The following is a 72,089-nucleotide window of genomic DNA, read 5'->3' as shown; positions in this document are numbered from 1 at the left end:
GTTTTTTCTTCTTTTTTTAAAGTCTTAATATTGACAGTAAAGTTTTGCATTGGATAATTTTAGTTTATTTTTTAATTTTAAGTGTATTTTTTACATCAGAGTTCTTGTTAGAAGTATTTCTATAAATTGTCTATGGGTTTTATATTCAGCCATGTTTGTTTATGTTTTCATATGCTATTGATTGTATTCATGTTTACATATCTAAAAAACAAAAACATAAAACTGACACCTTTAAGAAAATAACACATTTTTCTGCTGTATAAGATGCTTCCTAGAAATCGTCTCTGTACCTCTGAACCGGCTGCTTTTGTTTGGCAGTACACTTGAATGTAGGGCTCCACGATTTGTGCCCAAAATGATAATCACGATTATTAATCACCATTTTTGTTATTGTTTATTTTAAAAACATATATACCTCGCTACTCACATATTCCCAGGGCTGGACTGGGACAAAAGATCTGCCCTGGCACTGGCCCATGCCTGGCCCACACTGGCCCCTTCGAATCAGCCAAATATGACCCGGCAGCGGCCCCCTAAATACATCCAGTATTCTACAATATTCATCCTAAATATCTGTATAAATGTCTGTAAGAAGTGAATGTCGAAGAAAAATATCTAGTGTTTAGTATTCATCCTTCATCCATTTCAAAATGTATTTTATTTAATGGTACTTAATGATTAACCTTTTATTAGAAGACCTAACCCAGTTAAAGATACATTACCGTAAAATCCGGTGTATAAGACGCACTTTTAAGACCTATTTTTTCATCTACAAAGGTGTGCTGCGTCTTATACACCGGTGCGACCAATATACTAGTATTAAATAGCTGAGCGAGGTATTGAATTGTGATAAAGGATTTTTATCCAGGAGATGGCACTCTAATCTAGCTGAAGCTTCGTCACGGTGATGTGCCGCCATGACAGTCAGTGCTGCCGCTACCCTCACAGTTACGCTACTGTGCCTAGCTAGCGCTGTACAAAGTGTTGAAAACAAATACCGGAAAAACTAGAAAGAGTTAGTTTCTGCACAGCAGCACAGAAACTGCACGTTGTGGATCTCGCTGAATGTAGTGGAAATCGTCACGCAGGGAGACATTTCATTGTAAATGAGAAAATGGTTCTGTACTGGCGGCAAGACAAGGCTAAACTGTCTAAGAACATGTTCGTGGCCAAGGGTGGAGGATGCTGTTGTGGAATGGATCGCCGACCAAAGGAACAATCTGATCCCTGTATCAAAAAACATGATTCGCATTAAAGCGATTGAAGTGGCCAAGTGATTCATTTTAGTTGCTCAATTAGCTGGTGCAACCGATTCATGAAAAGAAAGTCACTTTCACTTCGTAGAAGAACTCGTATTTTGCAAAAGATGCCTAAGGACTACGAAGAGAAAATGATGGAGATGAGTGTTTTGTGAATGCTCAAACTGCTATAGCCTATGGTAATCATTTAAGTTGCGCCTTTTAAAGTCCCAATTTTTTTTTAAGGGCATGATCGACTGGATAAAAGCCGTCTGGGGGAGAAGACCGAGTGCACTTTTAAAGAAAAGGGAAATTATGGTGATGGATTCGTTTAGGGGTCATTTACATGAATCTGTGCACAAACAGCTGAAGGTTTTAAACACAGACGTGGCCATCATTCCCGGCAGGATGACCGGAATTTTGCAGCGTCTGGACGTAGGAGTAAATAAGCCTTTTAAAGATCGGATCAGGCAAAAATGGGTGGACTGGCTTACATCGGATGGTCACTCGTTCACACCTCAGGGGAATTTGAAGAGACCTTCACTGGCCACTGTGTGCGGGTGGATCAAAGACAGTTGGGAGGTTATTACACGGGCATTCTTGAAGTGCTCAATTTCTAACCAGCTTGATGGCACAGAGGATGATGCTTTTGCAAATCATCGTTTTTCTGTAATAAGTCAATATATTTGTGACAAAAAACATTGGCTTTGCCATTATCCGTAGGACTGTTCAATGTAGGCCTATAGACAATGTTAAATGTTGTGTTGAAGCTTTTTTGTAGTTCAATTAGTCTAATTAAGTTAAATTAAATTGCAGTAACTGTAATGTGGTGTTTTTAATTAGCTGAAGCTCTGTGTTGCACTTTTCTTTGGTAAAGAATTTGAAAATATTGTAATGTTACGGAAGTATTGTGGATATGTTTTTACCCTGCCGTTAAATGTCTGATGGACGAATTCATTTAATGACTACCGGTATCTCTTAATAAACTGTAGCCTATTGTATGGCTTTGATGGTTGCTTCATATAATTTATTGATGAAAATCATTTGTAAAATAGTTTGGATCAAGGTAGAGAGTTGGTCTGAGTTTACATTTGAAGTGATGACAGGCTTTTTTTTTTTTTTTCAAATGTTGCACCCGATATGTCGGAAAAGACTTGACGTTATGTAGTGGTAGGCTATGTGTGCGTTGTCTGTGAATTAATTTAAAATGAAAATAAATTCAAGTAGTACTGAAATGACTTGCACACGCTTTTTTTTTAAATTATGAATAATGATATAGAAACCCTTTTTCCTCTGCGAGAGCTCCAAAGACAGACTGCGTCTTATATACCGGTGCTACTTATGTTCCGGATATTACGGTATGGAGATTCCACCACCAGATGGCTCTCAATCAATTCTGCAATAACAAAAGATGACGTCGTAGCGGGGAATCATGGGAGTTCTCTCTGCGACTGTAGGTAATCTTTATGTTTCAAAACTCGTCCTGCAAACACTTACATAAGAATGTAAGTTACATAATTACCACAACATGGAAGAAACCCCAACCTCCTTTGTGTCTGATTCACCAGGCATCATTCAAAATGTCACATAAACAATACAGTCTTTATCTGGGAGGTCAATTCATCAGATGGTGATGTTACTGGGAAAAAATTACAACTTGTGAAAAGCCAAAGGGCACCAGCAGGCATGAGGTCACTGTGGATGACGAGCTCATTAAAATGCTTCAACAGTCCTGTTTGTATCAGAGGAGAGATCTAGAGTTTCTTTGTGCTGATATTAAAGATATAAATCTCTTTATACTGCCCCCAAGCAGAAGCTAACCACTGAGCTATCAAAACAATGCAAGCTCACAGATCTGCACTTTTTGTCAAACTAAATCTCCCGATCCATGACAGAAAACACACCGAATGGACCCATGACTTCTATGTTTTTGGTGAGATTCCTCGAACTCTACAATAAGTGAAATAGATTTTATTCTGCAAACACAGCTCGGGACCAGTCGTTAAACATTTTACAACGGCAATTCCGAAAAAGCAACACAATTATTTTGTAATGAGACACAGTCAGCGTTTAAATTCCCCTCTGGGTGATGTTTGGACACAGAACAGCACAATCCATGTAGCCAACCATAAAATACATGACATTACATCACTTCAGACATCAGATAAAAGTACAGCCTTAACACTTAGCAATAATCAGACCTCTGTATTTGAAGGCCATTCAGCTTCTGTATTACATTCGATTGTCCTGATCTTTCATTTTGACAGAGAGAGGAGTTGATACAGGAGAAAAACAAGATTAAAAAAGCTGACAGTGTCTACTGCAGTTGGCTGACTTTAGGTTTATTTGTGCTTTCTATCCACTGTAGGTTGTCTATCAGAAAAGACGTCCCTCTTTAGTAGAGATTTTCAGCCCAGAACCTAAAGGAAACTTTTTATTTTAAACCTGGGCCCTGTTTCTCCATATGTTGGGGTCTAGATGTCTGACAGGATCAGTTTGGGGAACTGTTTCAGCCTGCAGCCTGCAGCCTGCAGCAGGGAATAAAAATCTTTGAGCGACAAACACAGCAGCGTTCTTTGGCTTGGTGAATTTTCTTGCAGCCAGTCCTTTTGAAGCAATCTTGCTAAGAAATTCAAAAATGTTTTGTATACATTAGACATTAAGACCTCATTATATGTCAAATTTGGATTCAGGTCCAAAAGTACTGAAATTCCCCTTTAAGTTAGGGACTAATTACTTTACCGTAGGCATCACTTCTACAGTCTCTGAAAGATGAAGGCAAAGTGTAAATTCTTCCGTTGCATTCAGCCTAATGGACTCAAATCAAAACCGGCTCCTGCTCACAAACCAGCAGCACCATACTGGTGAGTCATTGATGTATTGTGTATCGCAGCTTTGAAGCTTTGTGCACTGTGTAGTACGTGCATGCGTGTTGTTGGCTTTGAAAGGTGGGTACATCTATGTCTCCCACTTCTAAAGGTCGACCACGTGTACTACAAAATGAAACTGGAGTTCAACCACTAACAATAACCACTATGGCTTATAACCTCTGTGCTTAGCTTAAACAAGTATACACATCTGCATGAGTGTGTGTTTTGTATGTGTGTGTGATTGTGTGGTCCATGCATGACAACTGTGTAATAAAGCCAGAAACAAGGGAATTCTTTGTTCTACTTTTTAATTGAAACAGAAAAGGAGAACCCCAAATTCCTAACTTTATGACCTGACGAAGAAAACGTCTTTTTAAAGTCTTTCTAAGAACAGGAACATCCACACACACAGGACGGCAGTGACACTGACCTGGCCTGACACACAAATACACAGCAAGACAAAAGGAACTCCCACATTCCTCAGAGACACTGAACGCCTCCTGTCTCACACACACATACACGTATAAAGGCTTCTCAGTCCCATCAGAGTGATTTAGCAGCAAACGGCTCAGAGTTGTTAACTGTCACTTTAACGAGACCAGAGGCAGATCAGATCAGGCAGGAGAGAGATTCAGAGTTTTATAGAAAGACCATCGCTCACGTTCCTCGGCTAGCTAGATTTAAGGTGAGATTGAGCTTCTGTTCTTCTCCTTAAGTAATACTAAGGGCTTTTGTTTTTTTAAACAACGGGGGGATAAGCTTTCAGGAAAGACCCTAATTATGTACAAGTGTGGATTACCCAAAGGGCAAGTGGGGCAAATAACCCCGGGGCCTCAAACCATTACCGGCCCTGAAAATCCAGAGTTTTCCATTTCACACGGCTCAGTCTTACAAGGAATTACATTCACAAGGACATGATGTCGAGTTAAGAATCTATACAGCTGCAATTCATGTAAGGTTGCAAATGCAAAAGTGTGAATTTAACGTGGATTTTAGAGGACATTCCTATAACATTGCACTGTATTTGTATAAAATGTGCAGCCTTATATCTATCAATCATCAAACTTCATTTTTAAAGAACCTTAAGAACAAGTCGATGCAATAAGATGTGCAAACATTTGAGAAATTAAACTACTGCTCACTAGAGGAGAGAGAAAAAAGTGTTAGGGTTTAGGGTCTGTGCAGACTACTGTGTTCTACCTTCTGAGATATAAATAAAATGTCTCTACATTATTTCAACAAAGACTGAGAGGAGGATTTATCACAGGGCTTTTGTATTAGAATACATTTGTGTGTTGAGGGTTACTTATAAACTGCAATGTAATTACCCAGTGCAGCCCAAAGTGTTGCAGAATTATTCTCTTTGTTTTGAATCATGAGGCACTTTGTAACGTATGTTTCAAGTGCTGTTAGCAAGTTTAGAACTGAACTATTCATATTCAAATTCAATGCAATACATGTTCATAGTTAACTCGAATCAATCTTATTTACATCAGAACAAGAACGCTCTCTACGGTAAGTTAGCAATAATGGTGAAGCAAGATAACTTAAAACATTCACGTTTTCCACAGCTTTCAAATCAAGTTGATACAAAACTTCCACCTATTTTAATTATCCTAACTTTTGATTTGGGGTTCTGTCTGTCTTTCCTCTCTAGTTTCATTGCAATTTATTTGTGTTGGTTTGCTTTTATGGTCTTTTAGATGCAATATTAATGTTTTTGGAGGATATGATTATTTAAGGACGTATACATTTATGCACACTGCATATTACTATGAATTACCTTTTTTTTTTTTAAAGTTGCTATATAAATAAATGTGCTACTTTTAAAACAAGCCAGATTTTATGATAAAATACTAATATTTTAATGTTGCTTTACTTAAACCCAACTACTGTGTATCAGTGTGTAGGAACAATGATTATGACAAATGGTTAGCACTTAATTTACAATTAAGGCCGCTGAAAATATAGATTGAATCACGTAATTTTTGTGACAACTGGCAGAAGGAAAAAGAAGCTCAACAGATATTTTTGAGTCCTGAATGGACAGATCCTAAAGAGATCTTGATCTTGTGAAAGATGTAATTCATTGATATTTAGTTAGCTGATATAAAGGAGTAGCACCTAAGGACATGTTTATGGCTGTATTTTAAATAAAATGAAACTAACTAAAAGTAACTGGCTTCATTACAAACAGGAAAACATCATCTGTTCTGCATTTCAAAGCCCAACCTGCTCTTTGTGTCCCCTCGGTGCCCCTCAGAGAGCCACGTGCCCTGTCAGCTGGCCGCCTGCCATGAGGAGGGGAGAGAGGGGCATCTGGCCGAGCGCCAGGCTCTCTGAATATTTGATTAGTGGGTAGGGGGGTAATTAAGGGAGGGGTGACGGGGGATTAAATGGAGGGAGGGCGAGGGGGGAGTCATGGGACAGAAAAGAAGAAGCCATAACCTTGAATCGGAGAAAACTGACTTAGGATATTTTCCTGTATCAACATGTTAACTCTCCCAACATGGCAAATATGACAGATTGATCACAGATCGTTTGGTGGTCATGAGTACCAAAATAAGACTATCAATGTTTATGTGCCCCCTCTACTGTTAGTTTTCAAAATGCATGGACCCTCAGCTAAGTAGGGAAGGAGAAGAAGAAGAAGAAGAGGTGGCTGATCAGAATTTTAATTATTAATAGTTTGATCATCATGGTCCTCAGAGTAACTACAGTAAATACTGCAGCCCAGTAATATACAGCATACAGTACCACACTGACACACCCAATCACACTGAGACCTAAGTGAGGCAGTATCACTACAGGCTGCAGGGTCTAATGAGGCTATGGGCACTCTGCTAATGACCTGCACAGGACGGTGGCTAAATAAAGCTCTGATGAGGGATCGATCGAGCTAACAGACAGATCTATAACATGACGGTGTTACATCTGATCCAGCCTGTGATTCTGCAGAACAAGCAGCAGTGACTGATGACACAAGGTCAGATAGGCCATCTATCGATCCATCTCAGAATATAAAGGAGACGGGGACGATAATGATACCCAGCTGTAAATCATATTTAAAGGTTTTGATTGAATGTGGTCAAATGAGGACACTGCAGGGACACCGATTTATTCTGATATTGTACGCCCAAAAGATGGCTCATAAATGTTTTCTTTAAAGAATAATTAGAAGATATATAATAATACACATGTTAATACTGTTGTTTTGTTCTTGTAGCGTGTTATTTTGGTTGACGTCTAAACAAAAGCCATGCAAATTGGTGTTTAGGAATGAAGGAACACATGTTTTTGCAAGTTATCATAACACAACACATATCATGTTTGTAGCAAATAATTCAATTTGAGAAAGAGAGAGGTCATTTCTTTCTTTTCACCTAAAATAACCCTTTTACCCTGAACAACATCCACCAAAGTGTGTTGTGCATGTGTGTGTGCCTTTTGTTGTGTATATGTGTGTCTCCACCTTCACTTCCGCTGAGCCACTTCCTCCTCGGCACTCGGAAACAGTGTTGCTATAGTAATTGTATCTAAGTGAATAACCATAGCAACCACAGAGATGCTTTTGATGGCACAGTGGTAGCTGCTGGTTTTTTAGTGATGGAGATCAAACAGGCCGGATGTTTGTTAGAGGAGGATGTGGATATGGAGGAGGAGAGGAAAGCAGAGACTGGAGAGGGGGACTAAGGATTTTTTTTTAAGAGGAAAGAGGAGGGGAGAAGGAACTGAAATAAACAGGGAAAAGTTCATTAAAAGAGCCATTCCCCAAAGGCACTGCCACCCTTTCCCGATCCCTCTCCTGTAATAATGACCTGTCAAAGGTACTGTGCAAGCGGAGCAGCACCTGTTTCTAAAGGAGGAAGTGATAAATATCTGTTTCCATGATTGCTTCAGTTTAGTGCAGAGCCTAATTAGAGCCAATGACTTGTAAAGGACATCATTAACTTTAAAGTCAGTGTGTGAGAGAGCTCGAGCTGACCAGTACAGATCAGACACTAACTGTAACAATCCACAAGAAGAAGAATTTACTGCTGCTTCACAAGCTAACAGAATAGAATAAATATTTTGCTCTTATAAAAACGTCCAAGCAGTCAGTAACACAGACAAACAGAGCAGCTACTGTACATGTACACAACAGTTCAGATCATGGTTTACATCTCATCATGCATGTTGTGAGATTAAGGATGTTTATTGTTAGGGTCATTGTAAATTGCCAGAGGGACTTTATAGTGCCTCCCTGAGCTTAGAGGCTCAAACTTTCAGAAGAGAGGATGGGAATAATCTGCTAGGATACTCCTCGCTTTCTTCCTTGTCCTATCAGTAAATAATTGAGACAAAGGTTTTTGTGGTTTTTCCCACTTTTATGCCTGTCGTTGACACGCTCTTAGAGAGTTTATTCTTAGATCTACAGTTCAAGTGACTGCTACAAGCAGGAGGATCGACAGTTAAGACACACTCAACAACAAATTTTAAAAAAAATTATGTGCTGACTGACACCAAGGCCACTGAGTTTTTCGAAGGAGATAAAGCCGCTCCGAGCATTTCTTGGAAATATTCTTTGTATTTTCAGAGAAGCTAAGCCGGCTGTCCAGAACTGTGCCAAGGTATTCAAAGTTTTCCACAGTTTCAACAAGTTGGCCGCCGAGTGAAACTGGCTCGGTTTTGAGATCTTGTTTAGTGCAGATAGTAAGTTATTTTGTCTTGGCTGCATTCATTTCCATCCGGCTCGTGTGACACCATGTCTCCAGGGCCTTTGTGTGGAACAAATATGCAGCTTCACCAGAAGCATCGTTTTTCTTCGCTCAGCAGCTGATGGAGTAATACGGGGCTGTGTTGAAGGGACAGACAGGGCTAAGGAAAGGGACTCAGCTTTTACCCAGGTAAAAGTCAGACTACTCCTCAAAGATGTTGTTTGTCCATCTCGCCCTCATCCATCTTTAAAATAATAAGACTTAAAGAAAACTAGAGTGCACACATCCAGGCAGAAGACATTCAGGTGCACAGCATGAAATGAACAAACTGCAGAAAGGCCTGAGGTTAAATCCATGTCAAGATTTTGTAGGTTAAATAAAATACAAAATTGCCCAATTACGAGAGCTGAACAGTGTGCAGTCCGTTTTACTTTCTTCTGCAGAAAATAATATTACTTCCCAGTTCCTTTCTAGACCTTTTTTAATCATCTAGATGGCTATTTTTCTCAATTTCTGAAATTCAAACATGAAAAGTTGCTTTTCTTCGATGCAGAAATGTGAATGACAGCTGCCTGTTATGTGACTGATGCTTTAAGACTTTAAGAGAAAGAATAAACGAGGAGACGATTCTCTTAATCCTCAACCCTTCAAGTCCTTAAATCCAAATCCACAATCTGCCTTCCAACCAGAGTGCTCGTAAATATGATCTCTACCAAGGAAGCCAAAAACATGTGAACCTTGGGCTGCACTTAAACTACCCGAGTACTCATCTTGAACAAACAGACTCGGAGCAGTTTGTCTGAATGCTGAGGATATAAAAAGAAACAGCCTCAGGTTTTTGTATTTATCATCTCAATCTGATTTCACAGGTGGAGAAACACAGTCAAGCTGTCAGACCAGAGGGGCGGGGAAACCCTCATCTGTCCCGTCTCCAAGGAAACCCCTCGCCTAGGTGTCTGTCTGTTGTCAAGGCAACAGGGCAAAGGGGAAACGCTGGACTGGAAAATACCGATGGAGACGTGGGGGCTAGAGGAAGGCTGATGTGGAGACGACAAAGACAGGCGGGGCCGCAGACTACGATGATTCCAGAGTCATTAAAGATGCACACACATGGTCAGAATACAAACACCATGAGTAGCTGTGTGGAACTGCATTCATGCTGTTAATTTAGGGTCCAAAATGTTGCTTTAAAATTAATCCAATCTTATGTTACCGCCATGAGACGGAGAAAAAATTCACTGGAGACCAATTCCTTATAGATATCTATTATTTCCTGTTCTGTGCTTGTTAATCGTGTTTCTCGTTAGCCCCTGGCCCCGCCCACCTCCATCCCCAGACGTGTGTAAAACATCTTCAGGAGCAGAAATTAAAAGAGAACGAGCAAATGCTGGCCTAGTTTTAAACAGCGAGGGGGGGGGGGGGGGGTACTTCAAGGCAAGGAGTATCGACCAAATATGTATATCATATTACATAAGTAAGGTACAATATATAAGTCTATGGAGGGGTGAACATCTCTGAATGTCTTTATATTTATCAACGTTATAGGTGTAATCATTATTCCATTCAAGCCCCTGAAAGCTTTTTTCCTAAAAATAGTCTTCTACTACGAGATATTGCATCCCACATGAATACACTTTCTTAGGCCAAAGTTGGAAGATTTATGTTCAGTTTCTACGGATATATTTCTTAGTTTAAAATCTCCTCTCTGCCCTCGTTAACAGGTTTAAATAGGAGGGGTACAGTGTGAAAAAAACATAAAATAAAATCACTTTTGTTGTATTTAATCTGTAAATCAGATTTAATCAAACTACACTGGCTCAAGGCAACACAAATAAAAAAAACTATAGTCATAAATTACCAGGTTGATTTAAATGAGCTGTTTGGAAACTTATTATGTTATTTGTACGTGCTCTGCATGTTTGTTTTTTTGTTATTTTTGCACAATAGATACTTGAGAGGTTAATGAAAATGTTCAATCTCCTCCAGTAAGTGAAATGAAGAAAATACATTTCTCATTTACACGTCACATAAAGCAGGTCGTCTCAACGTTGGAACTACTCTTAACTGGTGAATGGCGCCCTCTTGAGGATGTTTTCCAACATTACATGGCCATGGTTACTTTGCATGTGACTAACGCCTGGTGAAACGGCCTACACATTAAGTCAGGCAGTTACTTGAAGAGGGATATCAATCTCTAAATCTCTAAAGAGATCTAAGAGCTTTGAAAATGACTCCATTGTGTCCAGTGTCCTCTCCCTCTCCCTCTCCCGACCTCTACAGTATTCACACCTCCGTGAGAGTTCAGTATTATTCCTGGCAGCAGCTCACATGACTCGCTAATGTGTCAAAGTGATTCATCAAAGACAAACACACACATGCACAAAGACACACACGCAGAGGAACTACAGGAGAGACATTCACTGTCCTCGTCTAAAATAACCCTGCTGACAGTTTGCTATAAATAAAAGTGTGCAGCAGATATCCACTGCATGCTTAGAGAGTGTGAGTGTGTGTTCGAGAGTGTGTGTTCAGACAGATAGAGTCACTGTAAGATCAACTTTGACTCAGTTGAAGCAGAAATGAAAGAGCTCGAGGGAAAGTGCAGGTTACTTCACATGAGCTATGAGAATGCCTGCAATCTTAATACTGCAACTCTGCATCACTGAATTTGTAAAGATCATCAGCGTCAATAACTTAGCCATGACTTCCAACAACTGTAATAATAAAAATGGGGGAAAGGATAAAAATCAGGTGTCCTGGTGCCAACATGAACCTTCACAGAATACGTTAAAAACACATTTTCACACTCATTGTGAAGAGAGTTTGAAAGCCAATACAACTCAGCTGCAGCATGTTTATACCACTGATACTGATTATTGCAGAGGTACTTTTAAGGTGATGGAGATATTGAAAAGCCTTGCACTGAAAATCTACAAAGTTTGCAAAATGATGAGCGAAATGTAGGCTGTGAACGATCTACGGAAAATGGATTAGATTGCCATTTGCGTTTTCAAAAAAGTTCCATGTTCAGACGATAATGTTTTTCAGTACACACAGATCCAAAGAAAAACGATTAAACACTGTAGTATAAATGCCAGGCCAGTAGTTGGGGGTGTGAGTTTGTAATGAAACAACACGTCGTGCATGTGCACATACTTCTTTTTCTAAAGAGAAGTGAGGTATAAACATACAGAAATGAAAAAGAAAAAATACTTTTTCGTCATTATCTGTAACTCTCAAATATTTAGTTTGTTTACTTTTACGTCTATGCATCTCGATATTATTGATGATGGTGATGGTTGTGACGATGGTTTTTGTTTGATAACGACGACTTATAAGATGGTTTCTATACTGATTAGAGCTCTCAAGAACTGCCCTCAATGTTGTGCTTTGTCTCTGGTCACTTCCTGTCAGCACCTGTGTGTCCAGTCAGACTCAAAGCTGATCGTTTGCTCTTTACTGACATTTTTTCTAGATCCTTGCTTGTGTTGTACTTACTCTCTGATGTACGTCGCTTTGGATAAAAGCGTCTGCTAAGTGAATTATAGAATTGTAGACACTAATTTTTTTGTTTACCTTTATCCTAAAAATTCCTTTTAACTTCAGGAGTTAAAACCTGAGCTGCAGCTAGAGGGCAGTAGTTAGTAGCTAGAGGATCAGACTTTTTGCCTTTTTGCCTTTTTTTTGAGAGGTGGGGATAAGAGACAATACTGGCACATCACTAAAAACTATACATTAAGTAACTTTATTACTGCAGCGGAGTGACAATCTGAGTATAATAATTACTCTGAGAAATAAGTAGAGAAGATCATTAAAACTATCATGACATATAATTCATCCATATTGACACAGTCATTTAAATACTGACGTAAAAGGATCAAATCACATCATATAGGAAGATTGAGGTCGCCTGTGTGAGTTATTACCTCAGCAAGGTATTTATAATCAAATGAATTATGGATAGTCACAATATTAAACACACACACATTCAAACATATGACGGCTCTCTTAGGGCATCTTCATAAGAAATTAATGCATCTGCTTAACAGACTGCTTTCCTCAAGGGAACACACACACACACACACACAGTGTGTATGTGTTGTTCAGGATCCATTGATTGTTTTTAACAAACACAGACAGCTCTCAGTCACCATTGATTTTCATTAGAGAGCAGGATGTTGTGCACACATTGGACGTACACAAAACAGATCTGTGTGTTTCCTCAGCTTCAGTCTCAAAGACATGCAGGCATTTGGATTCAACTAAATTATGAATTTATAATAGAATGATAAATCAATTCATTAGATCATAGGGGTGTCTTAGGACTGAAATTTCAATTTACTGCCATAAGATCAGAAAGCAGAGAAATATTTGTGATTTTAGACACAAACATTACCTGAATAGATCAACATTTTCAGATTCATTATCAGATTTTCTGTAATCAGACATACCTATGAATCCATTTCCTCTGATTACTCAGCTTTAAAGGTCTCTATGTTTCCAACTTAACCTTGTAACATGACATTGTTTATTCCTCCATTCGCAGCACAAGTATTTACTCTTGCATGCTGCATTAGGATCTTAAGCAGAGTTAGAAAGCTCAAGACTTCAGCTTGACAATTGCCAGGGTAACGTTTAACATGATGTGTTTTATAGAGTCTGTAACATTCAGTCCACGTCCACGAGCCTCTCAAGACACAACTTCTCAGTATAACAGACACACAATGTTCAGAGATTCACCATAGAACAACACAAACAAGAGGAGAGACTGAGATTTACACTAAGTATTATTCTGAAAACCCATCTCAAAAATTTCTGAAATCACAAAAGCAAAGTTTAAGTGTGTGAAGCGTGAGTAGAAACAAAGACAAATGTATGACTCAGATGGGAAGCAATATGAAAGTCCCCTCTCAGATCATAAAATCTATCTGTACTGATGGTTTCTGTCACGGCATCAAAACAAATAATCAGAGGAGGCAGGCTCTGCTTCCTAAGTAAAGAGCAGAAACAATGATGTATCGATCAGGATAATGTGAGAATAAGCACAGCATCCAACAAAGAGAACAGACATAAAGCCACAGGGACTAAAGTCGCTGAAGAAGCTGAGACATCAAGGTTACATGTTACCTACTGTCAGGCTTCTGGTCTGTACAAATCCATGTCAACTTACCTGAAAAAGAGCAAAAGAGAGAAAGAAATCATTAGCATTTTAAAATTCAGGAGAATAAGAGGATTTATTTTAACCCTTTGCATGTGATATGGGGTTACAATATTTTTGCCTTTTTCTAGTTTTTACTACCCCTCGTGAGAACAGCTATTTTTATGTTTTCAAGTTTAGCCTGATGTAAAAAGGATTGATTGTAAAATCCAGAATATAAATCACACCGGTATGTAAGACACCGTCTGTTTTGGGTTCTCCCAGAGGAAAAAAAAGGTTTAAACTGTCTTCCTGCGTGATGATTGCCTCTTTGCTCACAACCTGCAGTTTCTGTACAGCTGTCTTTGAGAACCATCTGATTTCACTTTGTGGCTTTTGCACTCCTATTAGCTACAATACTGTAGTTGAGCTCTCGGCCTACGGTTGTGAGGTACCAACCCACGGTCCACGAGTCGTGCTGTCCACCTCCACTGGTCACTTGCTTTCTTAAATTGAGAAGTCTTACAGTCAAACTCGCACGACAGAAGCTTTATGTACTTAACAGGATACCACCGTTTTCTTTAAAGGCATGATTATGACCAAATATGGAAGAGAAGATGGTAATAAAGTGGCGCTGCCAGCCTTCTCCCATTGCCATGTATCCACAGCTGGCAATACACAATGAATGGGGGCAAATTTTCAATCGCAGTGCAGTGGGTAATGGCTGCAACACTTGACGGCACATGTATCAGCATTTTCCACTGGTATATGCACTGGTATATAGGATGCAGCCAATTATTTAATAAAAAAATAGGTATTAAAAGTGTGTCTTATGACAAATTTTACAGTTCTTAATAGACCACACATAAATGCAGAGCAGAATAAGCAGCTAAAGGTCTGTGTCAACAACGACAGGTCCCTGAATATTGCAACACTGAGTGCAGAAGTAGTCCTACTGTATGTCACTGGAGAGGTTGTGTGCACTGCAAGGAGAGGCTTAATAACATTTGTGAAAGCAATAATCTGCTTTAAGAGAATTCCCCGACTGTCGAACTGGACAGTGTGAGTATAGTAATACTGCAATGAGCTGGTGTGAAGCTCCACACTACTTTAAAGGAAAGAAAGAGAAAGACAATGTAATTATAAACAGACATGATGAGTGCAGACTTAAAGAAAATACTTTTGAATCACATTGAACACCAGTTATTTGATTAAAGACTACAAAGGCCTCGTGTAACAGGAACATCTCATCTCATAAAGTGCTTTCACACTTGCACAAAACTCCTAAAAAAACCTGCATTTTTCACTCAGACTTAATCTGGAGTTTCTCCTGCCAGTCCCTGAGTACTCTTTACGCAGCAAGTCAGTGAGCTGATGTGAGAACGCAGCAGGATATAATCAGGAGAATTCACCTCGAGCGAGTGGGAGGGGGTGGTGAATTTTATATCCTGTGATCGGTGCAAATAGACTGTCTGCACGCACCCGTTAGGATCTCTGTGCACGCTCTCCAGTATGTTCTTCTCCTCTCTTTTGTGGATATTGTGATTCTCTCAAACTACACATAGCATTGATATAAAGGCTGATATTCTCTTTATAGAGGCGTATAGAGACACCCCGCCCCTCCCTTTCCTACAGCCGGGATAGTCTCCTGCTGTGAGGTGAAAGTGTGAACAACCAGATCAGGAGCATTTCAGGGGCAGTCCTCCTGAAATTCCCTTTGCAGTCAACAAACTGTGAAAACTGCTAGAAAAATGACTTGTAAAGATTTAGAATGACATTGGACGCCTTTGAATAAAATAAAAAATGAGAAAACTGATAATATTAGAAATGGATGTTGAGGTTCCTGAACTGAGAGCAAGAAATTACCATATTTGGATAAGAGGGTGGAGCAGGAGAGGGGTGACAGGTTTACAAAACCCTAAGTTACAAGCTAATGCTGTGAGTTTAACATGAAGTGTTAGGGCTTCATGGTCCTTTAAACAGAGATTCTTCAGAGGCACACAAGGGGTGCTGGTGGCGCAGTGGTTAGTGCGCGCGCCCCATGTATGGAAGCTGTAGTCTTCCAAGCAGGCTCAAATCTGACCTGTGGCTCCGTTCCTGCATGTCGTCTCACTCTCTCTCCCCCATCTCTGACTCCTTCCACTGTCCTATCGCTCAAATAAGGCCCAAAAAGCCCAAAAATAAATCTTAAAAAAAAAAAAAGATTCCTATCCCGTAACCTTGTCATGTCTGTTTGCTCTTATGACATCACAGGATCTTGAAGGGTCTTCCCATTCTGTAGAGGAAGATTTCTCCACCACCCCTTGTAACTTTTTTCCAAGGGGCAAAGGGGCATTGAAAACAAGTTGAAGCGCTTTAATGCATATTGTTCATGTGGAACTTCATTAAGCCCTTGTTCTTCTACCTATCTGAAGGTTCTTGATACATTTTGTCCTGTGAGAAAATGTCTTTTTATTTCTCTAAATGTTTTTCTCTCCACTTTTTTTCCCCCCACATAAATGGTTTCGGGAACAGTGAGATATTGGAGAAGGAAGGCTCATGCATAATAGACCAATAAGAATACACTATGTCCTCATGGAGCCACATCAAAGAGAATAAAGAAGCATGTTCTCAGGGAAATGTTGTTCCGTAAAAAAAGGAGGTATAAACTTTAGGGATTTCCTCCTACAGGAGAGATTTCAGCTCTGTGATGGTTTGATTTCATGACTTCATCTGTGCACGCACATGTCTGCTATGAAAAGCTGCAGAAGTACAAGGCGTTACAAGGCAATACATAAAAAATATTGTGTCATGTTGAGTTTGCAATTACAGTCTTGCCTACATTGGCTTAAAAAAAAAATTCGAAGTTGTAAATGGAGCCAATAAAGCAAACACAATACAGTTGTAAAAGGGCTGAGAATTGTGTTAAATTGCATTTGTGATAATTAGACAGTTGCAAATTACCTTAAAATGCAAAGCTTAGTTCTTGTATAATCCATTAATTGTAACAATCCCACAATATGTTCCTGTTTGTCAACACCTTGTGCCCATATTACCCTCAATGCATATCAGAGTTCCATGAGTGTCATGCTGTGCAAAAAAATCCACTGATCAAAACTATTGGTTTAAATGATGAGTTAAAAGTGAGTAGCGTCTGTTAAGCATCTGTTTTAAGATACTCTTTCATATCGTTATCAAGGTAACCTTTAGTGGCTGTAACGAAGCACCCTTATGCTTCTGTATTTGAGGAACCCTTTAGTACCTGTTTCAATATAACCTTATCCCTTTCAAGATACCCTTGCAGTCTATTTAAAGGTATACCTCAGTGCATTTTAAGGTTTCCTTAGCTTAAGTTTTGAGATATCCTTTAACAGCAGTTTCAAGGTAGCTTCTTACATCGTTTTAAACCCCTTTAGACTCTGATTCAAATTAGGTTGTGTTAACTAGACTTGGGTGTCGATTATAAATGGGAAATGAACTTGAGCTTGTCTTGCGCTTCTCTAGTCTGCTGATTATTCAAAGATCTTTTACTCCACAGGTCACACTACACATTCACACACTCATGGTAGAGGCTGCTGTGTAAAGTGACCATCAGAAGTAACTAATCCCATTCATACGCCACCGACAAAGCAGAAGGAGCAACTGGGGGTTAAGTGTCTTACCCTGGGACACATCGGACATGTGGCTGCAGGAGCTGGGGATCGAACCCCCACCCTTGCTGTTGAGAGACAACTCTACCGACTGAGCAAAAGCCGCCCGATAGTATTTGATATTTTTTTGTGCAATCATGATGGCTGAATTGGAACAGCCTGTGCTGTGTTATTATTTGTTATGCTAGTGACGGCTAACGTAGCCTGGAGCCTCTAGCTTGCAGCCAGTCAGTGAACTTCTTTGATCAACAAAGAGAGTTAGTAAAAGATATACTGTATGTAACTATGGCTACCAAGAGAGTATGTGGTCAGGATATAAACCCCACACACATACAACAAAACATTCAAGTAGTTGTTTTTGTCTAATCACACTCCTCCAAACAGCAGTGCGCTGAGAGACGAGTGGCATCAACACACAAGTCAAAGGTGACAAGGGTTCTATTCTGACTGTGTGCTGCCTTTGTTTCTTTCAGCCTTTACTTCCCTGACGTGATAGATGGTCTGCTACACAGAGCTCAGATTCTAAAGAGAGAGAGAGAGTAAGGAAAAGAGGTGCAAAACAAAAAGTTATTTAGTCGAGCTGAGGGGGAGAGAATCTGGATCCTTTGAAGGTCTTCATTGAAGAAACAGAAAAACATCAATGGTTGGAGCCACGCTGTTTTGTTTCTACACTGAGCTGAAACTTTTACGTTACTACACTAGACCTGACAGATTATATATTTCCTCTTATAGAAATAAATGTCGGCTTTTGATGTCTGAGAGACGTGTTAATAATCTGTTCATTGATACTTTCCAGATAGACTTTGTAATATCTATGTTGCATGTTGAAAGATTTCAGGAATAAATAAAAAATCAAACACCTTGGCCAGGGATATTTCAAAAGAACGATTTTGTTGTAGGAACATCAACATTAGGTACCAGACTGTCGAGAACTGAAAGGGAGGGCTGGAGAAAGAGGAGAAAGGATGTGACTCACTGGCTTTAAGGACAGACAGCTCAGAGTAAAAAAAAAGCGACAGCTTAAAAAAAAGGACAGCTTTAACAAAAAGGACAGAGGCTTTTTTTTCCCATCCTGAATGTTCCCTTACAGCTGAGAGAAGATAAACACACACACATGAAAACACACACCAAAGACAGTTTGACATCCAGGGAATTAGGGCAGAAGCTTCTCAGGACATCCAGGATTAAAGTAGTGAGACAGAGCAAGTGTGTGATAGACGATGACTGGAAAAATAAAGAATAAGATTAAATGTTGCTACATGACTGACTTAGTGTTGTGGAGCCTTAACATCTTAACTACATAGAACAGTAAAGATAGGGGTGCTGGTTGGCCTAGCAGATACTGTAGGTCGCAGCCCATGTACGAAGGCCGTAGTCCTCTAAGCTGTTGGCACAGCTGGTGGTTCAAGTCCGACCCCTGGCTCATTTCCATATGTCATCCCCCGCTCCTTCTTCCTGATTTCCTACTTTATCCCCTTTCCTCTCAAATAAAGTCATAACAGCCCCCCAAAAATAATCTTTAAACAACAAAGAAATACAGAAAGAAAAGTAAGAGTAAGAGTTTATGTTAACTTCAGCATGATTTTTTATATTGATCTATGTGGAAACTGTAAAACACAGTTTGCAGGGGTTTCACTGAACAAAGATTTAAGAAACCTGAGCAGAATATTTTTCAGCTATAGCAGCATCATCTTAACTTCCAACTGTACACAATATGTGAATTAGATTAAAGAAGCCTTGAGCTCAGCATATTTGCCAAAATGCCGTCACCATCTTGGTTTTTCGAACCAGAAGTGACCATATCCTCGTCTTGTTCTGGGTCTTTATTGTGGAACTAACTGATATTATTTTAATTTCAAGGGTAATGTTGATATTTGTTATTACAAAGAAAGAAGGGACACAAGGGGAGAGAAAGCAGAATTCTTTTTTTTTTTTTAATATGTAGAAGACATGTTTAAAACTATACAACTCCAACTTGACATGTGTCCGTCAGCACTCCTTACATTGTGAGCCCGCTGCTCGATGACTTGTTATGTGTTTCTAATATTTTCCAACAGACATCTGAGCAACTCAGCGTCTAGTTTCAACATACAAGACTACAGGACCCAACATGTTGTATTTTTACAGTATATGAATTGTTTCCAAATAATAATAATACAGTTTCCCATTGACTGGCCTTTTCTCTGTCTCTCTCTTTCTCCTAAAGTGAATGGTGAATGTGGTCAAATTTCCCCAGCCTTCGACAGACATCTGCACCTCTTGAGGTTTAATGACTTCCTTAAAACGGCACCAAAGAGGTAACACTTCACCAGAAACTCCACCATCATTATTTCCATCATCGCAGTGCTGTTAAACCTGGATATTATTCCTTTCTGGAAATAATACCCTCACAGAACAGCCCTGAGAGCTAAGAGAGTGACCTACTAATTTAGTGGTAGAGGAGGTGTTTAAAGCTCATTCCTTCTTTTATAGTCATTACTATTTTAGAGTTCTCCAAAGAACTAAACAAAGTCAATGACTAATTAATGGACAGTATGATTCAGGCTGCAGAACAGCTTTAGGCAGTGGTGGTGGTGTGTTGCTGAGATTAGAGCAGATTCGCTAAAAGAAAACACCACCTGAAGCTCTGTCTCTGTGAGTGTTTGTCCTGAACTCACTGAGGTCATTAAAAGGTGGATGGGCACAGAGACACTTTTATAGGCATGTTTACCAAAATGAGCAAATGGGAAGACTTTATAAAAGTACTTATAATGCAGAAAATTCTCTGTGTGATTTAGAAATAGAGTCATCAAGTAGTTTGTCTGACAGAGTGTTCTCTGACTGGATAGATTATAAAACTCTCAGCAGTTTCTGCAGCTCATGTAGCAGTACTGTAGCTCAGTACAACTGAGCAGAGAAGTTATCGGGACTAGAATTAGTTACATCGGTGCAAAATTATTGGTCAATTTTCATTAAAAATGGTCCATTTCCATTTCTACTCAAACTTGACTGCATCAGCTTTTGTATCTGAGTTAACGATGATTTTTTGGCACCGCCTTGTCCAATAGAAAGCATGCCAAAAATCGAATAACTTTGGTACCAAGAACATTGACATTTCAGGGGATAAACATTGAAATTGACATCTTCACAAGCTGACAAGATTTGCTTAATAGCCTTCTCTTCAATGTAAGCACATAAGAATCTCAATACAATGATTGGCACAACAAAAGGTTGTGAAAATGGGACCAAATCTTCGTCTGAAGTGCACACTAACGAGCTGCGTGCGCCGATGGAGGCAGACGCTCAAACAGGACTCGACAACAACAGATGTTTGAGCTGCATTTTAAAACGGGTTGAAAATAAGTCTACAGCAACACAACACTTTCTCAGGAGAGAAAAACTGCAGCTCTGAATTGACACAGATTATTTCACACGTCTGGCTGCCTCTGCTCAGAAATGTTGATGCCATATACCCCACAGCCTCTTTGGTTCATTGACATACAGGATTATGGAACCAGGCTCCCAGTGACATAAATAAAGATCATTTTTTACAACCTCCAGTCTCCAACCAGGCTGAAAACTTTATCGCTACACGCAAATACTAAACACTAAATCTCCCTTGCCATTAACTGCGACAGTCAGCTTTAAACTATGTCATGCCAGAACAGAGACAGGTCTCCAGCACACAAAGCTCTGCTCTTGTAGATGCTTCATTATTACAGCAGCTGTATTAATTTAAGTCCTAAAGGATGAAGGTACAAGGTGTTACTATAGCAGGTTAATGAAGGCAATGTTCTGACAGAGGCTCCTGTCTCTCTCTGCTGTTTCCCCTCTATAAACCATATTATGCTTGTTCTGGTTTTATATGCTCTTTAGGGTGTTTTCCAAGTGTCCTGTGCATGTTTAGGCACATCTATTTGCAAAAATTCAAAGCCCTTAAAAGGCTTCTCCTACGTCCTCCTGTTAGCTGTAGCATTAGCTGCATGTAACGCTCGGTTCTAGCCCCCCTCGAAAAAAATTTGCCAGTGTGACGTCTTGTCAGTGTGAGATCACTGATCTAAGCCCATTGGCTCATTGTGGCAAGCCCAGCAGCTCTTGTTGCACGCCCGTTAACTTCTGTAGCACGCCCACGATATGCCGTAGCCTGCAGTAGCACAGTACTGCTAAGGTGCTAATGTTTATGCTCCCCTTGGAAGGAGCCAGTGGCTGCATTCACAATATGGTAAAAGAGGCGGGACATTTCCGAGAACTGTGCTGAGCGACTGACCAATTACAGCAGAGCCGACAGGCCGACCAATCAGATCAGACTTGGCACACGTGGGGACTCTGAACGTGGGCACTTCAGAGCCTTAGAGAGAGAGTCAGAAGCGAGCCGGTGCATGGAGCGGCAGTACATGAAAACAGACACTTTTTTAGAACTTTAGCTGTTGTGAACATACTTTAGTAGGTACATAGATTAAATATACGAACCCCAAAAAGGGCATAATATGGGCTCTTTAATTCAACACGAGAGCATCGAAAGGGACACACAGCTACAAAAAATACTCTTGAGGTTGTAAAAGACTGATTAAGGTTTAGATCAAAGTTAACAGAAAACACCAAGAGACTGCATTAAAGAGGGGGTACAATTGAATACAAGTTTTGTTATGAATTGGCACAACTGTCCCCAAAGCAAAAGAAGTGGAAAAAATTCTTGCAAACATTTTGATAAACTTATAAAATGTATAATGTTGACTTTGTTCACCATCTTAGTTCAGCAGATCAGCAAGCTAACGTTAGCACATGTTAGCAGTGAACTAGCAGTGTAGTTATGAATGGGACTGCACTGAATTCAATTCCTTAGTGGACCAAGTCAAAAAGTGGAGTACTCTTATCTTTTGGCATAGCATTATTATGACAGAAAGTCAATGCAAAGAGGCTAATAGACACCTGTTTGCACTTGTCAATACAAATCATTTGAAACGAGGCAATCTGCAGGTACGCTTTAAAGCTGTACATTGTGCAAAATAGATTTTGAATCGAATCGTAACCCCAAGAATTGAAATCGAATTGAAACGTGAGACACCCAAAGATTTCCAGGCCTATGTAAGACACTTTGTTAGTACGTCCTATGCTAATGTAAGCAGATGAAATTATGTTGCAGACTAATGCAAATAATAATAAAAAAAAAAGTTGCAGGGACAAACCAACCTAAGCCGACATTACATTTCTCCTTTCATAGCTCAGGTAAAGTCATGCTATATTTCACCTTTTTTCGCACCTTAGACGTGACAGCCATAATAAAACATTGAGATAATGCTTCTGTCAGGACTAAGTGGAGGTGTTGAGATATAATGGGGCTGAGGTCAATGATGGTGCAGAAAGCAGCAGACTGAGAAGGAGACTGTGGTTTCTGTTTGACCTTGTTGATAGAGGTCGTATGATAACGTCTCTTCAAGGCAAAAACTGAGAGCTGAAAATATGATTATCTGTTGTCACTACTCATACTGCAGGAGTTTTAAAATCCTTCCCAATTTTGAATACGGGCAGCATCTGTACAGTTTCAGACTGGATCCATGTCTCTGCTGAGAGACAGAGCTTCTGAAACAGTAAAAAGATGTTTTCTCTCAGCCCAGTGAGGCTCTATTTGTTCAAACAGAGCGACTGAAAACAGCAGAACAGAGTCAGACCAAAGAAATGTCAGGCATGGCAGAAACAAAGACATATGGTTCTCATTTCCCACTTTCTAAGAAGTGAAACCCTGATACTGAGTAAACATATTTTCCCTGAAAATGTGTTTATTTGTAATGTTAACACACTCCAAAAAATTAACAGAAAGTATCTCCACCCTTAAATAAAAGCACCAAAATCAGGAGAGAAGTGAGAGAGACATTTGGTGTTTTTATCCAACAATCTGTCTCTCTCTGGGAAATCATCCAGAGTCAGGACCAGGTCCAAAGAGCAGGTCCAAGAGCAGGTCCACAGATCTCTGTTATTATAAAAAGGATGTTAACACAAATGTGAGGTCAATGACAAACTCTGCAAAAAACCTAACTTACTACTGAAGTATCACATGCACTATTAAAAGAGAGTAAACACTACACAGCACATACTCATACACCCATGTCTGCATGTACATGAGAACACACACACAAACACACACACACACACAGATTCACCCCGCCACCCATCGTACTGCGCGTTCTGCCCGCTCGCCTCATAGACTGTAAATATTACGTTAGCCTGCCTGGGAGCTGGACTCTGACGTCACTTTCCTGCATCGTCCACTTTGCCAATTCATTTTCGAGTCGGTTTGAATTATGATCACTTTTTAGCACGGCAAGTTTGAAAACGAAAAGCCAAAGACCTTTTGGTTTTCATTTGTATGATGTCATACAATATGCATACATAGAGTAAAAGTATAATGCAAACTGGGTGACTGAATATTCATTTTAAATATAGGTCAAATAATGCACCTATATTCTGAAAATTAAAACGTGTTTCTGTTACTGTATTTTCATTTTAAAATGAGCTTTTTCATTTGGATTATGACATAAATTTAGTGGCATTTTTTGAAAATTATAAAGCAAAGTTCATTTTCTTAATTTTAATTTAGTCAAAGAATGTGCATTTTTGAAGTTGAAAACTAAAACTCAAATTAGATAAATTAATCATAATTTTATTTTTGAGTCAAATAATACACTCATATTCTGAAAATTAAAAAGCATTTCTGTTAATGCATTTGAATTTTCAAATTAGCTTTATCATTTGAATTTTGATCACTAATCGCTTCCATAGTTAGGGCTGTGCTCCAAAAATCTATAGAGGAATATATCGTCATGTGCTCCTTGTAAGCACATGTATCGATGCAGATGTTACAGATTCGATATGGCTGTAACGCTGTGATGACATTTATGAAAAACAATTGACCTATGGTGCAGTTAGCAATAACACCATAGCCATAGCTCTGGGATTAAAATATTCTAACGTATTTCTAGGATCTTTGAGGACCTGATTTGAAGTGTTTTAAGTTGTAAGATCCTTACACCTCTGCTGTTATTATTAAATACAAAGAACAGCTGTTGTAGTGAATTCCGTGTAGGACATAGTCAATATCCAAAATCAATGTATCTCACGATATGTATGGTAGCGTGGCCTCTGTATCATGATACGTATCATATGGTTGTTGTGGGAAATACCCAGACCTACTGGCAGTGGCTGCTCCAAAGACACTTAACAATTTAAAAATAGACAGACAACTACACAGATTGATGTCGGCCGGCTCTAGTCATTAGAGTTTATTTATTACTGTCATATCACACACTGCACGCAACCCGATGTGATTTAAAATTGATCCTCATCCATTGTGTATTGCACGCTGTGCTGGGACACAGACCAGGCTGGATGCACGACTTAACATCTTTTCTCCCTCATTAGGTCACGAGTGATGGCGGAGGTGGGCAGTATGACTCGCGGGCTGTGGGGTCTGTACTTCACAACTTTCACTACAGGCTGAGAGCTCAACTACCGTACAGGGTTTTTCCTGCATAGAGAATTCTTTGGCACCCCCCAAAGAGGTTTTACCCAGCACCAAAGGAAAATCACGAGCGCCAAAAGACAAAAAAGACGACTCAAATTGCAAATCAAATCCTCTCTGAATGCATGTTAAAAACGCTGTGTCTGACTTCCACCAGCTGTAGTCTGTGAACTTCTCCACACAGACTGTCAAACAGCGCTGCGTTATAGCCAGCAAATATATTTTCATTATTTCTCAATTTCCTGATCTGTTCAAATGATCCAAATTATCTGTGACTTAAATCTGTGATTATTTGGCATAATACCTTAGTAACTCAAATAAATGTACTTAAACAAATGTGTATGTAAAACAAAAACACAATTTAAAGGTCAAGAGCAGCCATCATAGGAAGAGGGTGAAATGCACTGACAGGATGTGACCTCCCCTCTCCCAATCTCATTACACCCCTCTACCTCAAAATCTCTCCCCTCCCATGTTTCACTGTTGCAATAAAAAACAATTCTTTACCAGATTTAACTGGGATTTCAGTTACTTAAGCATAATGATAATATTATTTATAAAATGGTCAGAAATAACAGGAAATGCACAGATTTCTGTCAAATAAGATAATACAAACTCGTAGACTATACTGTTATATATGGGTCGAATGTTTACTCCAGCGCGCATAGTCACCCCCAAAAGGTCCATTCTGAGCCAGGAGAAACCCTGCCGTAGTTTAGCTAGTAGGAGTGCAAACTCCACAAAGGGAAAAACAGACCTGACTAATAGAGCTACACAGATGTACAGAAACTGCACATTGTGGACTTTGCAGAACACAAAAAAAATCTTTATGCAGGGTGGACAGGCATCCAAAATCAGACTGTGTCTTATTTACTGGTGCGACTTATATTCTGGATTTTACGGTACTTAAATTCCACATTAACATATCCCACATAATATTTAACTATATGAATACATGAAGTAAAAAAAACTCACAGAAATGAACTTCTACTGAGAATAATGAAAATGCAAATCTCAAACTAACTGCACAGTTTTAACCAGTAAAGAAAAAAAGAGCGAAACAGGGACATGTGGCACTTTGTGACCTGTCTCTTTCTTAAATAAAGTGAATTGTAGTAGAGTTTATTTAAAGCTAATTAGCTTTTGCTCATTCGTCCAAACCATGACATCAGTTTGAGCAAACAGCCGCAAACACAGAAACACAGAGAAGAACCAGAGATGAGTGTCTGAGCTGATTTAACATGAAGAGAGAAAACAAACAAACAACATGGCCTCCGGGTACACAAACAGTACAGCTTCACATCAGCCTGTGAATCGGTGCAGACAGACGAGGGACAAAGATGAGGGGTGTGTATGGAGGCAAAAGACGAGTGTAGAAAGAAAAAGAGTCTTCCAAGAAAAGGAACAGTAGTTTTTAAGCTGCATCAGCTCAGGAGGTATTGAAAACAAGCAAATGTCCTGATGTCAAGATGTTTAAAATCAGCCCTGTGTCAGCATGTAAACACAGTGGATTAACAAGATGAGATGGGAACATAAAATGTACTGAAATCCTGTTTCAATGAGATATGTACCGGTACGCATGTTTGCCGTTATTTGCAGAAGACATTACAAACTTTGAGCTGTGTAGTTAATGAGATTTAAGCCTTGAATTGATAGTATCTGATAGTCCTCATTTTTAGAGAAGTGAGTCACATTTTTTAAGAGGCTAAAGGTGCCTGCAAATCCTGAAACTTTGTACAAGGATGCAAAGTGGTAAAAATATGTTTTTAAGATCTTCTGTGTGGTGTGACATTGATTCAAAAGCGCCCTCTATGGAATGAAAACAACACAAGCTCTTCCTATAGGTTTCAGAAAGAAATACAAAAAAATCGATCGGCATGCCATGAACTGTAAGTTAACTGAACTTTAAGCTTTACATTTTCAGTTCTTCTCAACATTTTTGTTTGTTTGTCCTAAACAGAGGTCAGATATGACTGAACACTTCCAGCCAATCCACCTAAAACTTGGTCAGCAAACAGATAAGAACTTAAAGCTGAAAATTTGCTTGCAATTTTAAGTGTGTTTGTTTGTTTTTAACATCAAGGTCCTGATTAAAGTTTCAGTTGTGGAGAAGAAAGCAAACTGGATTAGTTAAAATCATATGCACGATGATAACAACTGTCCTACAACTAAAAAACAATTTCTAGCAGTTACCTTTGATAGGAATCTATAGCTTACTCAAATATATTTACTTGCCATTGCCAATAAAAAATGAATTGCCCACCAAAATTCTTCTTCTCAACAGCAACAAGTTATCTCTGACATGTAGCCATGAAACACTCTAAAAAGGGTTAAATGTTTTTTTAATAAGAGATGCACCGATTGGGTAAATCAGGGCCTATGGCAATACCGAAGTTAGAAATAATTATTGAGCAGATTACAGATACAGATGATTGTTTCCCACAATGCCCCCAATTTTATCGTAATGTATTCATCCGCCCAATAAAAAACCTCTTCTCTGAATCCGTAGTGAGGTTTACTAGATGTCAGCATTAAATTAATTTGGCACAACAAATAAACATCGGCTACTGACATCGGTTCATGCCACATTATTTGCAGATGCAGATATCAACAGAGCCGATATCCGCCGATACCGATGTTGAACCGATGGATCGGGGCATCCCTGGTTTTAATCTTACTTTTAAGATGATTTTAGCTGCCAATGCTACAGTCACATTTTAATTCATTTTTTAAGTACAAGGGTTTTTTACCGATCGCAGTGCCAGTGTTTAGGATTTTTTTAAATACAGAAAATCCCAAAACAATGATGCAATAAGCAAATCAAATAAATCCATCAGAGGGAAAACACCCAATGGAGCAGCCACTATGGAAATAAAATCAAATCATTGTTAGCCTCTCCCTCGCTTCCAGCGTCCGAATGACATAACAGATTGTTGAACACATTTTAGGGTGGACACATTAAATGAAGCACAAAGGAAGAAAAAAAATCCAGCTCAGTCCTGATAAAGTTTCCCAAAAGACTCTCTGATTCATCTTGTTGGCATTTCAAACATTTGGCCTCCACCCAACTGTTACTGATTGTGTGTTTGAGTCATCTTCACCATACATCCAGCTCTGCAGCAGCACCCGGGCTAAGCCTCGAGCCAAAACCTGGCCTGGATTAGCGCTACTAAAATGCTAATCTAATTTCTGCTCAGAATATTCCATTGTGGGATTAGAGCACCAGCAGCTCCAAGCCTGAGACGCTTTATCAAGAAAAGCTGCAAAACTGAGAATTCAGTCCCCCACTTCCCTTCCCTTCGTAGATGCCGTTTTTTGATTATTCTTTTTATTTAATCCAACCATGTGTAATTGATTCCACATTGCAGGCATGTAATGCAGTGTAATGGAAGAATTAAAGTAGATAGAATTAAAGTTTCTTGGGTCAGTCCACCTCAGAGGGAGGCTCATTCGACCTCACCCACATACAGCCTCTCTCTCTCAGGGGTGAGATGTGTCACATTTTATGAGCTGAAGTCATAGAAATGTGTTTTTAACACATTGTTCTGAAAAATGCTAAAGTAAACCTATTGACAGATTCTTCTACTTTTTAAATTCTTTGTTTTCTCGCCTCCAGGTCTGATTTGAACCAACTTTCAGTTCAGAGAGAACCCTGAACAAACTGCCTGTGTCTCATCTCTGTGCTTATGCAGCATCCTGCCGACAGGACAGGCCCCTCATCAGTGCTATTGATCCTCTGTGTGGTGTACGGTATACAGAGTAGCAGCCGTAATGGGGGTTCAAACCCACAACAACCTTCACCTCAAGGTCTGTGGAGCGTCAATCCCCCTTCACTGACAGCTCAGAGTGGGAGGGAGGTTAATAGCTCTGATTGATGTGACAGAGATGGATGAGAGGGGACAATGGATAGTATTGCAGCTGTGTATGTGCAGAATTGTCCTCCAAATTGCTGGCCACACTAAATGGTTCTAATTTACAGAACACCAACAATGAAAGCCAGGTTGCTCCCCTTCAGTGTTCATACTTACAAGAAAGAAAGGTAATGTTTGCTAACTTGAAAATGGCCCCTATAATCTTGAGCTCATTTGGATTTATACACAGACCAACAGCTCCAGCCATCCAGTTTATGGGACATCAAATTATGGTACAATGGTTGGGGCATACAATGCAGAAGAACAAGGTAAAGGATTACATTTTATCCTCCTTCAGCCTCCTTCAGGTATCAAAACACCTCTCTCATATTTAGTGTAGTGGATCAGGAGGCCATGGAGAAAATCAACAGCACCATCTCAATTCCTCTACTGCGAGCCAGCAGCCACCCTATCAGTCAAAACACAGCAGAGTGTGCGAGATGACACTGTTTGACCTTTAGAGAGTGTCGACATAAGGGAGAGAAAGTGTCACTTTGTATTCACACTAACAGGAATAGACATATCAGACTACAAATTTAGAAGACGTGCCATGTCCTGAGTGACATTAATTCATTTAATTTTCAAAACAAACAGCTTCAAAGCGTCTCTGTCGATCACATCAACCCTCCAGCATCTACGGTACAGCCGTTCATCCACAATGAGGACTCAAAGACTAACAACAGCCTAAAATGACACTTGTTTTCAGAGGAATTTCAAACTGATAGAGCTGAAAAAATATTATTTCACTATGACCTAATGTCACTTATCCTCTGAGGTTTAAGTTGACGGACTTCATTAGAGTGTTTCTGGATCCCCAAACTCCCTGACTACAATAAAAAAACACAACTTAATTCTCTGATTGTGTATAAACTCGATCAATTCTTATGAATCACAGATTTTCTGGTTACCTTTCTTGCCTGAATTCTCTGTTATTTACAGAGTTTCTTGTCAGACAGATTGGTTACCTGTGGGAGCTCGAAGCACCATGGGAGTGTTTGTGTCTACATTACTAAAATTATTTTAATAACTGGCTGGAGTTGGGGGCTTTAAATATGGTAAATGTTGTGGTTTTTACATAAAACATTTATACACTGCAGCTTAAACTGTCTCCAGGCTCAAATCTAAATATAGCCATGCAGCTTTCAGTTTCAATGCACCTCACATCTTTACAATCAGAGGATGAGTCTTGTGACTGTGATTGAACCATATAGAATACTAAAACTATGAAAGCAACATACTGCATTGCTCCTCTTTTGGTGTTTCTCATTTCTCATTCCAGGAAGAAAAACAAACCAAACTAAACTTGTATTCAAATATAGCTTCTTTTGTACATACATCACGTCTGCTGTTTCCTGAGCCTCTGTGTCTGACAGGGAGGCACTTCCACTGACCTCTCAGATAGCTGCAGGTCAGATGATAAAAAAAACTTTATTTAGATTCTGTTTTGAATAGACCTGTTTTTCTGGAGAGAGAGAGAGAGAGAGAGAGAGAGAGACCTTATTAAAGACTATAATCAGGATCCAAACCAGAAACTTTAATCTAGACTGAATAAAAAGAGGTTTTACTGCTTTAAAGCTTCACTTTAATTTTCACTGTTACCACAAAGAGCTTACAACACTGATGTGAGAAAATATGAGCTGCAACTCCTAGTGTTCATCCCTGATATTTGTTTATCGCGTGCCATAAAAGAAATCCCACAGACAAATGAAAACTCAAGAGGCTTACACTTTCAGATTAAGCTTCAGGCTCGAGTAAGAGCATCGAGGGCTGAGCTTTTGAAGAAAGGGGCTAAAAGAGAGGGGCTGACACTTCACTCTTAACTGTTATGTTAGTTTAAAAGAGTCCTGTATGATGCAGTGTCTTAAGCACAGACGATACGCGGTCCCACCAGGTATAATTATGGCCGCCCAAGTATAGTTTTGAACCTCTCTTTTATCCACAGCCTATTTACCGTAATCGCCACCGCGAGCTATAGCAAGCTGGAGAGAGTGAAAGACAGAGAGAGAGAGAGAGAGAGAGAGAGAGAGACAGAGAGAGAGAGAGAGAGAGAGAGAGAGAGAGAGAGAGAGAGAGAGAGAGAGAGAGAGAGAGAGAGAGAGAGAGAGAGAGAGAGAGAGAGAGAGAGAGAGAGAGAGGCAGGTATGTCCCTCCCGTAAACACCCTCACTGACTGAGGTGCTACGTCTCATTATGCTGTTGTTTTAATGGAGTTCAGTGTAAATTCAAGCAGGAAGACTGGTTTTATTCTCTCACACATTCATTCAATTTTCTTCATTCAACTAAGTCCCTCCATTTTTGGTCCCTCCCTCTCTACCACTTCCTCCGTCTCCCTTCTCTGGTGATCAGCTGATTTTGGGTGTTTACTCTTTAAGTAATAATCCAACCCTGATTCAACAAATCATCCTGCTGCCGTCAAACTTTAAAATCTGTTCTCTCTCTTCAGCAGTCAGGTTGTCATTTCAGTGCGATCGCCAGCTCAGCGGAGGACAGATACAGGCTCAGAAACCCACTTTTCATCACATCCTGGATTCGTCCATCCCCATCACCACCGCCAGGGTCTGGATTCCATCAGGGGGGTATCCTATTCTGCTTTCGGCCTCACTACCCCTCTGATTGCATGACAGTCTAATCGCCAAAGACATTGCATATTTATCTTTTCCTAAACTGTAATTGTAAACTCTCACTTTAGTCTCTCTGAAATATTTTCTTCAGCTGCTTGCTGTCAATTCTGTCCTGCTCATCATTAAAAAACCTCCACACATGCGGATCACCTGATGAAATAACGGCATATCATATCAAACTGGAGTAATGCTTCAGAAACATGGAGCTGAGGAACACTGTCAAAGGAGCAGAAACACACAATAAATACATCCACAAAAGAGACATGCAAGTGTGTGTGTAACACAAACTAAAACAAGCACAATAAATATATGAAGTATTAAGATCTAACCAGAACTAATATCCTCCCCCTCCAACTCCGCCGCCCAGGTACAGTGTCATTCTGTGGTAAACACTGAAACACTGCGATGGATTCCAAGGGAAGTTTCATTTACCCCCACACCAAATGCATCAGAGGCTTATAAAGCATCAGAATTAAATTTGAAGTTAGTTGCAGCTCAATATGAATGCATCAGATCCTGAGTGGTCCTCTTGGAGCTGTCAGTGTTTAATGGTTTTGTTATAATATCTATCTGTCTGCTTCGGTTAGAAAGTTTGCTCCAAAAAGTCACAACAAGGAAAGAAAATAAAAAATACTTAGGAAATGTAAGGCTATACGCTAAGGGTGACAAAAAGAACAGCTTATTCCCAAATTTGGTTGATTCTGGAAATTGTTTTTTTTTGCTATTGACAGGCTAATATTGTAATTGAAAATGTCTGACAACATTTAATCAATGAATTAGCTTTTTAGTAAAAGAGGAAGATTATCTTTATAACCAGGAACCGCTGTTAGATTGCTCTTTCTTCAGCCACCAATTTCTCAACTTCTTTTTCTTTGGTTTTCGTTCGTTGCTGACCGCTCGAGCAGGTTAACTGACCTCTGAATTAATTAGCCCCGCCCCCTAGCCAATCAGAAGGCAGGAATAGTGGCATTTAAATTGACAATATACAGTTTCAGGGGTCTCATGTAGAACCGTTGCATACGCACAAAACGGGGTCTGAAACTGGGTTATTATTATTATTCTATTGTATTCTATAAAAACAAACCTGACGGTAAAATGTGCGCACCGGTAAGCAAACTCTGACTCAGGCGTACGTACATTTTGGAGGCATCGGAAATTGGCGACACAGACGGTGAAGTGGTGAATTGAAGCCTGCAGATACATATTGATGCCTCTTCCACATTTTATTTCACTAAATATAAAACTTTACTGACAGATCCACGTCATCATAATCATTCAAACCGATGGCTTTATTTAGGCTATAATCGCACATGTAGTGAGCCGTTTCATTATGACAATATATAAACATAAAATAAAAAATAAAATAAAAGTCCGCCCCATACATATTGCATCAGCACCGTCTCGCCTTCATTATCCTGGACGGACTTGTACACTAATGTAATCACTGATGTAGAGTTAAACATTAGACAAAGACCATAGAGCCTCCAGTTTTCATTAATATCTTTCAATATCGTGCATTTATCATCAAGTGTGATTTTTAGTTTTAATAAAGATGCCTGCGTCAAGACGCACAGAGACACGGCGGTAGCTTCACACATTTCGCCTCTTCCATACTCAGCACGTCTTCATCAGCTGTAAGTATTTATTCTGTAAATAAATCAAGTGTGGACATTAAGTCAGGTCATCTCTGACACGATCATTAGGTCTATATATCTTCATAATGAGTCACAGAGCAGACGGAGTTTCCCACGAGAAAATGTGGCCAGCAATCAAATGTTTTTCTTCGTTGATCAAACTTTTGATTAATAATATGATAGAGTGAGGCAGACTGCTGACTGACGTGAGCACTCTGACAATATGAAGAAGTCAGTGTGGGTCTCGTTAACATTGCAGATATACTCGTGCGTAATGATGAACAGTGGATGTTTTGGCACATAGGACAGGGTGAATGCAGCACTGACGTGGTGTCATTCTCTGATTTTTCTAAAGTTTGTGATCCTCCTGCTGCAGCAAACTATCCATATGTCCATTTTATCCTCCACTTCATTCACAAACTCCTCCATTCTGGGTCAGAAAGTTTTGTTTCTTTGTCTAAACTTCCAGGATCCAGCGCTGGAAACCTTTGATCCGCCCCCTCGTTTGAATGCATTTTCATTCACGAGCTGCTTTTGCATTGACCGTTTATGGTTGATTGTGGGCGTGTAGAGGGCGGAACATGGGACTAATCTACGTGCACACATTTCCAGGTGGATCGTGATTTATAAAGGGAACATTGCGTGCAGGTGTGCGTACGAACGGTTTCATAAATCTGAATCATTTTGTGCGCACTCTTTTATAAATGAGACCCCAGGCCTGGCTCTAGACATGGGGCAAGATCGGGCAGGATGGGGCAATGGACTCTAGTCGACGAAGCCTGTTTTCAAATGCACCAAAGGGTCTAATAGATTTTTCTTTAAAGGCCGGAGACTCAAAAGACCCTGAAAGAAGTGAAGACGAGGTGTCTGGTAAAGTGGACAATTGTGCTTTTTTGGGAAAAGGCTCCTTAAAATCTGCCTCCTTCTGTCTGAACACAAGTGGTGCTTTGTCCTCTGGAGGCTGCTGACCGTCTCTGCACACACTGCCTGCTATTCACCCTGCCAACACACACACTCAGATACACACAGACACATATCAAAAAGGAGCCTCAAGTTTGCACCTTCTTCTGTCCTTGCTGTGTGCCTCTTTGCACTTTAAATGTCCTGCTTGTTCACGTAAAGTCATCTCACACACACACACACACACACACACACACACACACACACACACACACACACACACACACACACACACACACACACACACACACACACACACACACACACACACACACACACACACACACACACACACACACACACACACACAGTGACTTCATGAAGCTCTGCAGGAGGTCGAGTGAAGGCATGCGACCAATGTGACACATGCCCACCACCCAGTGACTGCAGGCGGGTCTGAAAAGTCTCTATGAGCCCACATCAGCACAAAAGTGCTGTCAGCGCCTTCAGATTCACATCAAAAGGAGTCAGAGAGCGTCTAAGGAGAACAAAGCTAAAAGCACATTTCACCAATGTTGGAAAACAAGGTTGAGGTAAGATGAGACACGTGAACATGAATGCCCCTGTCCTTATCACTCCAGATCCAGGGTGTTAACCAGGATTTGTTATAATCTACTGAACTGTTGGGCTTGTGCATAACTCCAAGGACAGAACAAGCACAGTGTGAGCTCAAGAACACTTCAACCATCATTAAAGCAACCCTTTTTCCTCACTCTAGTTGTAGCTTGTATCCACAAGACTACTTTTGGAACCTGTCTGCATTTGCCTGACTGTGACACATGGCTCTGGGAGTGATGGGCAACTTTCCAGCACAGCCAGCAGTCAGCGATAAAGGACCTCAAGCCCACACTTCCTTTTCTGTGGCTTCATTTGTTTATAGTTGTTTAAGAGAAAAAACTATTATGGAGATGATTATTAGTTGCACTTGCATGCAAATCTACTGTACACTAGACCAAAAGGGAAATCACTCTTCAATTGCCAAAACCATTTGCATTAGAAACGATCTGTAAATGCAAATGTCCAAAACAAATGAAGCAATGGAAACATGCTGAAAGAATGTGTTGTGATAAGGCGGAACAACTTCATGAACAGCAAACTGGCTGCAAATATAATGATGCCAAATAAAAAAAACATACCAGGGCTCATCATCACCGGCTCGCTGGCCAGAACACAGGATTAAAAGACTCTGGGCCAGCTAAGTATAAGTTCCGCTGACCTGCTTGGACAAGTTAAAATTCTGCCTTATCACAACAGGGACCCATAGTTCATAACTTTTCATTGTTTTCCTGTAATTTGTTTCATCAGTGATTCTTGTGAGACCGCTTAAAATTGTGGGTGGCAGATGGCATAGGGGTAAGGGGCGGTGAAGTACATCCCGTCACAGTTCCTACAGAAAGAGGTGACATTCTCTGAGCTGTGATCGACTCAGGATGATGTGAAGAACCCTGACATGATGGTGGTCTTGTTTTCTGATGTATCTGGGAGGGGGGTCATATTTGCAGGTCATGTTTAACCAACACGAATAAACACAGATTTTCCCTAAATCAAACTCACACAAGTAAGAATTTGAGTTCAACAAGGCTTTAGGCTTCTCCACTAATGAGGCAAAAAATAGAAGACTGACTCTGACATGTCCCAGAAATCAAAACATCTTTGTTTCTTCTGGTTGCGGCTGTGATGTCGTATGAATCTTAAAATAGAAATGCAGATGTAACACGTGAGGAGACATTCAGTCAGAGCGGAGTATTTTACAGGCAGTGTACTGTAGGTGTTTCGTAAAAGGTGTTGAAGTGAGTGAACAAATGTAAAGATGCTTTTTGTCCGGCTAATGATCTTCATTCTGCTGTCCTGAAGCCACCACCACACTCACGGTTGACTTGTCATTAGTCCATGAGTCTGCAGAAGGAGCATGTAATGGGATTTTGTGATGGAAAGAAGAGAAAGAGACATTATGTTTGCTTATTGAAGAACTCCATTAACTGCAGCGAAAGAGAGCGAGAGTTCAAATCAGGAGAAACAACAAAGAGAATATGTGCGGAGGAAAAGGGGGAGGAGATTAACTATCATTTAAAAAATGTAACGACATAACTGAAAGAGACAGATTTATGAGTGCTGTCCAAACAGCAGCATGACACAGTGAGCTGTCTACTGCCAGATGAGCGACACACACACACACACACACACACACACACACACACACACACACACACACACACACACACACACACACACACACACACACACACACACACACACACACACACACACACACACACACACACACACACACACACACACACACACACCAGAGCGACTGAATAACATCTGATTACTGAACAGGCCAGAAAGCAAACACACAGATTATAATTTAGGCTTCAATGCAAATATGAAATCTTTTTCATAATATTGAGTCAAGCAACATATTTTTCATTGACTGCATAAGACATGGACCAGGGCCAATACAGAGGTGACTGTACTCCACTCGTTCTGATTCGCAAAAAGAAGTTTAATTTTAAAAAAGTTCTCTTCTCAGTTGATTTATTCTCTGTGTTCATTTTCATGGTGTCAATCTCATCTCTATGAAGGACGTTTAAAATTGACCTATTCTGCTGATCTCCATTTTCAAACTCACATTTAGTGTTACAATGCTGGATGTCCAAACTAAACGTGGACAAAGTTTCAGATCACGAGGTATACTTATGCTGGAGTAACCCCAGGATGACACCGCAGAGGGCGTTAAACGGCTTGTTTCGTAAATCACGCCATCGTTCCCCGAGATGAAACCAAGAATTTCACCAGACGGCTTCAAGCCTCTACGTAAACCGCTGAAACCTCTTACATAGACTCTCTTCTCCCAGCTCTGGAGGGCAGCCCTCCCCTGGCAGCCCTGCAGCATTCTGCCCCCCGGAAGGCTTCCAGAGAACTAGCCAATCAGAAGAAAGTGGGCACGTGGGGAGGGGGGCCTTAAAGAGACAGCAGAGGCTGAAATGAGGGTTTTTACTGACTCCAGTATATCAAATAAATAAGGAGGTTTTTTTCTGCTGCTACTCAGCAGTGACTGATGCTTTCATGCAGCTTTAAAGATATTTGATAGAGCTCATAGAACCAACACTATTTTAACATTTTATTTAATTTAGGTGAACTTAAACCTTTTAAACTGCCTCACAAATGCAGCTTGATCCTGAAGTGAAAAAGCCCCCCCCCCCTCCCCTCTGTTGCACTGATGTGTGGGTTATTGACCGAGTTGTCTGAATAAAAGACGTGTTTGTTTGTTGCAGCTGGTGGGCACGGTGATGAATGAGATTTTACTGACATCTGATGAATTCTGTCAGCCAACATTTGTAGGTGGATCCAAAATGTGAAACATTTTATTACTGTGCTTTGCTCTTGATACCATGAGAAATAACCACAGAGCAGATCTCAGCTCTTTTTGACTCTGTCTCTCTCAGGTCAAATCTGAACTTTGGCAGGCTGCCTTCAGGCCGCTCTGCACCTTCAATGGAAAGAATTACTGAGGATTTAGAGTTTAAGAAATCTAATCCCGCTGCATGATTTTAAACTTTTCACCTTAAAACCTGCAGACATGTCTATGAGCTTCCTTCTTAAGCGTGGCTGTGTTCTTTGGATGTTTAGTAAGTTATGTAATTGTAATTATACTGTTGGCTAATTTCTTATGTTAAAAAACTGATTTCTTCTTTCTATATCAAGCCTAATAGATACATGTGTAGATCATGTCAGTGAACCGTCTAGACTTTGAACAACAATCTCACAAGCTTACTATCTGGAGTCTGATTTTATACAAAGTTCTGTTCTGTACTAAACGGTTATACTAAGGGCGTTTTCACACCTGACCTGTTTGGTTCAGTTCAAAAGAGCTCGAGTCCGTTTGCCAAGTCTTTGTGATTTGTTTGTGCTGGTATGAAAGCTGTCAATCAAACCCTGGTGCAGACCAAACAACCGTACTGAGACCTCTTAAAAAGTGGGTCTGCTTATTATCGGACTCTGATGCAGTTCATTTGTAGAACATGAATGGACCTGGGTCTGACCTAACATCAGGAAGCACTGTGCTTTTTTGGCTTAAACTGGAGCCGGTTGCACAGTGCATTATGGGTAGGATTGTTAGCCTTTCACTACCAAAACAGCAGCATCAATCGTGGATGGGGATTAATGTGCACCTTCTCCTGAACTGTCATGATAATAGGGCTGTGCGCAAGAAATCAATATGGCAATATATCGTCATGTGCTCCTTGAAAATACATGTATCGATGCAGATGTTACAGAATGGAAATGGAGTCTGGCAGGAGAAACTCCAGTTGAAGTATGAACAAAACATTTGGCTGTTTGCGTTCACATACAGCTCCTCTGGTTACTATCCTGAGTTTTTCAGGAGATTTCTGCAAGTGTGAAAACGGTATTTGTTTACTTCAGGGGTTTTTCCTGCACAAAATTCCGACCAATCAAAGAGCATTTCCTCAATTGTTACAGACTTTGGTCCACGTGTAAATGTAAACGAAAAATGAAACAAATTAGTCCATGATTCAGACCAAAGCAAACGATCTATAGGTGTGAAAACGCCCTCAGTTTTCATACTATTGACTAAAAATCTGTACAGCCCACCTTATTCTTTTATAATTGATGCACTATGACCTTTCAAGCAGGATTCATTTATTGCTTCAGTAATGTATTACAGTACATGCTTACTTTGTTCATGAGAGAATACTTTGTACGTTTGTAACAAAGAAAATATAAGAAACATAAAGAAACATACCACTCTGGTTATTCTGCTTTGAACACGATGACTAAAAACTGAAAGAATACCTTTTTAAGAATACGCCATGAATGCTTAATCCGATTATTCCCATATGTAATGCCATGAACAGCGTGCTGCACCTTACATAATCTTAAGTGTCTGCTCTGCTGGGAAAGTGCTCAGTCATGTCCTGCAAGGTGGAGGCAGAGAGAGAGAGGGATGCTGGGTGGAGTGAGTGCAGAGGATGATGCCACGTATACCCACTGTGACCCCTTCACTACCGCTCCTCCAGAGACGATCTAAACCAACCACCAGTTTCTGTGCTGCAGTGCAAATACAAAGCCAAGAGCAAAAAATAAATAGGCATCACATTTTTTATTTCCTGCAGAGTTATAATTGCTTTTCTCAACAAGGTCATTTGTTTTCGTGGCAACGAGAGGTTTGATGGAGAAACTGTGATAAGGAAGAGACTCTGCTCAGCTCTCACAGATTGAGATCTTTGTGATAACACTCCAGGTGATGAGTCACAGGGACTGACACACACACACACACACACACACACACACACACACACACACACACACACACACACACACACACACACACACACACACACACACACACACACACACACACACACACACACACACACACACACACACACACACACACACACACACACACACACACACACACACACACACACACACACACACACCTCCATTTGTAGAGAAGTCAATATGTTTACGATAGCATTGGTGTTTGTTTTGACTGGTTTACTTACAAAAGCGAAAAGGGAGAATAATAGTTTTTTCTGGATTGACACCCTGGTTGGCTTTCAGAAAACAGGATTTTTGTAACTGGAGGACCTCTCTGGCATCAAGAATAGGCTGCCATGTCATTCCAGTTTCACAGGCAACGCTATCAGAAATGTATGAACTCCAAAACTCTTAAAGATGGATTTCTTTTCTCTGAAACACAGAGCACACACATTGTTTGTGTGTGTGTGTGTGTGTGTGTGTGTGTGTGTGTGTGTGTGTGTGTGTGTGTGTGTGTGCATGAGCAGCCAAAGGCTCTGAAGATGTTGAAATGTGATGGGCAAACGATACCGAAGCTCTGAAGCTCGTGTCCCTCAAATGAACCGCCACGTTTTGATACTTGTGTCAAATGACAACTGTCAAGTGACTGATGGCGCTAAAGCTCCGTCGATTCACAAAGCCTTGCATGGGTTTGACAGATTTGAACTTTTGGTGCCCAAACTTTGCAGCATGATGCCTCTGTGATACTTTGAGACAGAGTCAGTAGATTTTCCCTGAGAATAAAATACAGACTTAAACAAAAGTGAAGCTGCTCCATCGTCCCTTCTGGGCCTCCGTACATGTGTGGTGGTGACTGTGTCTGCAGAGACTCTGTCCTCTGACTGGATTTTACTGTTCTGGTTTTTTTGGGTCGACTTAGGACATCTCTGGTTGGGGAGCTGGTGTGTTTCCTCCAGCCAATGACAGCGTGCAGGTGAGTGTAGGAGCTGACCAACTTCAGTGATTGGACAAAGAAAAGAAAATATAATCATAGTGAGGCAAAAGCTCATTCCAAAACGAGATGAACCTTGTGTTGGCTTTTACCCGTGGACGTGGCGTTGGCCTGCCTTCTGTTGGACAGGCGGTTAGCTTGTGCTAGCTTGCTAAATAACCGTCTTTTCCATTACAATAAATGTAATATTCTCAGGCAGCTTGCTGTGTAGGTACAAGCAGTAAACGTATAGACACTGTGGAAACCTCTAGGCTCTCTTCTCACAGCACTGGAGAGCAGCCCCCTCTGGCAGCCCTGCAGTGTTCAGCCATGTGTTTTTCTTAATTCAAATCTCAGACACTAGTCCGTCCTGTCAATCAAACAAAAACACCTCAGTGAAGCGTCACAGCGGAGGAGACGGCTGCACCCTTTTAAGGTTCAATCGTCACTGAGGTCTGAAGAGTGGTAATCAGAAACCATCACTTCTTTCACAGTAAGTGCACCACAAACTCAGCCTCTTATACACATTATTCAAAATGTCTTCATTTGGAGATCAAAGGGAAAGTGAGCAAACCTGAAATGTTTGTAATAATCGCCCATCGTGCAGGAAACTGTGTGGTTATTACTAAACAAAGAGTGACCTGCAACATATGGGACAGATCACAGAATACTAAATTAGACAATCTGCTTAATTGATCCAAAAGATGTAAATATAAATCACAGAGTAATAAAAAATACACTCTGAAGTTGCATTGTGTGGTTGCATTTTCCTCACATATAAATCTCTCTGCTCTGGATATGAACCCACTAACATATCTTAAACCCTAATTCAACCTCTTCCCATCCATCCTTTTTTCTCCCCGAGCTGCAAAGGAGGAAACATAAAACCTCATGTGCTGCCTTAGTGACTCTCACATTAACATCCTTTAATTGATTACAACCATCGGAATGCATTTCTCTCCTCCCTCTTTCTGTTTCCTCCCTTGTCTCTCTCTTTCAGAATCACAGATCTCATATGTTTCGGTCTCAGTCTGACCTTGGCTCAGACAGAAAAAAAAAGATCGAGTGGCAGATGTCCTCCTCTGCAGGAGCAAAGTAGATGGCAAACTACGCCTTCACCCCCCTCTTGCTGCCCCGTCCGTCATCACAGCCTCACACTCTTTTTTGCTTGCCGTGTTCATCTCTCCCCTTTCACACATCCAGACATAGAAGCACTGAAAGCTGTGAACAGGATCTCATGTCTGTTTTAGATACAAGCTTCTGAGGTGAAACGAAGGGAAGAAACTCATTTGATCTTCTTGGCCGCGAGCCCTCGAGGACGTCAAAGGCTTCCTGTTTGAATGGAGTCTTAAAGCCTCCATATGTAGAAATATCAGATGATCAAATGTATTGAATTAGTTTGATGGAATATGCTTTAAGTTCACCTACTATGCTGATCCCCATTTTGAAACTCACATTTGGTGTTACAATGCTGGATGCTCAAACTAAACGTGGGCAGAGTTTCAGATCATGAGGTAAACGTTTGTTGGAGTAATCCCAGGATGAGTCTGCAGAGGGCGCCAAACAGCTTGTTCTGATAATCACCTAGGATACGAAACAAAGAAATTCACCAGACGACTTCAAGGCTCTACGTAAGCCGGTGAAACCTCTTACATAGACTCTCTTCTCCGAGCTCTGGAGAGCAGCCCTCCCCTGGCAGCCCTGCAGCGTTCTGCCCCCCAGAAGGCTTCCAGAGAGCTGGCCAATCAGAAGACAAGAGAGAAGAGGGGAGGGGGGTCTTAAAGAGACAGCAGCTGAAACGAACCGGACAGGTTTTTACTGACACCAGTACCAGATAAATAAGTTGTTTTTCTTATTTGAGGAACAGTCTGTCCAGCTTACTTATGAGAGCTCACATCATCTTTCTCTTTAAGAATATGACACGATGCAGAATCCAACTAAATCTATGACTTTATGAACATGAAGCTTTGTACAGTCTGAAACAAACACAACATATTTGTGCCCCAATGAAAGGATAAGTGTTCAGTGAAGACACCCCTCACTCTAGTCATGCCTCTATATCCTAAACTCATAAGTTACATAACCTTCCCTATGGCCATTAGTAGCTATCACAACCAAAACAGACCCAGGCTCTCCGTACATGCTAGCTCCAGGTAGTGACAACGCTGATACTACCCATCCTACCACATGGTCCCTCTCGGCCCCCACAATTCAACCGTGAAGAAGACCAATAGGCGGCAAGAGCCAGGACATCACCGGGGTTGTCAGGTGCAAATCCTCCCTTCGTCCGCACGCACGCACGCACGCACGCACGCACGCACGCACGCACGCACGCACGCACGCACGCACGCACGCACGCACGCACACACACACACAGTTTCCATATCTTACCACCTGTCCCACATGGCCGTCACAGCCAAAACAGCATCGCCACTTTCCAAAGACCCAGGCTCCATACGTGCAAGCTCCAGGTAGTTACTAGGTATACTATCACATGGCGCCCAATGGCGCAATCTCACTTAAAACCTGTATCATATTTAAATGGACATCGGGATGTTCACTGAGGTCTAAACACATTTGGAGGAAGCATTTTAATTCACATAAAACCTGTTTTCTCAAACTGAAACTGCATTGTCTACACCCTGGTTTGCTCGGGAGTAGTTGTTGATTTTTCTGATATTTGCTGCTGCAAACACAAACACAGAGTAATTTATGAAGAATCTAAATCCTGAAAACTTCACTTGATTTGAGACATGAAAGCAAAAAACTCGATCAGATCTCAAGTTATGACGCAGTGAAATCCAAGAACAAAACAGAAGTAACAACAGCATGAACCAGACGTTGCAAAGTCAGACAAACCTTCAATATTTTATTATATGGCTTTTGCAGTAAAAGGTTCCGCTCTCAGTTTATGTAAAATCTGTATAAACACAGACTGGAAGGGGAAACCTTTCAAGCAGAGTCCTTTGAAACGGCCGGCTTTCAAAGAACCAATTTTCTTCTCATGATTAGTGGCTTCACCCTGATAGACCTTCAAGGAGCTGACTCTGATGACTTCATCAATCAAATGTCGATTATTTAAGTCTTTCAGGTTGTTATCTTCGAGCAAACAGCCATGACGAGTAAACAGGTAGACTGTCCTGTTTTATATTCAGACTCGTGTACACTGTTTAGATGCTCAGGTTATTCTTGGACCAGAAGAAAAAGTGCAAAGACGGATTCAAACCTTCATAACCACAGGTTGATAACGATGCAGTTCTTCATGATGGTTGGAAAGAAAACACAGGTCAACAGATAAAAAGGTTCAACATGACAGAGATGGTCCTCATCTCTGTTACTCAGGCTTTTCCATCTTCACTGTGACGTCCAAAACACGACTTTAAGGAAACCTCTGAAACCCTCTACATACACCAGGGGCAGAGGTGTAAAGAGTACTAATATATTCTACTCCAGTAAAAGCACTGTTACTTTAATGAAATTTTACTTAAGTACAAGTAAAAGTACTAGTTTAAAAATGTACTCAAGTAAAAGTAAAAAGTAACTTGTTTAAAATGTACTTTGAGTAAAAGTTACTTAGTTACTTTTTTCTAACAACGCGTAGACGTGAAGAAGGACGAGAGGATATTAATCTCAAAGTTTTTTTAATTAAAGGCAAATCTTTGCAAAGTTTATCTTTTCAGACAAACATTTTCTTTTCTACCCCCTTGACAAAAACAAAATATAAATAATGACGAATAAATAATCAAGGATTATATGTTCAAGTGATCAGCTGTTTTATGAAGGGAAATGTTTAAACTATTTAAGAAAATACTAAAGGGGTCTTTGTCTCAATCATAAAGAGTATTTTAGTGTTTTTAGTTTTGTTATTCTTAGTCTCAAATGCAGCCTCAAAGGCTGATGTAGCTGCAACTAAACCTGAGATGAAATATAATCCATTTATTGTTTTTAAAATGAGCCTGTATGAGATTATAGTAGATGTTTAAGTCACTGTTTGTTTACCTCTTAGCTACTGAAGCTTCTAACTGAATCTGTTTGGTTTGAAGTATTTATTTCAACACATCTGAGATGTGTTAAGTTGCACCAGCTTACAACACCCAACTTCCTCATACATCTGCTTCAAAATAAAAGCACATCACAGAGATGGTAATAACGGACTTTTATTGTGAAAAACTTTCCGGAACTAAATGTGTTTATCGCTCAGAGCTGCAGCGGCGATTGTAGTCGCGAAGGCTGTAGTGAGAAGGAGTATCCTCAGCTTCTTCTTTGTCCAAGAGTAAGAACCACAGCCGACTTATTTGAATCATCTTGGACTTAAGACAATGAGACATCAGTTTATAAACACATTCAGCAGGTAGACCCACAGTAGTGGAGGTGCTTATCCGTGCTCAAGTGTGAGCAAAAGTGTGCCTAGGAAGAAAAAAAAGTGTCAAAAGTCTAAAAATCTATATTTAAAACATGTTAGTTTTGTTTCATTTCTTTGTTCAGTTAAATGTTTCGTACAGTCTGAGGTACAAACTGCACCATTTCTTTTATAAAACAAATATAGGTTGAAAAATATCCAAAATTTGGGTCGTGGGTTGCTTATTAAGGATTTGGTGGTGGGTCCTGAGGCTAGACCCCTTACTGATAAATCTCGACCCAAAATTTCGGATATTTTTCAAACAATTAGATGTACTTAATTTTTTAAAAAGTGGAGGTTTGGACCACGATGGAACCAAACATGATAGACAAAGATACAGAAAACAACCAGCATGTTTAAAAAGCTCTCCATAAACTTTTGGACACAACTATTATTTCCTAGCACACGTTTGCGACACACTGAAAAAGGCTCCGCGACCCATTTTTGGTTCCGACCCACCAGTTGAGAACCACTGCTCTACACAACATTTACATTGTGTGCAAACCTCCACTCTGTCAGAGTCCGATAGTGACCTGCAGATATTCAGCTGTTATACTGTGAGGAAGCACAGAGGAACAAAGGGGAGAAAAGCAGAGTTCATCCAGGTGTCTTTGTGAAATAGTTGGTGCCTGAAGCGTTCTGATGGAGTGCGACTACTCACAGAACAAAGAATTTAATCTTCAGCACATGAATCGAAAGATTGGCCACATTTTCTATCCATGAGTTTACTGGGCTAATTGCAAAGGGCTGCAGCTACAGCGTTTCTCTTAGTCTCCATCATTGCACCGATCAATCCAATGAAATGTCAGGATAAACATCCAACTAGAGATGCACCGATACCGATGTTCGTTTCATGACTTCTTTAGGTGTCAGACTCCAACAAGGCCACCTCGTCTTTGACCATGAAGACAAGTCAGAGGTTGTCCCACAGGTGACTTCCTCAACCCGATAAAAAACCTCTTCTCTTAATCCGTAGTGAGGTGTACTAGATGTCAGCATGAAATTGATTTGGTATAATAAATAAACATCGGCTACTGACATCGCTTCATGCCACATTATTTGCAAATGTCTGTCAACGAGGCCGATTTAGGCCGATACCAATGTTGAACCAATGCATCCAACACAAATTATTTACACTGAAAAAAAAACAGCGACAGCGAGTTTATAAGGGAGCTTGACTGGTGCAAAAGTCAGAGTCTTAGCGCTGATATTTTTTTTCACTTTTGTACACCTATTTCTCCAACAATATCGATATGCAAATGTTTTCAATAGGCTACGCTCTAAGTTATATAACTTTATTAAACAGTATAAAACTCTGGTGTTTGCTACAACAAGTGCTGCAGACAGAGAGGATTATAATCTATAGACGTTTTCAGATTGTGATTCTGAAACAGCAGCGTAATGAAGCTCCACCATCACTATGTCTTCAATCATTCATTTATTCTGTCATGGCGTACTTTTGGTGTCCCAGTCTGTGAATTCACATTGCATTACATCGTTGTGGAAGACACAGCGGGAGTTCCACATTCACACACATTCAGACACAGCACTGCTGGCTCCGTGTATCCAGACTCACCTACTGGTACTATACCTCCCATGACGGCACAGATATGGAATCACTTCAATTCCCCCAATTATGCCTCTGAGACGTCACAGGGGTGTAAACAATGCACCTCGAACAAAGTCTGAAAAGAGCTTAGGAGACATGAGCACCGTCTGCAAGACATTCTGCATGGTGACACCATTTCTAAATCACTCTGCCTCTGTTCTGTTCTGATAGTTTTGCATATCTTAAAAAACATAATGCCGACACAGATCAATCCGTTACAGGCCCATATCCGTTTCATATCTCGATATCTCAGTTGTCAGATATATCGGTCGGACTGCAAATCCAATCACTTTGATTTTGCCCAGGAATACAGTTTCAAATCTGTCAAGTTAATTAAAATTGCACATTTACAGAGCGTGTAAGGTGACCTTGTAGTGGGTTACTTGGGGTGATAGTACATCCTGCCTGACCTGATAAAAGGCTCCTCATAAAAATGGCGCTTTAAGTGGCCGGCCGTAATTCTTTATTCCCTAAGCAAAGGGTTGTTAACACATAACAGGAGAGACAGGACACTCATTAACATGCGACTGACTTTCTGGGTATTAAAATCCTCCGAATTGAAAATGCAGCTGCAGATCATTTCTCTCTTTCTCTCCTGCTCCCTGTAAGTGGGTCTGAGAACAAGCAGTCTAACCTGGCATTGACTTTGCATTCCTGTCACTCCAGCCATGAGTACACATTAGGACCTCAGAGCTGCCAGACTGGTGACACTGATACCGCCCTACACCTGTTGTGAAGGCCTCCGTGTGTGAAGCAGGCTGTAAACACAATCACCTTTGCAGAGACAACATGCTGCCCACTGTCTAAATATGAGTGTCAGAGCGTTCAATACTATCTGACAGACGCACATGTTGGCTGTGCCGAGTATGACTCATTCACAAGCACCATAACCTGCAGCTTGGCAGGCTGCAGAAAGGGAAATGGATCTCATTTTTAGCTCAACGTGTGCAGAACTATGATTCAGATGTGCAAAAATAAGGACTTTACAAGCACTGAAGGGAAAACATGCTGTAACTACAAGGCAGGGGTTATTTAACAGTACACAGGGGAAATCATCTTCATACACAGACCATCTCTGGCTGTGGATGAAAAGCAGTGACAGGATTACCAAGGACAACTTCATGACTTTCCAGCTGAGATTTGGTCAGCCATGCAAGTGTCAAATTCAGGGAAACGCCTTCCCAGCTACAGAAGCCTACAGCATGTAGTCCCTTTATGGGACAAACTATCCTCCAGCTCTTAAACATCAAATACGACGTAGAAACACGAGTGACAGCAGCGAGAGTAGGTCAAACCAAACTCCATTCAAACTTCTCATAGATTCACCTTTCCTCAGTCAGTAGCGAACGTACGTAATCGCCATTCACTGACTTATAGGCTAGCATGTGTCTTTAGGGGTTATGTACAATTCGGCGTGTACTGTATTAACAGATTTTCTCTCATTTTAATAAAATCTTAACTTTTATGGTCCGTCATACGGCTCGATAAACACCGTCACTGTTTACTTTGTGGCGCGCGGCTACTCGAAAAGACGATACCCAATTTGTATTGTATTTAAAATTGAGAGTTCAAAAAACTATGAAATTACTACCGAATTAAAGGGCAGGTTTCGCTGAATCCATCTATGTGTGATATCATGACGTTGCACGCATGTTACTTCGTGGAAGCCCGAGTAAGTCTTAAATTAGTACATTTTCAAATGAGGTTCGGTGATGTTTTTTTTCCGACATGCGTGAAAGGCACGTTATCGGGCATGCAATCGGGGCACAGACGTGTGAGTGTGTGTGTGTGTGTTTACCTGTCGGGTTGTAGCGGGCCCCTCATTCTGCATGGGTGAAGGTGTCCCTCCTTCTAGCGACACTGGGGAGACCGGAGAAGTATCCATGTTCTCCCCCCGCCGTCAATCACTCATTAACAGCCTGCTCTTCGTGTCACTTTCCGCGGTGTCCTCCAGCATTCAGCCCCGCTGCCGCTGCGAGAGAGGACCGGTTACAGCAACGCTTTGCTGTCCGAGCACAGTGACTCTCTGTCCGGCTACACAGTGGAGCCACTGTCCTTCCTCCTCCACCGGACGGTGCTCGTATGCTCGCAGTCCGGTAGTCCAGTCTGGGCAGATGACGTTTTCCCCGGGTCTCTCACTCACTTTTCCACACACACACACACACACACACACACACACACACACACACACACACACACACACACACACACACACACACACACACACACACACACACACACACACACACACACACACTCTCTCTCTCTCTCCTTCTGTGTCACACTGTCCTCTCTGGCTTTGACTTCGTCCCTCTTCACTGAGCTCTGGAGCTGCAGAAGAAGAGTCTCATATTCCCTGACATCTCTCTCCTCTCTCCTTCTTCAGTGTGTGTGTTTCTGTGTCTTCATGAATCTGGGTTGCTGCTCTTCTTCCTCCATCACACTCTCTCATACAGCATGCCTCTTTTCTTCCAGCTCAGTGCGACATTTCACTGGCATGACAGAACATAATCCCATGTTGTCACCACAATATGTTCACTGTAGACCCAGCTGTCCACCAATGTGGTTAGATGTTAAGATGACCTCAGGCCGGGACATGTCTAATGCCAGTATTAACTGAACATGCAGTGAAAGTCAACTTTGATATACTGTTGGTCTCATGTTGTGATGATAACCAATTACAACAGCTTCCAAACATGAAACACAAACTGCACTGTAAATTAACATACCAACATGTAGACCTTATTGAGAAGAATGATGCCTTTTTATGCATTTTGAAACATATACAATCAAAGTATAAGGGACAGGATTGTTAGCTCTACTTGGATGCAGATATCTGTGTATTGAGATAAATAAACGATTGTCAGATTACTGCTGATTGGAGCCTGGCTGTCATCACGGCGGATTGTGTTCTGCCTGCTTTCTTCCTCTCCTTGCAGACTGTTTTTACCTGCATACACCTTAAAGCTTAGACTAGAAACATACACCAAACAGAAACCAGAACACTCCTCAGAATAAAATCCAGACCCCCCTTGAATGGAGATTAACTGCACCAAAATGTTGGGTTTTTAAGGGATACTTGATTTTTTTAAGGGGCAGTTACCTCATTGGTGGTTCACTGCACGTTATTGTGTGTTTGTAGTCATCAGGGGGAGTAAATACTTTTGGAATATGTTGCACTTGTTGTCCTCATCATGTCAGGTCTCACAGATTTGTTGCAGAGAAAATGTGTGAAAATGTGCACGTCCACAGTCAAACTCCCCGCAGCATCCTCGGCCCCCTGCTTCTGTTTGAACGCCCACTTATAAAACTATGACAACATGACTGTTTACACTTCTGCACGCTGACGCATGCTTGTCTGATGCTTTTTCCACAAAAAAAAAACACCACCAAAAAAAGAAACAAGCCTTAACTGATCATTTCAAATACACCTGCTTATTACAACGCCTTCAGAAGTCTGTGGGGGATGGGGGCCTGTTTCGTGGGGGTTGGGGTACCAAGAGAAGAGAGGGGACCTTCACTCAGCCATCCGATTTGTCACAGGGGATGCTGGGGAGGGGGTGTGGTGCTGAGAGGTGGGGGGGTGTCCCAGCTGGTTCTAGATGATTGGTTAAACTGGTTAAGGGAGGTGACACTGACTGCCCCTCTGAGTGACCCCAGAACAGACGAGAAGGAGAGGGGGCTTTCCTGTACCCCCCAAAGTAAAGACAGGAGACGTGTTTGTGTTTAAAAAGAAAAGACCCTGAATCATGTCGTCTCTCTGTAAATGAGATCTGAAGGATTAGAAGAAGATAATTGGAAGGTGTTTGTTGAAGGTCAATTAAGCAATCAGTCAGCTTCAAATTAAGTTATCAAAACCAATTAAAGCAACATTATGTTCCCATTTTGCCTCAAAATAACCGCTTCAACATCACACTACCTACGAATGAAGAACAAGAAAAATACATATTTCATTCTTGCCTTTTATCTAGAATTTTACTTTGGTTATGTGTCTACAATTCACTGTGAGAAATACGTTCAGCTTTCAGGCAGAAAGTCCTTTTGGAAAACGGGACAATTTATCGGTCTTGGCCAAGTATGTATGACCTTGGCAGATGTGAAGACAACAAAAACGATGGACAGAGTGACTGAACAAGAACCTTAAGAGGATGAAATCTTGGATTGATTTTTCCTCGTCAGCATCAGAGAGTAAATTGCACTTTGAAACGATAGATAATGGTAGAACATCTAGTCAGTAATTGTCTTAATGTGCATGTGCATTGAAAATGTCCCACATTTTTTGGATTGGTCAGCATGTTAAGATTAAGATTAAGATTAACTTTATTGATCACACAAGGGGAAATTCTGTTTTTCTACACTCTGCAAGTCATGCAAATGTATGAACACAAACAGCTGGATTTTTCATCCTCACTTTATCAGGAATTTTCCTGCATGTACTCTAGTTTAGTTTCCAAGTGAAGTCAGGTTGAGTCAATATGAGGCAGGAAATATTCAGACAAAATTCACTGTATGAATACGTCCAATAGCACGTAGTAACTCTGCTCCGTCTATTACCTCACTGTTGTAAAACATTACGCTGTAAGTTCCACAGCGTCCTTTTTTACATCGCTTCTTCCCTCTCAAGACCCCCCCCACCCCCCACCCTCCTGTCCAACGGGGAGAATCTTCCGCTGTGAGTCGACATGTGTGAAAGAGCAACTCAAGAAGATTTCAGGGCCAAACTGTCCTTAACTATGAATATCTATTGTTTAAGTTTCAGGGAATTTGTAAGGGAATAAATCAAACCGGAGTTTCTCAGAGTATTTTTTCCGCACAAAGTTAGAGTGAGCTGTTGTGAGGAAGCAGCAGGATATAATCAGTGGTGGTGACTCTCCCACTGTGAGGTGCATGTGTGAACAACCAGATCAGCCACTATAAAAATGGCTATAGACTTCAATATAATCACAGATGGAGTTGCCACCTGCTGGACATTTTATAAATTGCAGGTTGAAGGCATGTCAGAATTATCTTAAATATTGAAATGTAGAAAATAAATCATGATCCCGTTGACCTTTAATGGCACCAAAAATCAGAAAAAGGTCAGAAAAATCCAGCAGACAAGACGTCCTTTTGTTCCTGAGCTTTAACACGCACACACACACACACACACACACACACACACACACACACACACACACACACACACACACACACACACAGCGGTCGGCAGGTGGGGTTTTTGATTCAATCAGGGATTCAGGAAGCAAAGCGAGCCAGTGTTGGTAATTGAAAGACAGATGGATGATGTAATATTTCTGAGTGGAGTAGGATCTGGGGTTTAAAGGTCTCAAACCTTGTTAATGAGAGACTGATGGATCAGTTCAGACCGACCAGAATCCAAAGGTTAAGTCCAGTCGAGGATGTTTGTGTGTGGTTATTTGTGTGAGCGTGCACGGAGGTTATTTTAGCGTTGGGCAGGAATGACTCAGTTCACCTGTCAGAGACAATCACAGCTGGGTGAAAACCTTCAGCATTAGGACGGCAGTAGCCTCAGAGGGAGAAACAACTCACTGCTCTGTTTGTGTGTTTTACTGCTCGGAGAATACAGAGTTTGAGATTCATACACTGTAAAAAATCACGCAAAGAGTCTGTTGAATCATCTCAGCCTTTTTTGTTTTCACTTTCAAGTGAACTGATTTCAATTTAATGTATTTATTTTTAGGAGTTGTTTTGTAAATGATTGTCAACATATATAAATAAGGAGATTTTCTTTTATTCACCATTGTTTTAAGATTTTCATCTTTTAGGCCCCTTGTCCACCTAGCGTCTTTTTCCAGTTGTTTTCAATGGGTAGAGGGCGTTCGCAGCAGAAAGCGAGCACTCAAGTTGAAAATCTTTAAAGTTTTCAGAAAGGCGCTGTTGACTCAAAACTCAAAGTGCTTTTGTTTTGCAGGCCAGGTTCCTACAGTCTCTAAATGTACTATGGGAGGTAGAGCTTTCAGGTTTTAGACCCCTCTCGTTTGGAATCATCTTCCGGTCAGGGTCCAGGAGGCAGACACACTCTTTTAAGAATAGACTAGAATAGAATTTTCCTTTTTGTTAAATCTTATAGTTAGGGGCTGGTGCAGGTATAGACCAGCTCCTAGTTATGCTGCTGCAGGCTTAACATAAAATGAGTCTCCAGTTTAGAAAACAACAAACATTATTTTGTTCATGTTTGCCTAAGGCCTTGTCTAAGAGATAAATCCAGCCGGCACATTTTAAAATCAAAGCTCAAGCCTACCCTACCACTCAAACTTTTAAGCCCAGTGCTGGATGATTATTGTTGCTTGGATTCTATTTCTATTCATAAATAAAACCAAACTGAGACTCCAGCAGCGCCCGGGGTGAGAGCGGTGTGAATCAGTGACATGTTTATCTCACACATCACGTTCCCTGGGGCACACCACCGCTGAGCCGTCACCTGTAACCTCTGAGAATGTCAGGTACGGTGTCTGCCTGTGACCAAAAAAAGAACTAAACCGTGTTTATGTAACTGTCAGACCGTCTTGTGCCTGTTGAAGTCTTTCACATCTTTTCATGCAGAAACGTCCTTTATGAGGCTTCTCTGTGTTTGTCTGCAGGCAGAGTGAATAACTGCTGATGTGACGTCAAACATCCATTTTACTGTGTGTGTGTGTGTGTGTGTGTGTGCGTGCGTGCGTGCGTGCGTGCGTGCGTGCGTGCGTGCGTGCGTGCGTGCGTGCGTGCGTGCGTGCGTGTGCGTGTCAGACGGAGGGCTCACTTTAGTTTGTCTTAAATGAGTTACAAACTTAACCCTCCATCAACAAAAAAGACGAGGAAACATTTTGTCTTGAAGAATTAAATTATTTAAAGTAATACATTAATAAGGTGCTGCTTGATGAAAGATGCCTTTAAAAGGAAGAACGTGTGACTTTTTGATCCAGTAGATGTCGCCCTTGAGCACCAGCATGAAACCAAACTGCTGTTTGGCCACACCTCCTCCATCCTGAAGCCTCCGCTCTCCTCCAGAGACACACCTCCAACCCCTCTCCACTCACATTCACATAAAGGAGTTATGAATAAGAATGCACCGTAATTAAGCACCATTAATAGTAAGCAGTGGATAAAGTTGTCCTTTGCTTGAGCTGCAATCACCTGTGTCCTGAATTATTTTGTTAGCATGCTAATGTTAGTGCTCTTTAGTTAGCTCGTAGCTTCCCTTTTCACATACATTCACATGGAATGACCATGATCAAAAGATGATTATGTGACATCAAAATAAGCAGTGATTATGTTCTTCTTCTTTTCTCTAGTCCTTGACTTAAGGCCCTGACACACCAAGCAGACAGCAAAGAACTAGTGGTGACGAAGGCCGCCTCACGTCTTGGCCAAAAAGTTGCACTTGAACACATCGCAAAGACTACAGGCAACGACCAACCACACTACGTACGTTCTGCGGAAATAACTCTCCATGCCAGCAGGCGGCGGTAGTCTGTAATCGCCAAAAAAAGGCCAACGGGGGCAGACGGGTAGCGACGTAGCTGGACACACCTCAAAAAGTAGGGGGGCGACCGCTCACAGACGGACCAACGCTGATGGTCTTCTTGGTGTGTCAGGGCCATAAAACAGCTTTTATACACAAGGGGAGGAGCCAACCGTCCCGTCCATGTAAACACGGCTCTGACAACAACAAAGCTAGCGAGACTCGACCTTCTCACTCATTGTAGACAGTCATGACTCAGAAACACATTTACACAGGAGAGACTGGATTTATCATACATTTGCGTAACATGTTGCACATTCTTCCTTTAAATAAATTGTATTATTATTAGCAGTTAATTCAATTTTCTGTTTAGTCTAAAGTATAATGATTAAGATTTAGTTTTAATAGAATCCAAAAGGTGAAGAGATTTCTCTATAACATCAGGGGAGGAGAAACACTATTTCAACAACATCATTAAAGTCAGAGAGTCGAGACACGTTCACAAAGAATAAATCAGGCTGCAGGTGTTTATCACGCTGTGACATGTCTCAGGTGATCGGGTCTTATCGGACTTAATGATCACCATCTTTGTGTCTGGTCTCCATGCTATGACTAAACATCTTTGCCCAGAATCCATTCATGATCCTTTGACCACACCTACAACCTCCAGACGGCCAATCACAGCCTGTTGTCTGAAACAAGCCTCCTCTGATGTCATGAACAGTGTGTGTGTGTGTGTGTGTGTGTGTGTGTGTGTGTGTGTGTGTGTGTGTGTGTGTGTGTGTGTGTGTTCATTGTCAGTGCGGACTGTGCGGCTCGATGGAAAAATGTCTCAGTCAAAGGGACAGACGGCGTTGTCAATCACTCTGTCACCTTCCTGCCTGCTCTGACATTGACACAGAGGACAATGAGTTTGCAGTACAGACATACGCGCAGTCAGAGGGACTATAAGCTGGTTTGAAACACATCAGAGACAGGTCACAGACAATCACACGTTGAACCAAACTCCTCCAACAGAGGATCTTAGCAGAACATCTGACTGCTTTGTTCGATTAGTTGTTTAATACGTCGAGACAACTCGCTACAATAACTCAAAACAGGGAATTCTGAAGCCAGAAAAGGTTTGCATGTATGCAGTGCACATATGACCATGCACATTGATCTAAAATGGTTGTCCTGCAGGGGGCGCTGTACACCAGGGCTCCATTTGTGCAGTAATAATGAGGGGAAAAATGGAAAGATTGTGGAATAGATCGGCCAAAAATATTTGATCAATATGTATACAGAGTATGATATGACTTACTCTGACTCTGGGGAAAGATGTCAGGAGAGAAGAACTCACTGCATCACTCTTATGCTGTAATTTAACAGAGATTGAAGCGATACCCGACACGTGCTCTCCCCCCTCTGGGTCACCTCTCTGCAGCACCATCTGGTCAAAGGTCAAACCTCCGCAGCTCCTTAGAGTCAGCTGTTATCTCTGCAGCAGCAGCTCCACCTACTGGCTGTTTTAGTTAACTGCATCCAGACATCCAACATCAAGATGACACCTTCACTCTAATTGAGTTTAATAAACTTAATATAAATCATCTCAGACTATTTAAGTTCTAACAGATATTTATTTGAACTTTCTTTAAAGAATAAAGTTTTAGAGAGTTTGATTATTTGTCTTTGATGATTTTAAAGGTGAGTTCAGATCCAACACAATGTGTGTAACGCGATAATAAACCAAATAAACGTTGAAGCTTTTATAATAAACTGAATGCTTCAACACAAAATTACTCAAAGTCTAACAAAACTCCAAATTCATAATCTTTCTTTGCAGGTCTGCAGGTTTTACTGAATGTAACACCAAACCAGATGTTTTCAGAAGGTTGGTTGAAATAGAAGCTGGATGCTGATTGGTTGATATCGTCTCTCTGAAGGGTCCCAGGTTTGGTCACAAATGAATCGGCAGTCCTTCCCTATGAAACAGAAAAAATACTTTGATTATGCAACAAGAAAAAGTTGATGGTCTACAATGAGACATATCTGCATCACATGTTAATGTTGCTCTTTGTGTTACTTTTATAAACTGGGACTTGCCTTAACAATGAAAACACAGCTCAGTTTCTCTCTGCAGCTCGTCTTGTGGCCGTCGCTCTAAAAATGATCCGCTCTGCAGTTGGCGTTTTGTTTCGTCGTCGTTGCGGTAACCCTGGATGTCCTGCAGAAACGATGAGTCTGTAAAACAAACACAGAGTCCAACAGAGAGAGTGAGATGGATGGTCTCTGGATTATTCCTGAAGTTATATTGTCATTGTCGTTACCTCTGTCTGCTCCTCCTGCAGGTCGGATCTCAACACTTCTTCTTCATGGAAACTCTGAATGTTCTGCACCTGCTGTCCTCGGATCCTATTGGTCGTCACCTGCAGTGAAGGGCAGCAGCTGAGGAGATGGAGTCAGAGAAGAGAACAAAAGAATAGTCAGTATAACATGTATCTTTAATATGATTGGATAATGAATTTGTGTCCCTGTCTTTATAAAAACACTCGATGAGAAGCTGACACTCACCTCCACTGGTCCTCTGATCCTACTCGACCTCAGGCAGCCGAGTAGGACAAGAGGAGAGACACAAGATGGTTAGTAAGATGAATAATAACACCACGAGGATGAAGACAGATTAATGTGATTAAAAATGTGATAATAATGAATCGAACAGGAGCAGAACAGTCAGCAGGTCACATTCACCTTCGTCTTCTTCCTTCTTCATCCTCGAGCTGTGAAGTGAAGAGGCTGAGTTTGACATAAAGGTGAGTCAACAGCCTCTTAAGAGTCAGTTGAAAAAGTTAAATTAAGTTCACAACACAGCGATGGTTTGTATTTGAAGGAGGATGATTATCATCCAATCACAGTAACAGTCTCATAAATCAGACACAGATCGGAACTCCATCGGAGCATGTAGTTTCACCTTCATCAAATATAATCAGAACATCCTCTCACATTACATCATGTTTGACCCCACACTTCTCTCTGATGGGACACTGTGGAGTTTCTAACAGGAGCCCACTTACCTTTAGTTTGCAATAAGCTGTGGCAAAAAGTTCCCAGATGTGCCACAGAGCTCCGGGCGTCATTATGCATGCCCAAACGAGAGTGCCTTTATAAACTCTAGCACGAGAAAGAACCACTAAATACACAGGTGTGAACTTCCTGTCAGGATAAACGTGTTCTCTTATATTTAGTTACTGTCACATGAGTTACAGACAACGCGCGTGGAGGAGAGAGGAGCAGACACACGGAGCGTTTCAGACTATCTGCATCATCTCTTCTCTTAACATCAGAACACAACATGACCGAGGAGAAAACATTCCTCAATCATCTCTGAATATATTTTTAAATGACTTATTAATACATCTGTGACAAAACTTCAACAACCAGGCTTTTTAAATTTGCTCCATGGCGAACAAGAAAAATATGTTTTTGGCATTATTCGAAAAATGGCCTGGTCGCCATCTTTTTCTCCTCAAATTGAGACGATTAATTGAGTCAAATTGACCCTCAAACCAAAATAAAGTTGTTTTCAAATCAGTTCGCACCTGCTTACAAATTCCACTTTTCCACCCGCAACAGCCAGACACATTTTAATCATGAAATCATCGTTTTAAAATCAAGAAAACGTTGAGTAACTCCAACAATTATTGTTTTCTTAACAACCCAATGAAAACTCTTTTAACTTTCGATTTACGTACATTCATCCATTGAACATACTTTGTTTCATAAACCTCATTTAAATGTTTAAAGAAAGATAAACGAACACATTTAGCATGAAAATAAAAAGATGTCTTACCAGCAAAGCTGCTGAGCCATCAACTGACCCCAGTCAGCAGGCGGTCCATCACAGGGGCTCCGGTAGCAGACGGGTTTCCCTGCAGGTATCTCTCCATCGAGGTTTCTCCTTCAGGTGTTTGATGAGTTTAGGTGTTCAGGTGTTTGATGAGTTCAGGTGTCCAGGTGTTTGATGACTTCAGGTGTTCAGGTGTTTGATGAGTTCAGGTATCCACTTAGAGAGGTTTCTCAATCAGGCCGACAGGTGTCAAGTTTGAGTGCAAATGAGATATTAAAAAGTTGTTGCGCTCTCACGTGACCTCGGGTCAAACGTCACCTCTGTGGGGATATGAGTGATCATAATTGAAGCTAATGTGTGGAGAGACATGTAGAGAAAGGAGCATGTAGTTATATGCACATCAGGTAGGTGCAGGGCAAAGCAAAACAGCAGCCTGAGGAAGAAGATCTGCCCGCACACTTGCTCAAATGCCACAAAATTGAAATTTTAATTCCATCACAACCACAACGCTTCCACCGGAGGTCTTCACTAATAATAATAATAATTATTATCATCTTGTCAAAACAAAACTTAACAATGAAGCTGAAGTGTAAAATCCTGCAGTTCCTCAAGTGTCCACTAGAGGCTGGCTGCAGAAGCACAGGAAGTCACACACCCAACATTCAAAAAAGCAGAAATTAACATGTTTACAGCCTGGTTCATAAAGCCAAATAGGTCTCATTGGCTCATGTCTCGATCGACACACACTGTACAGGGGGTTGAATGTTTTGATGACTCGTCCGTTTTTAATTGAAGATGGATAAGAGTTATTCACAATAAGGCGTGTAGCTGACCTGATTGACAGGTGTAGATGATTGTCATGAGGCTTAAAACCCGCCTCAGCTCCAGCTCTCCGCCTGTCGTTAGGTTGACTGAAAGGTAGGCTGAGACAGAGGTTGCATCCGAATTGTCAAGTACCTACTCAATCTGGCAGTAGGCAGTACCTACTATCCGTGCTGTATACTGTTAGTACCTACTATTCAGTAGGCACACACAGTAGGCAGATATTTGTTCTTACTTCATCTGATTCATTCAGTATGGAAGTGGCGTCATTTACGTTACCCGAACCGGCCGCATTCACCAGAATTGACCTCCGTAAAAGTCGGGTTCTGCAGGCTGCCAGTTCCTATAATCAGCCCCACTCTCTGTGTAGCCGTCAGACCATTTCCACTCCTCTTTAATGTACAGGCCGATCCAGACAAAATGTTCATCAAGCAGAGATGGAACTGTGGAGAGAAGTTGTTTCATTTCTTCAATGTTTTCAACAGTGGCAAGGTCTGTGTACGTCTCTCTGCAGTAGGTCTGAGCTTCAGTCCAAGTCATAGGCTCAGCTACATAGTGGTACTGAGAGGGAAGGCATGAGGAGATGTTCCAGCCTGTGAGGAGAACACACATACAGTAAAGAGTAAATAAACAGGTGCTTTGCTGCACCTAGGCGATAAAACGATAACGATAATTATTGCGATATAATTTTTGTCAATTTAAATATGAAAAATGTAAGATAAAATTTCCCGATATTAAAGAGAAGAAGAAAAAAACGATGAACAGCCAATCATGTTGCAGGGATAGGGATGTAGGCGGGCTTACAGATGTTAGGAGTGGAATGAAAACACAGCTGAAATAAGCGATAGAGACCCTGAAGAAAACGCTGAGTGTAGCGGCTCAGAGCAGGAGAAAACATCGTCGACAAGAAAGGCCGCTCAACTTCCGGAGTTTAGAGACAGTTTGGAAAGTTTACAGACCGACAAAAAACAGAGTAAAGTGCTCTGTTAACTGTGCCGAAGACAAGTGCAGCTAAAACGGCGACACCACAAACCTGACCCGTTATAACACACCGAAGGAAAGAAATGACCAAACATCCCAAACGAGTGTTAGTATGGACCGTATTGTAAATAAAATAAACAGTCTATGGTGTGGACCCTCAGTAAGCAGCGGGCCAGTAAGTGCCACTCCCCAGCAGCAAACTGTCGTATCAGTATTTCCAGCTCCCCGACAATAAAGAATAATTAAACCATAATTAAACATCTGGTTTCTTCAACTTTCAAATCAGATTTTAAATTTGAAAGAAATAATGATTGACAATTATCGTGATAATTATCGATATCGACTGATATGACATTTTTTATCGTGATAAAATTATTTGTCATATCGCCCAAGCCTAGCTGCACCTACAAAATGATTTATATAAAGCTGCTTTACCAAACTATTAATGTGCAAAGTCTCTCTGTTTATGTGGAGATGCACCTGTCGAACAAAATTAAAAATAATATGTACACTGCCTTTTATTATATTATTCTATTTTATATATTGCTTTTTATTGAATTTTTAAGGTTAACATTTTTTTCAGACCAACCAACATAATCATAAAGACAACCCCTTAAAACACTTAATTACTGAAGACATTGTGGATTGTAAGAAAATAAGCAGTTATAATTAAACAGAGTTTACTGACCTGAGAGACACAAGAGACCCAGCCAGAACTTCTCCATCGTGGTGCTCTGTGAACTGAATACGACAACAGTCTCTACTTATATCACTGACACTGATTTGCAAATCTAAAGAAATTCAACACCAGCTGCTCATCCCAGCTGTGGACACAGTCAACAATCCAGATTATCTTCAAATACACTTTTGATAATTTTAAAGTTAATGAACCAAGTTCATCCGTTCTTTTAGACCTGGAACTGTAAATGTGATAAAATGTCACAAATGAAGCAATGGCCTGACCAATTATTCTGTTTATGGATTTAATCTTTGCTCTTATTTGTTTTATTCTCACATTTCATTTTGTTGGGGTTTCATACTTCTTTGTGGGTACTCTTCTTTAATATGGATTTTAATTTTATTTATTTCTCTATCTTGGTTTTATAGCACTTTGGTCAAGTTGAGAATTTTGTAAATGTGCTTTATTAACAAACTTGACATGTGTCGTCCTCTCTCACTCATACATAAGTGTATAAAAAACATTAAATAAATAAAAGAAAGTCTGATGTAAGGGGTTGTTTATGGGCAGTTGTTCTGCTCTGCTTACAAAGAAAAACAGAGCCTATAGTTTGCATCTGACTTCGATGTTTGCATGAATTTCCCTTTGATTGAACTTGTTGACAGAGTATTATTACTTTCATTGTGTCAGGAGAAATGTAATGGACCAAGTAAGTAGATTCAATCACACCCATTCACACTGATGGCAGAGGTTTCTATGTAGTGAGACCATCAGAAGTAACTAATCCCTTTCATACGTTGCCTTTGAAGCAGCAGGAGAAAATTGGGGTTAAGTGTCTTGCCCAAGGACACATCGGACATGTTGCTTTTTTAAGTCATTTCTTGGAATAATCCTAAATACATATTATCCTCAAAACTGGTATAACCTGGAAGTTATGCATGTTATTCTCAAACCATCGCTGTTTTTATTTTTGATAAAATGCAAAAAGAATTATGCAAATGAATATGCAAATCTCAGACAGTCAAATCATGGCTTACCTCCGGTTCACGGTACAAGGTTGTCTTTCTTGTCGTTGTGAGAGGGTAATTTGTTTTTCAGGCAGCAGTAAAATCATACATCCAACAAACAATCTACATACAAAATAAAAGTATCAAAATAAATGTATTTAACATTGATGTGAAAATGTGTCCTAACACCAAATGAGATTACAGAAGGGACACAAAAGAGTACACAAGACAAAATCACAAGAACATAAATTTGTGCATTAAATCGAGCACAATGCAGTGAATGAAATCTTTGTTGCTAAAAAATCTGAGAAGATCCCCAGACCCCTTCACCTGATGTTTCCCCTTTCTAGGCAAATATTTAAAGGCGTAAATCAACAGGGTGGTGCTGAAAACTAATATTTGTTATGTAAAAATACAAACATTAGATACATTTTTCTACTTTTCTGTAAACTGGGGTCAAAGACTATCATCAACTTGACGATATCACAAGATTAAAAGTGTCTCAATATGGTCGTGGACTTGCTGTGACGGTATGAATCGATAAGTCTTCTGGGCAAAAAGTGTAGTTTTGTTTCAGACACTGTGGAGCAGAGCGGAGGGAAGTGGGAACTACAGAGATCATCTCCATGCATGACCGCTTACTGCCTAAGTTCTAGTACATCGAGGGAGAACATAGAAAAGATTTTGAACTTGTGGATGCTACAGCGGCTTTTAAATACGACGTGTGGAAGCCTTTTCATTTCAACAGGACAAGAAATGAGAAAGGAGAAAAGTTGATGAATAAAAAAAACAATATACAGACACTGCCAGACTGCTGTGACCTACACGTTGGGAAATACAAGTAATATGAGAAGCTACTTGTCAAATAGTCATCCAGCAAAAATTCAAGAAGATGCGCAGAAAAAAGTCCAGCCAGGCCAAGTCACTCGAAAGAAGTAGTTCTCAACTGCTGGGTCGGGGCCCAAAAGTGTGTCGCGGAAATGTTTACATTGGGTCGCGTGCATGTGCTTGGAAAAAACCTTGTCTCAAACAATCTGTCAAATGCTTTTTAAAATGTGTTAGTTTTGTTCAGTTTCTTGCTTCCGTTAGATGTACACTGCCCAATCTTTCATTCAATAAATCTGATTGATTAAAAAATATCAGACATTTTGATTGTAATTTTTCAGGTAGGAGTTGGTGGTGGGTCCTGGGGCTCGATGAGTTGAGAACCACTGCTCTAATGGAAGCGATTACAGCCTCACTTCCCCATAACAGTGGACAAGTCTAAGAGATCACAAGTTGTATCACTGAATATATCAGCAAAGATCAACGGCCATTTTCTGTGATCGACAATGAAGGACTCAGAAGGACTTTAATCAAACACTATTTCCAGATCGCTACAAAAAGACAAAATGCATCTCACTCACCACGGATGGTTGGACTTTCAGGTTTTCTACTATTATGTCTTTGCAGTTATTAATCCGTCCTGAAGATACATTTAAAAAGCACATGCTTCTTTTGATACTCTGAAAACAGCATTTGGTATCCATTGCATTTATGCAAAACTTTTATTATTTTTGTTGTGAAATCCCTCTGGCGGGCCTTTCAGACAGGACTCAGTGGACGCTGTGTGCCACTGTCAAGCCCGTTCATTGTGTAATATGTTGCTCCGCGCAAGAGTGCATCTCCTTGCTGGCCAGTTGAGGCAGCACAGGGTCCCGTTTGCTGTTCTCGTGCGTTGCGCAAAAGTTACATTTCTACTTTTGTGTTTAATAATCACTGCTGTTGACGTTGGGTTTATGGTGTTGAGCTTTTGCACTTAAATTCAACTGAAAAAATGGAACAACAACTGAGCTGGGTACACTTAATGATGAATCAAGCACCAGAGGAGATTTGTGTCCCTGTATAAACCAGCTCTCTCAGAACGCTCCGTTTTGGTGTGTGTGTCTCTTTAAATGCAATGATACAAACTTTTCTCAACATCATCAAGTTGGGCTTTGTTACAGAGACATCGAGCGTGTGTTGAATTTCCATAAATTTGGAATGGTATGAAAATCCTTACTCTAATGCTGAATCATTCATTTGCTACAGAGGTAAAGATCATGCAAGACATAGCTCTTTAAAGGCTTATTACAGTTATTTGTGAAATATATTATTCTCTTTTTTTTACTCTCTCTAACAGCAGGATCACAGCAGAATCCTGAATTTGTTTATGTCATTGATGCAAAGAATTGGTCCAGTGCTCAGAGGTTCTGCAGGGAGAACTTCAGAGACCTGGCCACTGTGAAGAACCACAGTGAGAACCAGAAAATCCGGAGCTTGATTCCTGCTAATAATGTTGAGGAATGGATTGGATTGTACATGTCCTGACATTTACTGGTCTGATGGGAGTGGCTCCTTTTTCAGATACTGGGATAGTATTACAGGTCTCAGGCTGGAGAACCCATAAACAAATAAGGTTCCTGTGTAAACAGGAGAAAGATGAGGAAGACGACAGTGCTTCTGCTCAGTGCAGCTTCTCTCAGCATAATTTATTTGCTGATATTCAAAATAAATGTATTTTTTCTGACTTATTTAGTATTTTCTCTGCATGACAGCATGTTACAGCATTTTGTACAGAATCCACAAACAACATAGGTACACAATTCACCATACTTCCAAATGCGAATAGTAGAAAATTAGTTAGCAAATGCAAACTACCACAACAAATGCAAAGGCTGAAACGCGTTACAACAAGAAGGGGGGAAAACACACAAGTTTGAGAAATTAGGTCTTGTTGAGCGGTAGCTTTGCTGCCTGGCTGCCGGCAACGTTGCCCGTCTTGAGTAGGCTACGGGACTTCCGTCTGCTAGGATTTTGAACTTGTCAGGCCCGGGGCAGAGAGCTCTCCAGTATATACACAGTACACCCCATGAGTGAAGTATGTGGAGCAGCAGATTTGGAGAATTCAGGAAGATGGAGGTTATTAAACTGTGAAACTAAATGTCCATTTGTGTGCTACAGCGTCCGTTCATCTGGTGAGTGAAACTGACCTTCAGTGGAGGAGTGAGATTTAAGCATTTAATGAGAATAACCAATTAAATTAATTAAACTGTACTGAAATGTCCAATATGTAAGATATTTACTGAATTAAATCAAAAAATGACCTTGTTATATTTTCAGACATTAAGGAAACATGCTATGTTGAAGTGCTGGCTTCTCTGACAACAATGCAGCAGCCAGTATGTCCTCCTTCTAACTTTAGATTCTGCTCCTGAATGCTCTGGATTTGTTTTAACCAGAGAAGTAGGTGGTTTTAAGGCACCCCAAAACATACATTTTGCCCCTCGTCCCTCAGTTAGCAGGCAAACGGCAAACCAACAGGTGTCACAGCAATGAAGGTGGGCAGGTGCTCAAACTAGGATCAATATTGAACCTTTTTCACACTCTCCTGAAAAAACTCCGGCGATAAGGGGATTTAGGGTATATATGAAAGCAAAGAGCTGCATTTTTCGCGCAGACTCTGGATCTGTGGCCAATTCCTCACCAAGTTCCCTTTAATCACTGTTTGAAGAGCTCAACCAGAACCTTGAATCCATCCTGTAGACTGTCATGGAAGTTTGATAGTAAAATGTTATTTTCCAAAAGGCTGTAAACAATATTGGACGAGGCCTGAGTGCAACACCAATTGGTTACTGAAGGGGGCTTTGGAAGCCCACCGATAGGTAGTCACCATCCTGGAAATGCTGTCTGTGTATGTTACTTTCGGGTCTTTTGGTGCCGGCCTCAAGGCGACCCTCGAGAAACTGCAGTTTTTTTTAACTTCCGCATTGGCTTTATGTTAAGATTAAGGACTAAAATGTGTTTTTTAGTCGTTGGACACTTTCATGAATATAATCCAAAATATTATTTAAGATTCTTCATAGACCTTGGATATTTATATAAATGTTTTTATTCTTTTTATGTTTAATGACTGCATGAAAATGTGTTGTTTACTACAATGCAGGGAAACCATTTATTTAAAAGCTGAGAGGTAATCCAAGCGCAACACTGCCCTCTTGTGTCTATATCAGCTCAATTCAGTCAGGACCACTTAGGAAAATACTTTATTTGCAATTATTAATATTTGGCGGTATGGCTCTGTAATGGGACATCATGCCCTTCCAAGTGCATACGTGGAAAACATTTGGTAGGCACAGCACACATTCCTGCCCTTTATGTGCATACAAGGAAAGCCTAAGGCAGGGAGAGAAGCATTAAAAACCAAACAGAGCAGGCATCAATGACAACAGCATGGCATTGATTCAGTCAGACACAGTATGAAAGGAGGAGCTGGGGTGGACGAGGGTTTCAAATGCAATGGGATGAATTTAAGTTAATCAGCTGGCCATCAGCTGATGAGGGCTTGCATGAAATCTGATGCCATCAAAAACACTATCATGATAGCAGAGCGCGACTCTGTGGTCTGCCTGAATGTTATTACAAATTGTCATGAATTCATTCACTTCAGTAATTTTATATCTGTGTTAGGGGTGCAGAAATGCAAAATCTTCTCTCATCAATTCTCTCTAATCTTCCCATTGTTAAAGCGAGTACTCAAGTAATCGTGTTGTAGTTCTTTTTTTTCCGTGATTCTTTTCCCCCACGGGAGGCCCCGCCCCCAACTTTGACGCAATGCCGACTGTATCTATTGATTAATTTGAATCTTCTGGATTTTAATAATTGATTGTATTAATGTTCAAATTAGGACATTTCTTACTTCAACAGACAGCAAACCTCAAATAAAAATTCACACAGACCTATCTTATGACTGTTTTAACACTTCTATTATAATTAGAGCAGTGAGTGTGGCGAGCGGACACGCAGACATCAATGCGCACTCATCGCAAGTTGAAGCTGTTTTGATAGCAACATTATGTTAACAAAGACTACAGTCTGCAGTGTAGAGCACACTTTACTCAGGTAAATGAAGTTACAATAGAACAGGTGAACGATTTAAGTGTGTCATCTTTCTCCTCTGTGCGTAATGACACACTCGCTCAATCTCGCTCGCTATGAGCTATTTCTCCCTATAAGGTTGTTCCGTTTTGTAGTTATTAAAAGAATAATCATCTAAAATTCCAAAATATAGTATTATCTAGTTATGCTGCTCTGTCCTGGATGATCAAACATCATTGGTTTGGCGGGGTAAAGCGGTAATCACAAAGAGAAAGTCCTTCTTTTTCTGTGGACTAAAAAGACAATTTGAACTGAACATTCGTTTTTTTTCTGTTTTGAATTAGGCCTATCCTAGAACCTACAATGCAACAAGAAACATTTACAAAAATGTGGACTACAAAACGATTATCAATTACATTTTTTTCGAGTACCCTAGTACTCGTTTGCACCCCTAATCTGTGTACCATTTTATGGTAATTCTTCATTTAGAGCTGTGAAGCTGTAATACATATGTGCAAGGCACCTCATAGCAGCAGATCTATATTTGTATAGGAGCCAAATGTATGTTGTAAGCTGGAAAGGAAATATGATTTGCTGAGGCTGGAGAAATGTAAATCTGACAGTTTCGAGTGAAGGTTTGTCTTCTTACCAGCCTATAAGAAGTATACCCACATAGAAAAGAATTTGGCTGTACCTGCGAACAGAATAAAAGAAAGTAATGGTGGGAAATATAGAAAAAAATATGATTTTTTCATGGTAACATCATGATCACATTTTAAAAGGTTATTTTTTCATACTGATCTTATAGATTTCTTTGCAAGTTACTTAACGGTTCAACCACACCTGTTTCCCTGTATAATGCATTTCAATGCACACAAACTGTGCTAATAAGTTTAGTCTATTTGAAAGGTGTCTTTGTTGATGGGGTCTGGAGGTCTCCCCCAGAACATTCATCAACAAAAATGTCTTGCCCTCAAAAACTACAATTTAGTGTGTCCTCTTTTGTGATTTTAAATCTATTTGAGTGTTCATCAGGTATATTTTTATACAGTGATGAAAATTTGAAAACATGTAGACTTCAAACATAATGCAGAATATGATTATTCTGTCACACATGGTCAAAGCAAGTTTTACGGAAAGAAGAGTTTTATTCATAGAGGGGGCGGGACATCATTGATTGACAGACAGGCAGTCACCATGGTTACTCATGCTCACCTGCCTGCTGCACACTGAAGGAGAGGAGAAAGAGCTGCTGACTGACATCACTTCAAGCAGCATGCATGGGAATCATTACAGGGAAATAATTAGGGCCCGAAGCACTGACAAGTGCGTAGGACCCTATTGTAATGCAAGGAATTGTTTTTTCCCTATTTTCTGGGTCTCTTTGAGCGCATTTTTGACGGCTTGAACGTCACATTACATTATGACCGTACTCTAAAATGTACAGGAAGTCCACAAATTTCAGTTGAATTTCAAAATAAGACGATTTTGCGCAACCTATTTGAACCAAAATCTTAAAAAGTGCCCTGCCTTTAATGTCCCGGCACATGGACAACAAGCCTCTCCTCATCTTTACCTGCTTGGTGCCTCCATCTTACACAACATCCCCAAATTCCAGAGACAGATGTCAGCTAAAAAGCATTAATGTCACAACATAAATTAGAGCATTGTGTCAAGATGAGTGTACTATCTAACAGCTGTTCATTTACCGTCTCTCCTCCTCATGCAAGCCAGAGATTTACTTTAAAGTAAACAGTATTCTAAACAAACACAAATCTTACAACATTACACAGTTTTTTAAGAACACAGATTATAACGGATTGATGTTATAATCAATCCTGTATCCCCTTTCCCCCATTTGTTACTATAAGCAGGTATATCTATTCATGGCAATACAAATTAATGACACACTAACGCTGATATTGATGAGGGCTAATTTCCCAGCAACAGGAACAAAAAAATTTCGGGGGTCACTTAAGGGGTCACAAACCTACGATACACTTTTAGAACAATTATTTATCTCACTGAATGCCTTAGTCACTGATTGTAATGCATGTCTCAGATAGAATCATCATCCAACATTGATAACACACATTACTGTGCAGCTAAACACGGGTACATTTCATGTGCAGAGCTTAAAGTTTTCAGCGTTTTTCTTCTGAGAACATTTTTCTTCCTTGTGGAAAACTTTCCCATCAGGCTGCTCTTTCCACTTCAGGGTGACTCCACTCAGTCCTTTCTCCTTCAGCCTGTCCTGGAGCTGAAAGATACATATGGAAACACATTTCTAAACATGTTCTTAAATCTGTATTGTTGCTGCGAGCTCGCATTAGTTTCACCTGGCAGGCTAACAGGATAGAAACACAGTCAAACAAACAAACACACAAATGAAGACATAAATTCCCCCATCACTCACTTGGTCGAGCAATTCAAGTTTACTAAAAAAAGTTTGGAGACTCACCTTTTTCATTATGTCGGCTTTCACAGCAGGGTCATTCAGATCCACAGTGGAGTCCTCTGGCTTCATCCTGAGCTTCATCACCTGCTGTTTTGCTGTCATGCAGAAATAAAGAAGAAACTGTGCTGCTGAGTTACTGCTTCATTACAATTAATGACAGTGTAGCATCAATTCATCATGGGGATCATCTAATTCTACAATGTCTTTGTTCAAGTGAAAGTCAGTTTATCACTTACATGGAGGGCTGTAGCAAACGAATGGGAGTTTAGTTTCGCAGTCAGACAAAATCCATTTTCCTGATGTTGGCATCTCTGCAGCTCCACAAGCCGCGCTCATGGAGCCTAATGGAGTTCGAATGTCTTTCCAGTATGTGTATGTGGAGGGACTCCCATTAGACCAGTTAAAGTCAGGATCTCTGTACAAACCAATCCATACCGCGTTTCCTTTTTGCACCCAGCTCAGGAACTTCTCTGTGTCATTGAAGTTCCTCACAGTGGCCAGGTCTATGAAGTTCTCCCTGCAGTGCTTCTGAGCATTGGACCAAGACATGCTTTCATTGACAAAGACAAACTCAGGATCCTGTTGTGTCCCTGCAGTTAGAGTTAGAAAAAAGGGAAATGATTGATCCAAGTAAAATGTTCAATAAACCTCTTTGAAAGAACAATATGTGAGATATATAATGAATTAAATCGTTAAATGACTTTACTATCTGATCAGACATTAAGGAAACATGCTATGTTGAAGTGCTGGCTTCTTTGACAACAACGCAGCAGCCAGTATGTCCTCTATCAAAGTTTTGATGGATATGTTTTAACCAGAAGATTACCGACCCTATTATTACTGTGTGCGTGCACTAAAACTTAATTCCACTCCTTCATAAATCAGCTCCCAAGTTAGGCCAATCAAAGCAAAACACCCTGGACATGCCCCTTGTTTCTTGCTCTCTTACCTGTGTAACAGATAAAATTATGTCTGGCAGAGCAGAAGTAATCGAACAATGTTCCACTATTGAACACATTCATTAGAACACAGAATTGACCTCCGAAAAAGTTGGGTTCTGCAGGCTTCCAGTTCCTATAATCAGCCCCACTCTCTGTGTAGCCGTCTGACCATTTCCACTCTATTTTACTGTACAGGCCGATCCAGACAAAATGTTCATCAAGCAGAGATGGAACTGTGGAGAGAAGTTGTTTCATTTCTTCAGTGTTTTCAACAGTGGCAAGGTCTGTGTACGTCTCTCTGCAGTAGGTCTGAGCTTCAGTCCAAGTCATAGGCTCAGCTACATAGTGGTACTGAGAGGGAAGGCATGAGGAGATGTTCCAGCCTGTGAGGAGAACACACATACAGTAAAGAGTAATTAAACAGGTGCTTTGCTGCACCTAGGCGATAAAACAAAAACGATAGTTATCGCGATATAATTTTTGTCAATTTAAATATGAAAAATGTAAGATAAAATTTCAATAGGTTTAAACATGTAATTACACCATCCAACCACTGGGAAACGGGAGCTCCTTCAACGCTAATTGCTACCCGATATTAAAGAGAAGAAGAAAAAGACGACGAACAGCCAATCATGTTGCAGGGATAGGGATGTAGGCGGGCTTACAGATGTTAGGAGTGGAATGAAAACACAGCTGAAATAAGCGATAGAGACCCTGAAGAAAACGCTGAGTGTAGCGGCTCAGAGCAGGAGAAAACATCGTCGACAAGAAAGGCCGCTCAACTTCCGGAGTTTAGAGACAGTTTGGAAAGTTTACAGACCGACAAAAAACAGAGTAAAGTGCTCTGTTAACTGTGCCGAAGACAAGTGCAGCTAAAACGGCGACACCACAAACCTGACCCGCTATAACACACCGAAGGAAAGAAATGACCAAACATCCCAAACGAGTGTTAGTATGGACCGTATGGTAAATAACATAAACAGTCTATGGTGTGGACCCTCAGTAAGCAGCGGGCCAGTAAGTGCCACTCCCCAGCAGCAAACTGTCGTATCAGTATTTCCAGCTCCCCGACAATAAAGAATAATTAAACCATAATTAACCATCTGGTTTCTTCAACTTTCAAATCAGATTTTAAATTTGAAAGAAATAATGATTGACAATTATCGTGATAATTATCGATATCGACTGATATGACATTTTTTATCGTGATAAAATTATTTGTCATATCGCCCAGGCCTAGCTGCACCTACAAAATGATTTATATAAAGCTGCTTTACCAAACTATTAATGTGCAAAGTCTCTCTGTTTATGTGGAGATGCACCTGTCGAACAAAATTAAAAATAATATGTACACTGCCTTCTATTATATTATTCTATTTTATATATTGCTTTTTATTGAATTTTTAAGGTTAACATTTTTTTCAGACCAACCAACATAATCATAAAGACAACCCCTTAAAACACTTAATTACTGAAGACATTGTGGATTGTAAGAAAATAAGCAGTTATAATTAAACAGAGTTTACTGACCTGAGAGACACAAGAGACCCAGCCAGAACTTCTCCATCGTGGTGCTCTGTGAACTGAATACGACAACGGTCTCTACTTATATCACTGACACTGATTTGCAAATCTAAAGAAATTCAACACCAGCTCCTCATCCCAGCTGTGGACACAGTCAACAATCCAGTTTATCTTCAAATACACTTTTGATAATTTTAAAGTTAATGAACCAAGTTCATCCGTTCTTTTAGACCTGGAACTGTAAATGTGATAAAATGTCACAAATGAAGCAATGGCCTGACCAATTATTCTGTTTATGGATTTAATCTTTGCTCTTATTTGTTTTATTCTCACATTTCATTTTGTTGGGGTTTCATACTTCTTTGTGGGTACTCTTATTCTTTAATATGGATTTTAATTTTATTTATTTCTCTATCTTGGTTTTATAGCACTTTGGTCAAGTTGAGAATTTTGTAAATGTGCTTTATTAACAAACTTGACATGTGTCGTCCTCTCTCACTCATACATAAGTGTATAAAAAACATTAAATAAATAAAAGAAAGTCTGATGTAAGGGGTTGTTTATGGGCAGTTGTTCTGCTCTGCTTACAAAGAAAAACAGAGCCTATAGTTTGCATCTGACTTCGATGTTTGCATGAATTTCCCTTTGATTGAAATTGTTGACAGAGTATTATTACTTTCATTGTGTCAGGAGAAATGTAATGGACCAAGTAAGTAGATTCAATCACACCCATTCACACTGATGGCAGAGGTTTCTATGTAGTGAGACCATCAGAAGTAACTAATCCCTTTCATACGTTGCCTTTGAAGCAGCAGGAGAAAATTGGGGTTAAGTGTCTTGCCCAAGGACACATCGGACATGTTGCTTTTTTAAGTCATTTCTTGGAATAATCCTAAATACATATTATCCTCAAAACTGGTATAACCTGGAAGTTATGCATGTTATTCTCAAACCATCGCTGTTTTTATTTTTGATAAAATGCAAAAATAATTATGCAAATGAATATGCAAATCTCAGACAGTCAAATCATGG

At 40.5% G+C, this 72,089-nt stretch overlaps 1 protein-coding gene and 1 long non-coding RNA gene across 3 annotated transcripts; both read right to left on the bottom strand.

The window, feature by feature from the left end:
• Nucleotides 1-53,306: 53,306 nt before the first annotated feature.
• Nucleotides 53,307-60,298, bottom strand: LOC109991304 (uncharacterized). 2 transcript variants are annotated; one of them, XR_010664948.1, is made up of 6 exons: nucleotides 60,241-60,298; nucleotides 57,753-59,164; nucleotides 56,477-56,682; nucleotides 56,233-56,350; nucleotides 56,009-56,146; nucleotides 53,307-55,887 (listed from the first exon to the last, which is right to left on the bottom strand). It is a non-coding gene; the product is annotated as an uncharacterized lncRNA (long non-coding RNA). The 2 variants fall into 2 exon arrangements; XR_002278277.3 differs by lacking the exons at nucleotides 57,753-59,164; nucleotides 60,241-60,298 and having other exon boundaries at nucleotides 56,477-57,734.
• A 5,834-nt stretch (nucleotides 60,299-66,132) lies between these two features.
• On the bottom strand, nucleotides 66,133-71,208 carry LOC136177404 (lymphocyte antigen 75-like). The gene is made up of 5 exons (XM_065950562.1): nucleotides 71,064-71,208; nucleotides 69,542-69,916; nucleotides 68,829-69,182; nucleotides 68,596-68,687; nucleotides 66,133-68,394 (listed from the first exon to the last, which is right to left on the bottom strand). Exons 1-5 carry the CDS (start codon nucleotides 71,098-71,100, stop codon nucleotides 68,257-68,259), a joined length of 996 nt encoding a protein of 331 aa, XP_065806634.1. The 5' UTR covers nucleotides 71,101-71,208; the 3' UTR covers nucleotides 66,133-68,256.
• Nucleotides 71,209-72,089: the final 881 nt, after the last annotated feature.

This window comes from Labrus bergylta, chromosome 22 (genome assembly GCF_963930695.1).
Source record: "Labrus bergylta chromosome 22, fLabBer1.1, whole genome shotgun sequence".
NCBI classification, from domain to species: domain Eukaryota; kingdom Metazoa; phylum Chordata; class Actinopteri; order Labriformes; family Labridae; genus Labrus; species Labrus bergylta.
The sequence above is the reverse complement of the archived record's forward strand: the minus strand, read 5'-3'. Positions and strand labels throughout refer to the sequence as shown.

Coding starts and splice junctions, on each gene's coding strand:
- LOC136177404 (XM_065950562.1), bottom strand. CDS start 71,100: ATGGAGAAGTTCTGGCTGGGTCTCTTGTGTCTCTCAG. Junction 69,917..71,063: donor GGGTCTCTTGTGTCTCTCAG/GTCAGTAAACTC, acceptor TTCTCCTCACAG/GCTGGAACATCTCCTCATGC. Junction 68,395..68,595: donor AAGCCGACATAATGAAAAAG/GTGAGTCTCCAA, acceptor TGTATCTTTCAG/CTCCAGGACAGGCTGAAGGA.